Source organism: Malania oleifera, chromosome 6 (assembly GCF_029873635.1).
Source record: "Malania oleifera isolate guangnan ecotype guangnan chromosome 6, ASM2987363v1, whole genome shotgun sequence".
Lineage (NCBI taxonomy): Eukaryota > Viridiplantae > Streptophyta > Magnoliopsida > Santalales > Ximeniaceae > Malania > Malania oleifera.
The window spans coordinates 56155208-56216155 of record NC_080422.1 but is presented as its reverse complement, the minus strand read 5'-3'; the positions used below and the strand labels follow the sequence as shown (position 1 = coordinate 56216155).

The window sequence follows — 60948 nt, the reverse complement described above, 5'->3', positions numbered from 1 at the left end:
ATTCGTGATGGTCTTGTACTTGAAAAATTAATCTTAAACATTGTAAGAGTTTCTATTAGGGAAAAATATTTAACTGAGAAATTAAACTATTATAGTCTCTAAACTATAATAACTATTGCAAAAACAAAAAATTTAAAAATAATATTTTTTGAAAACTTATTTAGAAGTTAATTATTTGAATGCAATTTAACAGTTTGAATACAATAGAAAATGCACGAAAAAATGATTATTATGTTTATAATTTTTTTTATTTTTAAAATTTTAAAATTATATCTAACCGGAAAAGTTGTAGATCATGCACGCCGCCCTAGAGGACTCTGGCGGCCATTCACAGACCAAAACAAAACAGGGAAAAAGAAAAAAGAAAAAAGAAAAACAAAATATCCAAACCAACAAAGCAGAAAGAGCGGCAGAAATAACTCCAGCTCAAGGTAGCCAGAGTTGACTACCAACAACAGGTCTTCAGACTTCATCTCTCTCTCCGTATTTGTCGATCATCTGAGCTTCTCATTCTATTTCCATTAATGCTCGCGCTATCTCACTCCATTTCACTTGCTCAAGCTTTCTGCTAGGGTTCTCTGAGGTGCTTTTTTGGGATTTGGAGTGAAATTGTGGGGCTGCGGGTCTGGGGACGGCAGAGGGGTCTGCGGACAGGTTAGGGTTTTGGTTGGGGGTTTGGGGGTTTAAGCTTTGGTCCTGGTGTTACGGATCTGGAAGTCTAGGATTTTGAATTGGGGATAAATGCAGTCTCGGTGCATGGAAAGATCTGGGACTATGACTAGAGGGAAGCGGAGTTTAGAGGCTAACGAAGAGGTGCAGTCCGAGAGGAAGCGGCCAGCTTTATCTAGGTGGTGTATACAAACACAGCTTGCGTTTATTTATATATGCATATGCATGTGACCGTCAACGGTGACTTCATACTTATGCGTGAATGTTTAATTGTAATTTTTTGTACAAACTGTTGTTCATTGAGTGTGGTTTGTGAGTTGTGTTTTTGTGAATTTATGATGCAAAATTGGAAATATGATTGGAAATGCGAGAACCATTTGCAGTTTGGTGGTAAGACACCCTATTTAATATTGATTTTAAATTGAATTTTTTCTCTTGGGATCTTCTGTTGTGTAGAATTTGTTCTTTTTGTTGGTGCTTTCTTGGTCTGATCCACAGTATTTAAGTCTGGTTTTCCATTCCTTGCATTACTTTTATTTTTTGGAATGAAATAAGGGAAGAATGGAATAGCTATTGTGTAGGAGTATAATATTTTACAAAAAAAAAAGAAAGGGTTTTATTCTAATGTAAATGACAATGACAAAGTTCATGCTATTTGAAGTTTTGAAGTAACATGGAATAGACAAGGCATAACTATTCCCAAATTTTACCATGGGAATGTCTATTCCTGTGGAATTGGAACAATACCAACTTTTACGTAGTCATCTGCCTCTAAATAGTACCGTTTTTCAAAATTTTTTTTGTAAACTATTATATTCCTGCACCATAGGTATTCCATTCCCATACTCCATTTTGTGAACCAAATGTAACCTTTAGGAAGTCCTTGAGGATACCTAGTATGCCTGATTGGTACGAAGCTCCACAGTGAGGCCAACTACTGAGTTCCTCAAAAGGTTTGAAAAAAAAAAAAAACCTTCTAAAATAGCAAATTTGATGGTCACTGTCAGGAAGATTAGTTTGCAACACATGGATACCTCAAATGCAAGGTTGTTAGAATCGGGATTCTAAGTGGGATTTTGGAGGTGTCTGCAGGATCGAATCGTAGAATCGGATCGAGAATCGTAAGATTCTACTTTCAATGTCAAATAAAAATTAAAAAAATTTATGTGGAACTTTATGATAAGTCTTAAGACTAAAAATTTGGTTAGTAAGTTAGTAAGCATAAGAAGTTAAAAATACAATAAGAAGTTCAAACAATAAAAAGAAGAAAAGAAGAAGAGCAAGAAAAGGAGAAGAAGAAGGAGAAAAAAGTGCTCACTATTGAGTCTTTTCCAGAAGCAAAAAATCTGTTTCAAAGCATACCTCTGCAGCTCTGCTGGGCCTGCTGGCTTGGCTCTTTTCTTGGCTGCTGCTGATCAAACAAGAATTCTGTGTTGAAGAGGACTGCTGTGTTCTTGTCGAACACCAAAGAAGGAAGAGGACTGAGGACTGAAATTTTGTCTAGCCCCAGGAACTTTGGTTGTTGAACACCAAAGAACTGTTGATCAAACATCAAGACTGCTAGCTGCTGCTGATCAAGCACGGGTCACCAAATGGAGGGCTCTTTGGTTGACATAAGAGAAATTCAGGTGCTGAGTTGCTGAATTTCAATGAGGAGTAGAGGACTAAGGTGTCAAACTCCTGGGAAGTCAGGTGCAGATTCCTCTAAATGTAGTTCAAAGCTGTCCTATTTAGCTTTTCACTGAAATAGGCTATTGGCCCCTTCTGCATCAAAACAGCTCCAATACCTATTTCTGAGCTATCACACTCAATCTCAAAAGTTTTAGAAAAATCAGGTGATGCTAATAAAGGAGCACTACATAACCTTTCTTTAATCTCAATAAATGCACTATCTTGCTCACTACCCCATTTAAAACCCACAAATTTTTTGACAATTTCAGTGAGTGTTGCGGCTATTGTACTGAAATCTTTGACAAATCGCCGATAAAAACTAGTCAAACCATGAAAACTTCTTACCTCCGTGATTGACTTAGGTGTGGGCCATTCCTTGGTAGCCTTCACCTTTTCCTCATCCACCTCAATTCCTTTCGCGCTAACAACACAACCAAGAAACTCAACTTTGTCCAAGAAAAAGGAACATTTCTTTAAATTGGCATGTAGTTTTTATTTTCTCAAAACATCAAACACACAATGCAAATGATCAATATGCTCATCTAAGCTCTTGCTATACACCAAAATATCATCATAATAGACCAAAACAAATTTGCCTATAAACGCACGTAATGCATAATTCATTAACTTCATGAATGTGCATTAGTTAGACCAAAAGGCATAACCAACTACTCATACAATCCATATTGAGTTTCAAAAGCAGTTTTCCATTCATCACCCTCTTTGATCCTAATTTGATGGTACCCACTTTTCAAATCAATTTTTGTGAAAATACATGACCCATGCAATTCATCAAACATGTCACCTAGCCTAGGAATGGGATGTCAATACTTTACTGTAATGTTGTTGATAGCCCTGCAATCAACACACATTCTCTAAATTCCATCCTTGTTAGGCACAAGTAGCACCGGTACTACGCACGGACTCGTGCTCTCTCTCACGTGTCCTTTGGCCATCAACTCCTCAACTTGCCTTTGAAGTTCCTTTGTCTCCATCGAATTATTCCTATAGGCTGGTCGGTTAGGAATTGTCGCACCTGGCACAAAATAAATTTGATGCTCTATTTCTCTAATAGGTGGCAATCCACTAGGCACATCGTTAGGAAACACGTTCTCATATTCCTGCAACAAAGAGACAACAACAATAGGCAAAGATTCGTCAAGTTCGTTAGTATTAAAACATACTTCTTTGTACAAGAGTACAAATATAGATTGGTTTGTATAAAAAACACTCTTGACATCACTCGCCTTAGCATACAAACTCACTTGTTTTTTTGTGTTTTTTTTTTTTTTTGTTTTCTATTTGTGTCATGACACAAAACAAGAACAAGGAATAATGAACATAAACGGAACAAGATAGGATGATAACAAGAAACAAAAGATAAAAGGATAGTAAACCTGATTTTAGAGCCTAAGCTCTGATACCAACTGATGCGAATCTCAACCGACATGCTTTGAGACCCAACAAACAATATTGGAATACTTGTCCAAGAAAGCTAAAATTCAAATTTTTGATAGAAAAACCCAACCCAACTTTTATAAATGAAACACAAACGGAAGGTACAAAGTAACAAACCTCGACCCAATGATTACCTCGACCCAATGATAATTTAGACATGAATGGTTAAATAAAATGTTACTGTAAGTTTACTTTTTCATATAATTTCAAAAGCACTTGTAATAATATTTTGTTTTGATAAAATAAATAAAATAAATTAAGAGAGAAATTTCACTTCACTCCTAAATCTCTCATTTGAATTCCTACGAAATTTCATTGTATAGTTAAAATTTTGACAAGTTTTTCTAAAATTTTGAGATTTCAATAAATTTCTGATAATTCGTTGAGATTTCAATGGAAATTATGCAAGACGGAAATTGACTGTCATTTCGATTTCGAGGGTGACGGAAATCAGAAATTTCGACAATTTTGTGGAAATTTAATACCATGCGCCTGAGGAAGGTCTGAAATAGGCAAGTCAATGAGCCAATTAATTGGTATGGAATTGGAAAGTCAATCAGCCAATTAATTGGTCTGAAATTAGAAAGTAATCAACCACTTTCTCCTTCTAATTCCATGCCCACTTAAGCCATAATCAGCCATTAATCCACGTCATTTCTAAGGAAATTACAGCCATTAATCCACGCCATTGCTAAGAAAATTATGCCCAATTAAGCAACATCAGCCCCATCAATAGCTTGGATTAAGTTTATTATGCCTTCATCTTCCTTTGGGCCAAGCTTGGAATGCCCCGTTTTAGAAAAAGCCCAAATCTATTGAATCAGCCCATTAAGTGCTTCTTTGATCTTCTTGGATCTTGCTGTAGTAATAGGCCCAACTAGAACATGCAATGGATCCTTTAATGGTGCTTGTTGATTCTCATCATGGATCCATAGTCTCCTCATCCTTACCTCTCCTGACACTTGGAGGATTGATAGCAATGACCACCTTTTCAAGAATAGGCTCAGTAGCAAGGTGCAAGAGTCCCTCATCAAACAAAGTTTTACTCTGATCAGACCTGTGCTTAGCAGAACCTTCTAGCCCTTGCCCGATATCAGAGGGTAATAAAGGTCTCTCTTCTTGTGTAGGCTGATGTGTAAGTGATTGTTTCTTATTCAGTAATACCTCTTCCATTCTATCATTAAAGCACAAATCCCCAACAAGTTCTCCCCAATTATATTCTCCTTCCATATCTCACTTCCAAGCTGATCGACTAGTAAGCCAGAATCAGAATCACAAAAGCTGCTGAGATCATCATCTGTTTCTGAACACCTCTCATCATCATCATCATCTATATGAGTACCTTCATATTCAACAGAAAGTGACCCCTTACTACAGCTAGGGTCAGTTTTGAGAAATATACTGCCCTCTATCTGCTGAACTGAATTTTTGTTTATGATTCTCTAAATTATCCCTCTGCAAGAGTACATCGTCAGAAATCTCTACCTCCCCTTCAGCTGAAAAAACTTTCTTCCCCCTAATTCCATCATCGTGTCTGTAGGTGGCTCAGCCTTATCCATAGAAATATTGACCTTTTGAGTATGCTCCCTGGTCCCATATGCCTCTGGGCTTGCTTCTTTAATTACTGTCTCAGTTCTGCCCTCACTGCCTTCCTCACTTTTCTCTTTTATTTTCTCATGGGATTGGGTATAAACATTAATTAACTTGTCCTCTGTTATAGACCCACCACCTCTTTGGATAGTGCTTGGCCTGCTATCCCCTTTTCCTTTTGTTACCCATTTAGTGGCTGTAAGAGGCCCGCTGGTTGCAGGCCCAAATTTCCCTCTCCCAGACCCCTTTTTAAATTTGGAAGTAACATTAAACTTTGGGCTGGATAGGGAAGTTACAAAAACTTTATTGAAAACATGGGATTCCTCATCGTTCTTTCCAAATCAATCTTTCCCCTCATTGACACATCGCCGACAACGTCTGTGAATGTGCACTTCTCCGATTTGCTCATGCTTGAACTCTGCTCCATCGTCAACCTTTCATGTCTCATGACAAGAAAGCTGCATAAGTGCTTCAAAAAGGTTTCTCCATCCTTCATTGTTCTTACTCTTGGGAACACATACAATGCTGCGTTTCCCTCCTGCGCTCCCCTTTTCAATCTATACGAAGAAGTTTCCTTCTGTCATTGATTTGCAATTTAATTGAGGCCCAAGTTCCTTCACTTTGTAAGTATAGGCCTCCTTGATTAAGTTTGTCAACACATTGTTTTCCTTCACATATTAACCCCAATATATTCACAATCCAGATTAACTCCTCTTTCTTAAGAACAATATATGAACACTTTCTCCATGAGAACTCCAAAATATGGAAAGTTGAGGGATCAAGACAATTTGCACAGAAGATTTTGCGTTCAACCCACATTGTTGAATGACCATCCCACCCAAACAGCTTCTTGCCTAACAAGCCACTGGTCCCCCCCCCCCCCACAAAAAAAATATTTAAAAAATTAAAAATTCCAATGAAGCCGAGACGAGATAATAAGATCATACTCGTCCACCACTTCTAAAAATCGGAATAAAAAAAAAATTTGATTTTTGGTTTGCAAATTCTTTCATTCGCGAGGAGGAGGGGGGGCTCGTGTCTGATTAGCTAGTCGGTGAATCGCAAACAAGAGTTCTCTGTAATCCGAAATAAAGTACTTTGATCGCCTCTGACAACCAAAGAATACTTGCCGAAGGCTATATTGTGTACTTTGGGATGTTCTGCTTGTATGTTGGGTCAGTCTTTGTAGATGGTTAATCGATTAGCTGGATAATCATTTGACTAAGATAAGAATTGAACAATCACTCTTTGTCGCTGATGGAGCTGCGCAAACCCTAAAGCCAAGGATGACTTGCTATATGAGAAGACAATAGATCTCACTGATGGATATAGGGTTTGAACACTTTGAAGGTGTTGAGTCTACAATTCAATTCCAAGTCAAGGTTAGTCGAGAAACTAGGATTCGGACCAAAAGATAAGGGAGAAGGATGTTCAGAGTTGTTCGCCATTCTTGCTGTCGCGAAGGGTGGCGGCGTTGTGAAGGATGGTCCATCTTCCCTTACTGTTCTTCTTATTTTTTCTCTTTTCCTTCTTTATACTTTGAACTCATCTTCTTCTGCGATTAACTCCACTTGTATTTTACACTACCTTAGCCTTCTTCTAACTACTTTTAGGCCAAATTCAACGTTGATGTCGTATTCTTTTCATTGCAAGCTTCAACCACCTATTCTCTCACTGCAATAATCCTAGTAGTATATGTGAGCTACCACCTGGAAATTTTAGCAGGCTCACCTTTTTCTAAGATGTCATCTACTGAGTTATGTTCTAACCATCACTCTTGAACTTATTTCCTACCACCTTTCTTTGTAGAATAGCAAATGAGGTTAAAATTGCCCGAGGCTGTGATGCATGACTACAAATGACGTTAAAATTGCCTGAGGCTATAATGCATGGCTATGGCACCCTTCCTAGATTCTTGTTATTTTAGAATTTTATTATTATTATTTTTTCTTTTTGATGCTTTCATCTTGAATCAAATGATGCCTCCATGCTGGTGCATTCATTGGTGTCGATGGGAATGTTGCTCCTTTGTGATTGGTTGGTCACAGGTTCGAGTTCAAGGAAATAGCCTCTCTGCATCATGGTTTTGAAACTCAGATTGGACCCGCAGGCAGACTGGAACCTGTGACTACACTGGTCTGGATAGGCTATTGAACTTGATTTTTCGCAAACCGACATCAACCAGGTCTAACTCGGGTGACTTGGTCTGAACTGGCCAAACTTGGCATGTCAACCGAGTTGCCCCAATTGCTGCTTGTGTACTGTTTTTGCTGAAAAAAAAAAAGAAAAAAGGGCAGGATATTCGTGGTGGCAATTGAACCTGTGACCCAAGGGGAAGAGAGACATGCATTTACCACTAAGCTACTGGTACTTCTTGGGTATGGTTAAACCAGCATATTTATATATGGTATATATTTCAATACATACATCAACGTGTTGTATTCATATGCATCTATATAAAAATATAATATAAATTGCATATCTCAAATGCATAAATGTGTGTATGTTATATTTTTTTTTACATATATACACTATACATATACATACAATTTTTTAAGAAAAATTTCTTTTCCAAAATTAACCAAGTAATCCGTAATGTATGATATTTTGTGTAAAAAATAAAATAGAAAATTTGTATTAACTATATTAAGTTTCAATCATGTTCATAAAAATTCAAATATATAGAGACATAACACAAAAGGTTAAAGCATTTTAATTGGATCAAATAATTTTTTGGCCTTATGCTATATTTAATTACTTCTAATAATAATATTTTATCACCACACCATTAAATATATATATATAAATCTATATATCACCGGTTTGATCACCGGGTTGTCCCAATGGTTTGACCGATCTGACCAACCTAGGGACTATACTGGATCGGTCACTGCTTCAATTTTTAAAACCATGCTCTGCATAAAAGCAGGGTTAAGGCTGCATACACTGTGATGACCTGCCCTCTACCAAAGTAGGGAGCCTTGTGGCCCAGGGACGCCCTTTCCTCTACTTGGGGCACATGTAATGTTTTCTGAGTTTGCCCAGTGCACAAGGCTCCTGCTTATAGCAAGGCTTTTAAGGAAGGTGGATTGTAGGCAGCTCCTTAATGGCTTAACCTCATATCTTGAGAACTGGAGAATATTCTTTGAATGCTACTTTTCTTTTGTAATTATTAATTATTTGATCTATTTCTATCTCTAAATTGTTATATTTTTCTTGTTCTGGCATATTATATTTTCTTGCAACATTTGGTGGTCATTTTTGTATTTAAGTTGGGTCATTGTGCCACTTAATAAATTTTTTTTAATTTTATAAAGATTTATTTATTTATTTTGGATAGAAAAAGAAGATTATTAAGAGAGAGAAGGAAAAACACAAATGGGAGGAGAAGGCATGCCCTAAAATAAACAAGTGGGGTGAGGTTGTAAACGAAAAATTATGTCAAAGCAGCTCTATAATCACGCTGCTAGTCTCTCATGGATATCCAACAATACACCAAGATAAGAATCTCAAAGTGATGCTAAGTGCACAAAGCAATCTGAAATCGAATGAGGAGGGAACTAATCTGAAAAGATCTCTCATTCGTTTAATTCCATAACACCCAATGTTGTAAATAATCGCTGGTTTATGTTTCTTTTATAATTTTTATGCTATAAATACCATTTGTGATTTGGAACTCAGATTTGTGAATGTAACTTCGACGCATGAAGTAAGCAATAACATATCCCTCCTTTTATTTGATGGTAATGAGTTGCAGGTTTTTGTCAAAGGCCAAATTTCTTGGTTCCCACTAATTTTTCTGTATGGCTGCTCTCCATTGGCTTCCTAATCATTTTTCAACTAAAAATTTTCAGCTATAAGTTCATGGCTTTTACTAATTGTGTTTTTTATTGGCAAGAAACGCCATATTGTTAAATGCTGATTTAGATTGTTCTTACTAATCTCCACATGTTGAGTATTTAAAAATAATTTTGTGATGGTGCCGTCTTGATGATATGATTATGGGATGATTTTTTTTTGGTAGTGGTGGAGGGGAAAATGCACCTTGGGCAGTTTATGATGTTTCAGTTTCAAATGTAATCTTTTATCATGTCACGGCTGTCGTTTTGCAACTCAAATCTATGTTCATGTGTTTTTGGCTTTTTGCACTTCTGCTTATCCTTTGACATAAAAATTTTCATTCACAGACATATAAGTATGTATGTATGTGTGCATGCTATTTCCAGTTTATGGAAAAAAAATATTACATCATGCAGTGTAATTGTGGAGGCTCTTAAGCTGGATAATCTTCAGAAGCTTTGTTCATCCTTGGAACCTATACTTCGTAGAGTTGTAAGATCCCTCACATCATGTTCACTAATTTTTTTTCTTCAATTTTGAATGACTATTTTTATTTTTATTTTTTGGCTCTGCTTCATATTTTTTGAATCAATATAGTGGAGAGAATTTTTGAATTTTCTGAGGGTACAGTGCAGATATGATACCTTTATTATTATGATTGATAAACAAAAGTTCATCTCAGGGGCACGAAGGAGGTGCCAATCCTATTACGAAAAAGAAGAAAACTTCCATGTGAATCATGTGTATGTCCAGATTGTAATGCCCATAAAACCAAGCAGATAAAGATGCCCCTTCTCTTCTGAGTATTAGAAGTGCAATGCACTCCTTACTACTCTATTCCTTTCCTTCCATACACCCCTAGAAAATGGTGAGAGGGGATTAAGGACAAGATGTTTTTACAATCTGTACTGGTTTTTATGCCTCTCCAAGCCTGTAGTCCCTCTCAGCAGAGCCAGCTGCTGCCAAAGAGATGCCAAATAGAGAAAAAGCCAACTCCAACTAATTTTTAATCCAAGAGCAATGCAGTAAAATGTGATTCACTGATTCTGCTGCATTTTTATGGAATGTACATGTTTGAACTGGCAGAAGTTGTATTTCTTGCTTGAGATGCTATTTTTTTTTTCTACCTAGGCGCCCAAATCTTTCACTGTACCTGTACGTTTATTACTTTCATTTGTTTCTCTTCTTTGAATGTTTAGATTCATTCTTTGTATTCATGTTAATTATATGTTTGTTGGAAGTTTATGCTGAATATTTTATTTTGAATGCAATTGGATAGCAGAGGAAGATTTTTATTTTTTATTTTCATGAATATATTTTCAGTTGCTAAAATTTACTGGACAAATTTATTGAAATACTAATAAAGTATATTAGGTAAATTGCATGTACTTGCCATGAGAGTTTGCTGAAATTAAATTGCCAAGCCAATGATCCTCCCGCAAACATTCTGCCATTTCTGATTGTAAAATGAACATGGGGAAAAAAAAAAAATGACACTCCTCCATAGCAAACTTTCAAGGGCTTGTAATTAACATTTTGTCCAACTTTTAGATTCCCTTTCCACTGTTCTGTTGAAGTTAATGCGTACTACGAATTACTGTGTGCCAAAGGGAATTGGGCTGTAGTAGAAACAGCCTTAAAAATTTTCCACCAAGGAAATGTTTTTGGACACTAAATTTCCTAGTGTCAAATTTCCCTTTCTTTCGGACTCAAAAAATAGATTTCAATTGACAAGTTGATATCTACTCCTATTCCCCGCCCCAACAGCAAATATCCTGTTACCAACTTTTCTAGCCCTTGCAGGAATCCTAAACAGGGACATATTTCAACAGTAGAACAACGGTAGACAAATAAATCAGTTTGAGGATCGTAAGACTACTAATTTTTGGAGTGACATTTTTTTAAAATATAAATTTTAATAATATAAACAGAAGGCGTCCCCAGGTCATAAGGCTCCCCTCTTCGCGAGGGTAAGAGAAGGGTCGTCACAGTGTACGCAGCCTTACCCCTACTTTTATGTAGAGAGGCTGTTTCCTTGGACTTGAATCCATGACCAATCGGTCACAAACCTCAAAAATTGACTAGCTAGCATCAAGATGTGGAAAATCTTAACTAGCCTTATGGTTTAGCCTTTTCATGACAAATATAACTGTTCTGATTGTTACATTCCTTACTCAATCAAACCAGATAATAATGAAAATAGAATAAATACTTGCCAAGAAAAAACAACAATATATATATATATATATATATATATATTTTTCAACAGAAATTAGTCAATAAACAGCCATACAGCAAGAAAACTAAAATTAAAAAACAGTCTCAGTAACAAAAGCCCAAACTATCATGCTAGCTTCTCAACATTAATGTTAGCATCCAAGCCACCATATTTTTTATTAGTATCAGTGAGATCATCATCCATGACTTCCTCGAGCCCATCATTAAAATCAGCATCATAATCATCATTATTGTTAGAGGTTATTTATGTTTTTAGTATTATTATTGTGTTAGTATGTAATTAGTGAGAGTTAGTAAGGGTATTATTGTCATTAGAATGTATTTAATTTGTATTGTAAATAGAGGGAGAGACCTATCATCAAGTTAGGTCATTCATTTTAATCAAAATCTTAACATGGTATCAGAGTGTGATCCAACCTAAACCCTATTCCTCTCAGTCATCGCCAGAAAAGCCATTCCTGCAGCTGTCCTTCCTAGACCCACCTCGACCCTCATTATTTCACAAAACCAACCATATGCACGGAATAAGAACCCTCCAAAGCCTAACCCCACAAAACCCCATCGCCGGAGGAGCTCCCATGTGCCGCCACGCGCCGGCAAAATTCCTGTAGTGCTGACCCCATGCGCCAGCATGAGTGAGTTTCTGGCCACCTGTCGTTTTTTTTTTTTTTTTCCTTGTGCCATTTTTTGATTCCTTCTCTAGACAATGTTACCAAGCTGTTGGGCCTGTTTTTTGCTAAAAAACTCCAACCTTCTTCTACCATGCACTCACGGTACTCTTTTAATCTCTGTTTAGGGTTTGTGTAGGCTTCTTTGTGAGTTGTTTGGAGTAGAGGCAACGTTCATATGTCCTGTCGTGAGGCTGTGGCAGTGCTATATTCATCGGTGAGTCGTTCACATTGTTCGTGGTTGTGTCAGTGCTTCACATAGTTTGTGATTGCCCCAATTAGTTTTGATTGTTCTTCTTGTTTGAAATTGGCGTGGCTGCTGATTTGTGAGTGATGGGATGGAATCCAGGACTCTGAAAAATTTGTTTCCTACATCATTGCTGCAGATAACAACTAAAAAGTTGGATGGAAAGAACTATGTTCAATGGTCTAAAGCTGTTTGGGTGTATTTAGCTGAATTAGGAAAATTTGACCATTTGTTTCAATCTGATCCTTGTGATGAGAAGAGAAAAGAAGTGTGGGTTCAAGAAGATGCCTTGATTGTTTCCCTCTTAGGGAACTCGATGGAGCCACAAATTGCACGGATGTGTATGCATCTAGATATGTGCAAGCATATTTGGGATTATGTCAAACTTCTATACTCTAGTAACATTGGATGTATGTATGATTTATCCCAGGAGTACTTTCAGTTACAACAAGGAGATCAGAGTATTGCAGATTATTTTGGAGAGATGAAGCGTATTCATGAGGAGCTTAATGTCGTGCAATCTATGACCGCCGATGTTCATGAGATGCAGAAGCAGAGGGAGCAAATGACGGTCCTTTGTGTTCTAGCGGGTTTGAGACTTGAGTTTGAGGCAGTCTGGTGCCAGACTGCCATCATTTGCAGATGTTTATGTTTTTCGTGCTTCCTTTAGAACGCATTCTCCTGCTTTTGCATCTGGCCCTGAGAGGAAAACCTTTGCTACATAGGGTGATTCTTGTTCTCTACCACACAACTGCAAAAGTTATAAAGGTGGTTTGAGTGGCCGTGGTGGTAGAGACGGATGAGGTAGACCTACTCCTTGCAAGTGCACTCAATGTGGACGCAGTAATATTACTATTGAGCAGTGTTGGGATCTCCATGGTATATCTTCACGTGTTGCCAATGCAGCCACCACTGGCTTCACACCTTTGGGGGCAGCCAATGCAACCATCACCGACTCTTTATCTTTGGGGCTGAGTGGAGGGCAATGTACTGTATCCATGTCAGAGGAAGAGTATTCCAAGTTCCAGCAGTATCAAGCCGTCCCAACGAGCTTCTCTTCCCATTGCATCTCTTGCCCAAACAGGCAATCCCACAATATGCCTATCATCTAGTATTTCTCGTCCTAGTCCTTGGTTCATAGACTCCACTGCCACTGATCATACCACAGGCATACCTAGTTTCTTCTCCACTCTTCAATATTCTACAAATTTACCTTGCTTACCATTGTTGGTGGATCAACCACTGCAGTCAAGGGAATTGGGATTGTAAATTCCACTATATTCCCAAATTTCCTTTCAATCTTATGTCCCTTAGGAAAATTACTAAATCCATGAATTGTTTAGTGACATTCTTCTTTGATTTTGTGGTTATTTAGGATTTGAAGACGAGGACGACGATTGGTGGAGGGCATAAAGCTAGTGGACTCTTATCACTTCAAGCCGCTATCTCCTTCTACCGCTTGCACTGCTGCTGCCACACCTTTCCAAATTCATTGTTGCCTTGGTCATCCTTATTGGAAAGGTTAAAATGTCTTGTTTCTAGTTTGAGTTCTATGTCTAGTCTTGATTGTGAGTCTTGTCACTTGTCAGTTGGGAAAGCACCATCGTGTCCCTTTCGCTTTCCGAGTCAATAAACGGGCTGCAAGCCCTTTTATGTTAGTTCATTTTGATGTTTTAAGGTCCTAGTAGGGTTGTGTCCAAGCTGGGTTTTTAGTACTTTGTAACCTTTGTGGATGATTATTCAAGAATGATTTGGTTTTATTTAATGAAAGATCGTTCTGAGTTGTTTCATGTATTTTTTGCCTTTTGTTATGAAATAAAGACTCAATTTGGTTTTCCAATTTGAATACTTTGAAGTGATAATGCTAAAGAGTATTTCAATGCACACATCACTACTTATATGACTCAGTTTGGTATTGTCCATCAATCATCTTGTGTCCAAACTCAACAAAATGGGGCTGCAGAGAGGAAAAATAGACATATTCTTCAAATCACTCACACCTTACTTTATAAAATTCATGTAACTAAGGTGTTTTGGAGTGATGCTGTACTTATTGCTTGTTATCTAATCAACAGGATGTTGTCCTTTGTTCTTAGTGGTAAAACTCCCTACTCCATTCTCTTTCCTAATTCACCTTTATTCTCGTTGCCTCCGCGTAGATTTGGGTATGTCCTTTGTTCATCAACTAACATCTGGGGTGGATAAGTTGGATCCTCGTGCTATAAAATGTGTCTTTCTGGGGTACTCATATACTTGAAAGGGATATAGTTGTTATAGTCAGTACTACATTGCTTTTTTTTTTTTTTTGTTGTTTTCCTGCCAATGTTACTTTCTTTGAGTCTACACCTTACTACACCTAGTCCCTAAGTGCTTATGAGCTCAATGAGTCTCTTCCTTTGCCTAATCTTCCAGATTTTACTTTGCTATCCTTGCCCAGCCAACCATCTGAGTGTCCATGTAGTTTGAGTCCTTCTCAACGTCTTGATCATCCTAATTTGCTGGTGTATTCACGACAGCGGCTCCAAGGAAGAGAGTCCCCTCTAGCTTTTACTACCACACTTTTGCTTTCCTCATCTGATGGTCATACTCCTCGTGATGGTCATCCTCCTATTACTATTAGAAAAGGTAAACGCACACATGCTCAACATCCCATTTCCAACTATGTTTGTTATGACTCCTTATCACCCTCCTATTATTGTTTTGTTACTACTCTATCATCTACTACTCTTCCTAAATCTATTTCGGAAGCCTTAGACCATTATGGGTGGAGGAATGCTATGGTTGAAGAGATGAATACTTTACATGGAAATGGCACTTGAGACTTGGTACCTCTTCCTTGTGACAAGTCTGTGGTTGGTTCTCGCTGAGTTTACACTGTGAAACTCAACCATGGTAGTTCTATGGCTCGTGTATGGGCTGGATTATTCTGATACTTTTTCTTCGATCGCAAAACTTACATCAGTATGTTTGTTCATCTTCTTGGCTACTACTTGTCACTAGCCTCTACAACAGTTAGAAGTTAAGAATGCCTTCTTGCATGGTGACCTTGAGGAGGAGGTTTATATGGAGCAACCACTTGGGTTTGTTGCTAGGGGGAGTCAGGCTTAGTGTGTCGGCTCAAGAAGGCTTATATGGTTTAAAACAGTCTCTCAGAGCATGGTTTGGTTGTTTCAGCGTTGTAGTACTTGAGTTTGGTCTTTGATAGTGTGCAGTGGATCATTCTGTATTTTATCGTCATACTTCATTTGGTAGGATCCTTCTTGTTGTTTATGTGGATGATATTGTTATTACAGGTGATGATGACAAAGGTGTTTAGAGTCTCAAACTTTTTCTACAAACTAAGTTTCAAACCGAAGATTTGGGACCGTTGAAATACTTCTTGGGTATATAAGAATCCAGATCTTGCGTGGGAACTGTTTTGTCTAAGAGGAAATATGTTATTGATTTGTTGGGATCTAAACCGATTGATACATCCATGGATCCTAATATCAAGTTAGTGCCGAATATGAGTGATTTGCTACCTAATCTTGGACAATACTGGAGACTTGTTGGAAAGTGGAATTATCTCACAGTCACTTGGCCAGATTTATCTTTTGTAATCGAGATTTTTTGAGGAGAAGTCATTGGGACGTAGTAATTCGCATCTTGAGATATCTCAAAGGTGCACCTAGGAAAGGTCTTTTATATCGTGATTGGGGTCATACTTATATCCATAGATATATAGATGGAAATTAGGTTGGGTCGCCTTTCGACTGGAGATCCACAACTAGGTACTGTATCTTGGCTGGTGGTAATTCGGTTTCTTGGAAGAGTAAGAAACAAACTATGGTGGTCAGGTCAAGTGCTGAATCATAATATAGAGTTATGAGTTACACTAGTGAACTTGTCTGGTTGAAGAACATGTTGGAAGAATTGGGCATTTCTTATTCTTAGCCTTTGAAGTTGATGTGTGACTATCAAATTGCTCTTCATATTGCCTCCAACCCGATCTTTCATAAGTGGATGAAGCACATTGAAGTTGATTGCCACTTTTTTTGGGAGAAACTTGTGTAGAAGCTCATTACTACCACTTATGTGAAGTCTGATATGCAACTTGCTGATTTGTTTACCAAAGCATTGGAGGGTGCTTGTGTTAAATTTATTTGTAACAAGCTAGGGGCATATGACATTTATGCTCCAACTTGAGAGGGAGTGTTAGAGGTTATTTATTTCTTTTAGTATTATTATTATTATTATTATTATTATTATTAAGTGTGTTAGTATGTAATTAGTGAAAGTTAGTAAGGGTATTATTGTCATTAGAATGTATTTAATTTGTATTATAAATAGAGGGAGAAACCTATCTTCAAGTTAGCTCATTCATTTTAATCAAAATCTTAAAAATTATCATCAAATGCAGTAGTGTATTAAAAGCCTATCTTCATCCTCAACCTGAGCATTAATATTTGGAGTTTGCACCACTTAATAATCATCAAAAATAAATTTTTAGTCTATAATTTCGTTCATATAAAATAAACCAAAGGACGTCCTAAGTTGTCCATTTCTTGTACAAGTTATATAGGGACAAAACACTATGTCCATAGGACTGGTAATTTATCAAAGATTTTAAATATATAAATGTATTGTAGGATCTTACAGTCCTACTGATCCTACCAATCCTACTGAGATCCTCCATCTTTGTGATTCTATATATACATATTGGGAAACACATTCCTAAAACCTTAGAAGCAACACCCCTTTGGTGCCTGTAATGAATTTTTCTTTGATTATCCAAAAATTTGAACCTTTAGAAGCAAATTAGCTTAGCCTTCAAAAGGTAATATGGGCATTGCGATAAGTATGAAATAACACTAAAAATATAGGCTTTTTTTTATAATCAATTTACTATTGTTTCTTAAGCAAGCAACATGTTTTGTAGGTATCCATGGTCTTTCTAATGTTCGATTTTTTGACATATTTATCTCGAAGATTTCCCTAGAAAATTTTTTGTAAGTTTCATATTGGTTGCAGAAGTAGGTAAAATGACCTATGGTCATTGAACTATTGATTAAAACCTATTGAGGTCACTAAACTTTAAATTGTTGTCATTAGGTCGTTGGGCTTATCAAAGTGTAGCAATCTTCCCATTTCTGTCTAGCAAAAATGTTAATATTGCTTACATGGCAACTCTAGGACTCATGCTTGCTACTTTTTTCCCCCTTTTTTTTTTTTGAATTTTTTTTTTTATCTATTTCCATCTCTGCCCCCTTTAGGCCATCCTCTTCGCATCTCTGCTCCCCTTCCCATCTTTGGGAACTACCAGTCTTGGAGCTCCGACGACCCATTCCCCAGATCGGACGTTATTCCGGTTCGTCTCCATTTTCGTGAAACTATTTCTCAAGCAAGGCAGCCGAAAGTCATCGAAGGGTTTGTGTGAATAATGGAATGGTAAGCATTACTCATTTTAAAGTATCCCATGGTGATTTAATATCTTTTAAAGAAGCGAGAACCCGCGGTGAAGAAATAAGGAGATCTTTCTATATCGAAATATCAGTTGAAAAAATCATAGGCAAATTCCTGGATCACCCGGTAAGAATGTGGAGAAGAACCACAACAGAATGGTAATATTTAATGAGTTTTTGTGGCGACCCACTTGATGCATGCTGCTATGAGAGAGAGAGAGAGAGAGAGAGAGAGAGAGAGAGAGAGAGAGAGAGAGAATATTTAATGAGTTTCTGTGGCGACCCACTCGGGGCATGCTGTTATGAGAGAGAGAGAGAGAGAGAGTGGATGGGTGGAAAATGCTGTTGGCGGGTGTTGAGGTACACCACAAGAAGTGAAGGTGGCTGCGAAGGTGGCGACAGTTGGTTCATGTTGTCTCCGGAAACAGCAACAATGAAATACTTTTTTTTTGGTTTTTTTCCTCTTCTCTCGTACTCATCTCCTCCTCTCTTTTGCTTCTGATCCCCTTTATTATGTGTTTTCTCATGTCTTCTTCTATTCCATAACCTCCATTTACATCCTATCCTAGCTTACAACTCTCCTGCAGAAATGCAAAACAGAAAAAGGGGAAAAAATCTTCAAAGAGGCATACATATAATCTTGGGGTTTTCGGGTAACCACTATGGCACTATCTAATGACTTCGAGCGCCACCATGATCTATGTTCTTTTCAGAACCATAGGTTCCAACAGGAGCAGGCGTCTGTAATTGTAGGTTTCCTCAGTGGTTCTTTCCATTCTCATTGTAGAAACAACGTGGACTGGAAAAACAGAAGTCTAAAAGTCAAGGCAGAAGGTAAAAAAACAAGAGTCTAGGAAAAGGAAAATTCTAAGGTAAAATGAACTGCAGACATTCCAGAAAAACATAAAATGCAGTGATTATCAATTTAACCAGGAGCTGGTTGTATACATAATTATCAAATCAAGATTTGAATTGTGAATCAAAATTTCAATATTGGGAATCGAGAATCGAGAATCGAATTGATTCCTAAGATTTGGAATGAATTTCCAGAATCGATTCTAAATGACACACACACACACATATATATATTTATATAATAACAAGTAACAACAAGCAAAATGGTAAAATACATTTTAAAAATTTTGACAATAAAAAAGTCATATTTCATGTGTATGCTTTCATTTAACAAATGAAAAGTAAGGGAATGAGTTAATAAATATATATATAAAAAAAAAGAACTTTATGTTGATTAAGGGAAGGAATCAATAAAAAAATAAAAAAAAACAAAACTTTTGGTGTCTATCAACAATATTAACAAAAAAACATTTCAAGCATATTTTGTCTTGAATTAAGAAGAAAAAAATTAACCTAAAAAGTGATAATAATTGAACAATCTACTAAAAGAACCAACTTTTGAATCTTTAAAACACAACGAAACAGAAGTACCACCTTGGCCGATGAGTGTTTTGCCACTTCTTCTCAATGTAAAAAACTATACTCTAAGAATGAAGAATGGTTTTGTGAAGGCAACATAAGACGTAAAGTTCTGTATTTTCCTCTTTTTTAGCACAAAACTAATGTAGAGGAGGAATGGAAGGTAATTGTGTAATAATAAAAAAATAAATGTTGTTTTTGGGGTTTTAAATAGTTGGGCCTGTCAAGATATGATAGTTACAGAATTGTATCGATAGATTCAGATTGATTCATCAGATTAATGAGGTGAATCAATAGATTCAGCAATGATTTAGTTGTTTTTAGATTTGCTAGTAAGATCTGAGTCAATTTAGTGTGGAATTGATACAAATCATACAAATTGAATCTCTAATCGTAAGATTCTAACTGCTATGGTTGTATTGTACGGGTAACCCTCGAATACTTGAGCAAGTACCCATTCAGGTTCCTAATCCTCTTCTTGGGCACCTTTTTCTTAAAATGCCAAGGCAAAGACACCTTCCCATTTTTTCTCCAAGTCTCCTCTCTGAAAATGTAACAAGGATCTACACCAGTTTTAATTGTTGTCAAATTGTGATACCAGCAAGTAGAGCCTTAAGTTCCTGCTGACTTTCAAGTCAAGTCCACAGTATGCAGAATCCTGCCTGTGTAAATTCTGAGAAATACTCATACATTCATCCTACCAGCTAGTGTGCAGCAGCATATATGGATGTATCTATGGTTCTCATATTGTTTGGTTCAATCACTGCATATCTCCCCTGGTTCACCTTCATCTTGGGGTCTTTGTGGGTTCTTCTGTCTGGCTTATCTCTGCAATTTTGTGCTGGATCAGCTCGAGGGCGCGACTCCATGGAAGCTTCACAGTGGTGGGAAGGAATCTTGGAGTGAAGAAGACTGTCTCCATTGCCTGCTCTGCCTCCTTGAAGTTGTCTCCACAATGGCCTCCCGCATCACATCTTTCCCTTTCTCCATCTTCTTGAAGCCCGTTGCTGCCTCCTTGAAGTTGTCTCCACAATGGCCTCCCATATCACATCCCTCCCTTTCTTCCTTTCTCCATCTTCTTCTCAGATTGGCTACCCCTTTTGCCTCTCTGCCAACATGGATGCTGCACTCTATCCAGAACCTTTGCAGTTGCAGAAGCTTGTCCCCGGCCTATTTGAAACCAGGGGCGTGAGGGGGAAGAGATAGATGAAAAATTCAAAAATGTAGAAAAGTTGTATGAGTGGGAGCTAGAGCTGCCATGTGAGCATTTTTAATGAAAGGTTGTTTACCCTGGATGCCTACACTTTGTGAAGTTCAGCAACCTAATTGCAAGAAGTAAAAGTTTAGTGAACTCAATGAATGTAGTCAATGGTATAGTGACCATTGGTGCATTTTACCTTTACAGAAGCACATCTTTGAAGAATGCATTTCCCACTTGGAATTAAGATTCCCAGTAACTTGTGATACAGAATTGTGTTTAAGAGAGTTTTGGTTGAGGTTGTGGAAAAAAAGGTTGAGCCTTTGCGGTTTGGCAATTGGGAAAGCAAAATGTTGATAATGTAGAGATGTGCCAGGGATAGATTTGGTTGAGATTGTGAGCAGACGCATGTCAGCCTATGTTATTGTCCTGGGTAAATCTGAAAGCCTAAAGAGGATTAGTGTAAAATGGCAGTTTGCATTATTGAAAATTCCCATTTGTTAACTAATTTTCAAATTTTGAAAAATAATCAGAATCAAGCTGAATGCACTTTATGAACCATTTGGACTTGGATTTATGTTTGTGTTTTCTTGTGGTTAAATTTAAGCGAATCCTCTGAGTGATAATTCATTGAGTTGGAATTAATTTTCTTGTTCTGCTAACATTTTGTTATGCTTAGATGGTGAGAAAAGATAAGTCTATGTTTGTTATGTTGCTCCTCTCTTTTATTTGTGATTGGTTCATTATACAATTCATTCTTAACAGGTTAGTGAAGAAGTGGAGCGTGCTTTGGCAAAGTTAGGGCCTCCTAGACTTAATGGAAGGTCTGATAGGTACCCAAATGTTTCTAATATGGTGGTTAGCTTCATTAATATTTATAATTTATTTCTGCATTAATCCGGGAATTTTTGTGATTATGCGTTTTCATGTTCTTTATGCTATTTTTCTGAAAAACATGTTGCACCAGAATGATCAAGATTAGTGGAAATTTGAGTTATGGCATGTTGCAGGCCAGCAATGCATATCAAGCCTCAACATGCGCCCCTAAATGTGCAGCCCAATTGTGCAAGGAGAGATATATAAATTTCATGTTCTTTATGCTATTTTTCTGAAAAACCGTTGCACCAGAATGGCAAGCAGTACTATGATCAAGATTAGTGGAAATTTGAGTTATGGCATGTTGCAGGCCAGCAATGCATATCAAGCCTCAATGCACCTCCCCTAAATGTGCAGTCCAATTGCAGAGATAAATAAACTCTGTATCAAGGTCTTAAATCTTGATTTTGAAAAAAATTTGAAGCTCCAAAAGTATGGAAATTTTGATTTCGATGTCAATTTCTATTACAATTTGAAAGAATGATGGAATTTGGTAGTAAAGCATGAAATTCTTTTATGAAACATTTGAAATGTTTGATAGACATGATAATGTAAGTTTTAGGGCTAATATATTACAAATTAAATGCATCTATGTTGTGTATGAAGTGCAATAGTTGTAATATAATGTGTATTAAACGTATTCGTTGTATGATGTGCATTAAACATATTCGTAATATAATATGTGGACTAAACATGTTAGGTTAATATAAATGAAATTCATAAATCAATTAAATATAATTATTTATATAAATAAATATAATTTAGACATGAATGGTTAAATAAAATGTTGTTGTGAGTTTAATTTTTCACGTAATTTCAAAAACCCCTGTTATAATTTATTGTTTCAATTAAAAAAATGTAAGATAAGTTAAGAGAGAAATTTCACTTTGCATCTAAATATCACATTCTACAGCTAAAATTTCAACAAGTTTTGCTGATTTTTTGAGATTTTGATGGATTTAAGATGATTTGTTGAAATTTTGACAGAAATTATGCAAGATGAGAATCATCTGCCATTTCAATTTCGAGGGTGGCGGAAAGCGGAGATTTTGTGGAAATTTAAGGCCATGCTCTGTATAATCCTCATGATAGGGAATAAGATAATTTTTAACAGCCATGGAATAAATGTGGGTAACATGAATAGCATATGGGGCCTCATGGGAAACATGGCTCTGTTATCACATTAGATTACTACTTAACCTAAAAGCTTGGCATTGGGAGAATATGAAATTTTACATACCTAAAACAAACGAATGTGAATGTTATCTTTATTCATTTGTCATTTGTTATGGTGTTCGCTGTATTTTAGTTGATATGGAGGGAAAGAAGATCTTTTACTACAGAGGGAACTTGTCTTTCTACATACAAGAAAGATGGCTTAAAACTTTGCTTTTTGGTCTAGTGGGCAGCATGTTGTGGATACCCATGTTGTAGATCTTGTTTATACTCTATTCTGTACTTACAGCAACAGTGACAACAACATGCTAGTTTGAGATGTTCTTTGGGGAATCTGCAAAGGTCTATTTCCTATATTTACTTTATTTTCACCCCTCACACTAAATTTGAAGTGGGGGAGGGGTTTCTGGATTTGTTTTTAGAAAGACCCATGGCTTGGGAACATTTCTTTTCCACTTTTTTTCCTCGTCTTTTTAGACTGTGCTTTGAGCCGAACAGAGTTATTTCTTCTTTTTGTGGATAACGTGAGTAGCTTTCCGATCTCTAGGAATCTTCATTTAAAGAGACCTCAAAATGATAGGGTGATGGTGGAGTTGTCTTCTTTGTTGTCCGTATTGAACAATTGCATATTATCCTTGGGCAGGGATGTTCGTTCTTGGTGTTTGGATCATTTGGGGGTGTTTTCTTGTAAATATTTCATTGAATTTTGGACGTATTCAAACTCACCATTACCTCTTTTTGCATTGTGATTTTGCATGGAGGATTTGGAATAAATTGTTTGGTGTAGTGGAAGAGAGTTGGGTATGCCCCCATTCAGTGGAGGACTTGTTAGTCACTTCTTTTTGGCTTTGGAAGAAGGAAGGAAAGGGCAACTCTATGGATGTGGAGCAGGTATGCAGTTTTATGAGGTTTATGGTTGGAACATAACGTGTAGATTTTTTTGGTAAGAAGTTGAATTCGTCTTTGGTATGGGAAAAAATTCAGTTTTTGACTTTTTTATAGTGTGTTGGGTTTGGAATTTTCAAGGAAGCTAGCTTTTAGGATTTAAATTGGGATTGGAAAAACTGGCTGGCTTGATTTTTGTTTTGTTGTTTTAGTTTTTTTCTGGTTTGTTCCAGATTTTTTTGGGAGATTTCTTAGTCTCCCTCCTTGTCAATTCTTTCCCTATTAATGAAATTTATTTTTCTGAGAAAAAAAACTACAACAAACCAAGCCTTAAGTCCCACTAGGTGGGTTCGGCTACATTCCTTTTTTGCCAATTCACATGATTGAGGGCATCTACCTTAGACAATTTAAGAGCTATTAAATCTTTTCTCACTATCTTATTCCATGTTATTTTAGGTCTAGCCAACCCTTCTACTGTTGGTAATAGTAATTAGCTCCCTCCTCCTCATAGGTGCACTATTTAGCATGCGCTGCAGATGCCCAAATCATCTAAGTTGCCTCTCCCTTGTTGTATCTTTTATTGGTGCTAAGCCTAACTTATTGCAGATATATATTTGTTCCTTATCTTTTTAACGTTATATCACTTATGCACTTTAGCATTTAAATTTTGACAACTTTTACTTTTTGGATATGCTATTTCTTAGTTGCCCAATATTCTAATCCATATAGGATGATTGGTCTTATAGTCATCCTATAGAACTTTCTTTCTAATTTTAAGGGTATTCTATGGTCACACAATACGCCCTGGGCACACCATTTTTCCCAACTTGCTTCAACTCCATGTATTACATCCTTTTAGTTTCTCCATCTGTTTACATAATAGATCCAAAGCATCGAAATCTACTGGTGCTATTAATTTCTTGACCATCAAGTTTAATCTTTTCTCCAATGTTCCGCCTATCATGGCTAAAATTGCATTTCATATATTTTGTCTTGTTTCTGCTTATTCGAAAACATCTAAATTCTAAAGCTTCTCTCTATTATTCTAACTTAGATTCTACTCCACCCCTACTTTCATCAATCAAAACAATATCATTTGCAAACAACATACACCATGGGATCTCGTTTTGGATACTCTTAGTAAGTTCATCAATCACCAAAACGAGAAGATAAGGGCTCAAAGAAGATCCTTGATATACATCTATTGTGATTAGAAATTCTCTAAACTCTTCACCTATAATTCTAATGCTAGTCGTTACTCTATCATACTGCATGGTCCCTTCTTTTCTAAAATTTATCATAGAACTTCCCTAGGTACAGTATCATAGGCTTTCTTTGAGTCAATAAAAACTATATGTAAGTCTCTCATCTTTTCCCTAAACTTTTCCATTAATCTTCTTAGGCATAAAACTAGATTGATTCTTTGAGACCCTTATTTCTATCCTTATTCTTCGTTCAATTATCCTTTTTCCATAGTTCCATTGCTTGACTCATAAGTTTAATTTTGCAATGATTATTATCACCTTTGTTTCTTGTATATAGGTATTGAAGTGCTTTTCCTCCAATTTGGCATTTTCTTGGTTTTATTATTGTGTTGAATAAAATACTTCCATTACCCCCTAGGCATTTCCAAACTTCTATTGGGATGTTATTTAGACCTATAGATTTCCCACTTTTCATATTTTTAGTGCCATCTTAACTTCATTGACTCTAATTTTGCGAATAAATCTCAGATTTTTAGCCTTTTCCTCTTTTGTCACTTCTAAGTTTAAGCCTTTTATTGGGTTTTCATTTAACAACTTACTAAAGTAGCTTCGCCACCTCTCGTTTGCAGCAGCAACCAGCCAGCCTCGGAACCTACCTGTTCAGCAGCAATCCAGCCGCTGTTTCAGCCATCCGAGCAGCTCCACGGATCTCTCTCTCTCTCTCTCTCTCTCTCTCCCTCTCCTCTTATCTCTTTCTTCTTCCTTCTTTTTATTTTATGTTAAATGTTATTTCTTTTTAAACCATTGAAATTTTATTAAAGACTTGGTTCCCTTATTCTGTTTTATTTATTTATTTATTATTTATTTAGATGCTCATTTAAGTGTAGTTTCTCTTTAGTGTTTAATTTTATTTAACTTATGTATTTAATTAAACGAAGCTTGGGTTAGTTAGGATTGGTTCGATTAAAGTTCGTATTTTTCTCATGTTTCGGTATCTTTAAGTGTTAGGTTTGTTTTATTTTGATGTCTTTCGTTTTATTGATGCAATGAGCCACCATGGAATTAATTTAACCCGAAAAGTGTGTATTGTTAGCATGAGTGGCTAAGTTCGGTAACTCGGGTTGTGGGTCAATGTCGTTTGTTTTCTATGGTTTATTAGTTCTCCTAAGAAATTATTGATAAACTTTTATTTGGTTGAACCCAAAAATTTAAGGTATCGTTGATAAATCGCTAGCTCTTATTTCTTGTTTTGTTGTTGACGATAGGCATATCACCCCCCAACTAACATTTTGCTAGTCTCTAGCAAATGACGTGAATGAATCTCAGGGCGGTGCCTACAACTTCAAACTCCAGTGATCATGAAATCAATGCACATACGACACAAGCATACCGTTTCACATACAAGAATATAACTGAATTTCACACATGCTCGTTCATATTCGATGCACATTCTCCAAAGCACATCACTCATACAAGTTTCATCATTTATATGTCATTTAAGTGCAGTATACTCACATGAAGTTAATCAGTGGCACATTCAGAGTTAATGCAGTCATATTAGTCCGAGTATAAACAGGTAGACTCTCGAGGTGTGTGTGTGTGTGACTCAATACACCTAGGATACTAGTGGACACCTACAGAACGATCGCTTTGACTCGGCCTAACCGGTATACCCTAAAAAACACTCAAAAAGAAAGAAATGGGTTCGCTCATTATATGTGAGGAGTGTTGCGATCAAACATCCCACATAATAAAAGGAACAACGGTAAATGTACGGAGTGGACTAGTCTGGAAAGGATCTAGCCTATCTATGAGGTGTCGGGTCCTTCACCCTATCATCTTTTCACCTACTCGCCACATCCAACTGAGACCACCCTAGATCAACTTATTCACAAACTTGTCGTGAACACATCTGAGGCATTAATTGGTTGAAGAATCTTCGTATGTAGAGAACATGTGTTGTGTCCTTGACTTTTTGTGATATTTCTGTGGAGCAGACATTAGCATTTCATTTCACGCGAATTTTTATTTCTTATTGTTTCTTCTGCTCATTCTTTATTTTTCTGCCTTTTCTTGAACAATTAAGACAATCATTACACTTCGTTTGTTATCTTCATACCATCAACGGGAATTGAGTTCGAATAGTGGTCCATGAACTAAGTCTGTCTCTAGGGGTGGCTTAGCCTTCACATCTTGAGTAGGCTACAAGACCTAGGTTTTTATCTCCCCACTAGAAGTCACCTCTAGGCTAGCAAATCAAAAACAAAGACTAGTGTACAAGGAATCATCCAGAAAAAAGAGAATTGAGTTCCATGAACTCTGATTTGATATTAACACTCAAAAGGACGATACATAGCTCAAGGATATCTCACAAGGTGTCATAGTCGCCACGGGTGTTCTCTCAATGCTCACAGGAAACCCTAAGTGCAATGAATCACGTGAGTGTGTATTCAACCTCGTGAGATGTCATGTAAATACAGAAAATTATATAACCAAATTAACACGAATATACTACCAATCAATTATTCATGGAGTCATAAAATCATATAAAGAGAAACTACGCATAAATGACTCAAGTGTGTAGTTCTTAGGTTATATGCAGGTATGTGAAGGGTACGAGTCAATGTTAAGCATAGCATAATTCAATGTAATTCCTCACTACTCTTCCTTTCTTTCTTTCCTTCTTTTTGATATTTGATGATTTCTTTTTTTTTAATATAAAACCCAGTACGTATACGTGCATAGTGTCACATGCAAATGCTCACCCCACCAACTAAAATGGAACATTGTCCTCGATGTGAAAGCATAGGGGAAATAGAAAAACTGTGCACGGGAAAAGTGGGGCGTACCTGGATGAAGAAATAATGGAAAAGGAAAACTGAACTAAAGGAAATTGTCCCTATCAATAAACTAAAAATAAGACATAATGAAACAAAATGAAAACAAAGGAAAGCAAAACATCATAGTGTGTCTGGAGGAGGCTCAGGAGGAATTTCATCCGGTGGGTGCAGATTTATAAATTGAACTGGCGGGTCTCCCAATTTGAGCCACCACAATGGGTCAGTTTTGTTATCTACACAAGTAATCTCTGAATAAATCAATGCTCTCCACAATATCAGACAACACATTTTCAAATTGTCTTTCTTGTTTTAACAAGAAAGGATCCTTATCCAGTATAGTTTCTAGGAAATATACTTCTTTAAGAACCAGTTTTTGAGGAAAAGTTTTCGGAATAGTTACCTTTGGTTCTTTAGAAGCATCAACATTAAAATTTGTACCTGGTTCCTTGAAGGTTAAACGCTCACCATTCTGCTCAACTTCTTCATCTGATGCACCAGTCACCTTACCACTACTGAGATTTGCCTCGGCATTGCAATCATTGACATTTGCTTCAATAGAGGATAACGGTTCCCTGATTGCAATCTTCACTTGAGTATCTAGCTGGGCTTGAAATTTAGATTCATCTATCTCCAAAGCATTCAATAATGTGTTCAGTCTAGTCAAATTGGTGCTTATCTCGTTGATGGCTTGAGAAGTTTCAGAGTTGATCACATTTTGGCTTGCCATGAACTGTTGCAAGCTAACGGTTAGCTGCTGTATGGAATCTTCTATTTCCCTTCTTTGCATTGGAGGAGGCTGATTTGCAAAGTAAGAGGGTCCCGAGACTTGGCCAGATGCTGCATAAGGAATGTATTGACTTTGTTCCTGGGGAGATGGCTCCACTTGGTCATTTGTCCAACTGAAATTTGAATGACTTCTACAACCTGCATTGTAAGTATCAGAATAAGGTTCATAAGAAATCTTAGAAACCATATACACCGAATTAGACTGATCAAGCAAAACTTCCTTAGGAGCAGGAATAGTTGGACATGCATCAGTCGCATGCCCTGGATCCTCACATATGCTGCATTTTTTAGAAGATGATGGTAAAACATGCATTTCATTTACCTTCTTAAGCTCAATGGAATCTAACCTTTTGGACATCAATGCAAGCCTAGCATTCAAATCATCAACTTCTTCCAATTGATACTTACCACCCCCACTAATACATTTTTGCTTTTCAGGTCTATCATACACATCAGAGACAACCCAAGATTGGGTGTTTTCAGCCAAATAATCAAAATAGTCAAAAGCTTCTTCAGGCTCTTTGTTGAAAAACTCACCATTACACATTGTTTCCACAAATTGCCTCATCTTTGGTTGCAACCCCTCATAGAAAAAACTGATGACCCTCCAATTCTCATACCTATGGTGAGGACATGCATTTAAGAGGTGTTTGAAACGTTCCCAACACTGATAAAATGTTTCCACATCATTTTGGCAAAAATTCATGATTTGTCTGTTCAAAGCATTAGTTCTTTGCATAGGAAAAAATTTCTTTAAAAACTCAGTTTGCATTTCTTGCCAAGTCCCAATGGATCTTGGCCTTAAGGAATAAAACCAGGTTTTTGCCTTATCTTTTAAAGAAAATGGGAACAATTTCAATCTTATTACCTCCTCAGTGCATGTTCTATCCATGAATGTGGAACAAACTTCTTCAAACTCTTTAATATGCAAATATGGGTTTTTAGATTCAATCCCATGAAAATGAGGTAACAATGGAATCATCCCAAGTTTAAAATTAAAAGCATTTGCATTCAAAGGTAGAATAATGCAGGATGGGGTGCTGGTCCTAACAGGTTGCAAATATTCTCTGAGTGTCCTATTAGGGTTCTCCATATCATGAGGTTCATTTTCAGCCATGATGCTACGCGTGTCAGATGGTGATTCAAGTGAAACAGGTTCACTCGATGATGAGATGGATGAGTCTGTCTTGACTAGTCTAAATGTGTTATCTCTAGCCCAACCAGTCATACAACTCGGTATAAACGCAATAAAAGCAAATAGGTCAAAGGAGAGGAAGTAGATATCACCCAGGCTGTGAAGACGTTCACAGCTCTAAAACACCTCTCTGAAATCTGAGAAACACTTTGATGACACCAATTAGTCCCCGGCAACGGCGCCAAAAACTTGACTCGTTCTGAGTTGTGCTTCCAAGTGCAGAAGTGTCAAGTTGTATCAAGGATGAGTTTAGGATCGTATTCCACAGGGACCACTGAGTATCAAAGTATTTATAAAAGTTTAGTGAAATCCTGTTGCTGAAAAATGGGTTTTGAAAATTTTTTTTTTGTCTTTTACGATTTTGAAAACAGTAAACAAAGTGAGAGAAGCTTGAGTAAACTATCAAAATGAAACTGAAATTTTATCAATTTTCCAAAAATGTAAATCTAATAACGCAACCGAAACTAAACAATTTTACCAAACACTCGGGTTACGGGTTCAACGTCTGTTTGCTTCCACCGTTTACTAATTTCCTAGGCCTTACTCCTCTTCTTGTTAATCCAATCAAGGCATTAATAAGATGAAATTTTATCACTAAAGATCGAGTAAATTGGCCACATCCAAACGGAAGAAAATAAAAACTCTCATTAAGCATCAACCGAATTTTATGTAAAAATTAGTTGATTAAAATCCTAAATTAAATCAAGGTTTTGATGTGCCTAACGTCAACAACAAAACAAGAAATAAGAGCTAGCGATTTATCAACGATACCTTAAATTTTCGGGTTCAACCAAATAAAAGTTTATCAATAATTTCTTAGGAGAACTAATAAACCATAGAAAACAAACGACATTGACCCACAACCCGAGTTACCGAACTTAGCCACTCATGCTAACAATACACACTTTTCGGGTTAAATTAATTCCATGGTGGCTCATTGCATCAATAAAACGAAAGACATCAAAATAAAACAAACCTAACACTTAAAGATACCGAAACATGAGAAAAATACGAACTTTAATCGAACCAATCCTAACTAACCCAAGCTTCGTTTAATTAAATACATAAGTTAAATAAAATTAAACACTAATGAGAAACTACACTTAAATGAGCATCTAAATAAATAATAAAGAAATAAATAAAACAGAATAAGGGAACCAAGTCTTTAATAAAATTTCAATGGTTTAAAAAGAAATAACATTTAACATAAACTAAAAAGAAGGAAGAAGAAAGAGATAAGAGGAGAGGGAGAGAGAGAGAGAGAGAGAGAGATCCGTGGAGCTGCTCGGATGGCTGAAACAGCGGCTGGATTGCTGCTGAACAGGTAGGTTCCGGGGCTGGCTGGTTGCTGCTGCAGCGCTCGGGGTGCTGGGGCAAAGGAGGGCTCGGATTGCTGCAATAGGGCTTGCCAAGAAGCTGCTGTGCTGGAGTCACCGGAACAGGAGTTGCAGCAGAGGGGTTGCAGAGGGGAGGCTGTGGAGGTGCTGGGCTTAGGGAAAGAAAAATAAAAATAGAAACAGAGAGAGAGAGGATGAGAATAAAGCAAGGTAAAGAGAAGGAGACGAAGAAGAAGAAGAAGAAGAGATGAAGAAGGGGAAGATGGAGAGCAGCCCGCAGGGCTGTTCAGGCAAGAAGGGAGAGAAGAAGAAGAATTTAAAAGAGATTGGGGGAAGCCCTAGACCCGGTTTAGCCAACCCGACCCGGCCTGCATGGCCGGGTCACATTTTTGCTCTCTATTCACCGCAATATTTGACCCTTCCGAAGCCAGTTTCTCACAAAACTCAAAATATGAAAGTTATAAATAATTCTTTATTCTTTCTCTAGAAATTTGAATCGCCTCGATCGGAGTTTGGACGGAAAAGTTATGCATGAAATACGAACAGGTGTCAGTTTTGGTTCCCGGGACTTTTCCTGCGATAAAAAATTATCAAAAACTCGTAAATTGCACAATAAAACTCAAGAATGATAATTTCGGCACTTTATTAAAATATTGGACAAATTTGGACATTTAATTAAAAATATAAGTCGTAAAGACCGGATCAAAGTGCCCAATTACGCAGTTTTGACGCGTAATCACTTTTATATCTTCTTCTTTAACCAAGACATTATCATCCTCAGTTATTATACATTGTGCATTATCTAAGTTCTTGATTTTTCATTCTTTGACTCAAGCAAGTTTAAAAGTCTCTTTCCCCTTCTTTTGTATCTAATCTAGCATATAAATTATCATAAACATATGTTTAGTTTTTGTTTAGGCCTTTTTTGCGTCTTTTCTTGTCTCTCTATACTTTTCAAAGTTTTCTATGTTTACATTTTTGCCATGTCTTTTGGAAATCTTGATCTCACCACCAACTTTTTTAATTGGCCAAGAATCTTTCTTTGATTCACCTTGAATCCCTTTTGCTTTCTTTTTGATAGAACTGGCCATCCTACTCTACAGCGTGTTTGTGTTTGTTTTATCTCTATTGTCCAATCACCCTTTTGATCATTTTATCTTTAAAGCTTACTATATTTTCTCCATTAAGATTCCACCACCTAGTTCTCTTGCATTGATTTGTGTTACTCTTTCTTATCCAAATTTTAGTACATATATTTAACACTAAAACTCTAAATAGTATACTCAAAGTTTCACTTTCATGATAAATGATTTCCCCTCCTAGTCATGAAAAAATCTGACTTTTATTTTGTTCACCTTTGAAGGATATTAAGTGATATTCTCTCTTCTTAAATCAAATATTTGTTATAACAAGATCATATGACATGGTGATGTCTATGATCATATCATTGGGCTCATTTTTATTTTCTTATCCGCATTCTCTTTGTATCCTTTGATAACCTTTGTTGTCCTTTACAATTTGTCCATTCAAATCAGCTCCAATTTCTTAGACCTTCATAATCGTTGAGTAATATTATCCATATCTTTCCAAAAGTTAGCACAAGAAACTAGGATTAGATTAGCAACTTGGAATACATGGACACTTATAGGCAAAAGCATGGAAATAGTTGAAACAATGATTAGAAGGAAAATTAACTTAATTTGCTGTCCTGATACCAAATGGGTAGGGATAAAGCTAGAGAAATTGAAAAATTAGGATTTAAACTTTGGTGTACTAGAAAGGAGAAAATGAGGTGGTAATCATTGTAGACAAAGACCTGAAAGATAATGTAGTAGATATTAAAAAAATGGAGGATAGGATCATTAAAATCAAGATAGTTCTAGGCCTGGAGATAGTAAAAGTCATTAGTGCGTATGCTCCCCAAGTAGGCTTAGCAAAAAACCTTGCAAAATAATTTTGGGAAGATAGGGATAGTATTTTACAAGGGATACCATTGCCTAAAAAGACATTCATAGGAGCTGATTTGAGTGGACACATTAGAAAGGATAATATAGTAAGAGGATACACAGAGGCCATCGATATGGATATAAAAATGAGGCTTGTGATACAATTTTTGATTTTGCTATATCTTACGATTGGGTTATATTGAATAATTGCTCTATAAAAAGAGAACATTTGAGAACTTTCAAGAGTGGGCAAAATAAAAGCGGCAAAAATAAAAGCCAAATATATTCCTTCTCAACGAGGAAGGGGAATCGTCTATCTTGTAAGGATTGTAAGGTTATCTCAGGTGAAAGTTTGGCTATCCAACAAAGAGTCCTAGTATTTGATATACATACTCAAAAATGGAAGAGAGAGAGAAACATAAATCAACCCAAAAGGACTAGATGGTGGAGCTTGAAGGGAGAAAAAGTTGTAAAATTCAATGACAAAATGATCAAAGAGTGTGCTTGGACAATAGGGGGTAAGATAGATGTAAATATTGTTTGGAATAGGATGACTAACTCTATCATAAGGATAACAAAGGAGATTTAAGGTGGGTCTAAAGAAAGATACTTAGGTAGTAAATAAAGTTGGTGATGGGATCAAGAATTCAAAAAAGCTGTTAAGATGAAAAGAAATTGGTATTTAAAGTGGCAAAAAGTTGTAGAATTATGGAAAACCTTGAAAAAGTATAAAGAGGCTATAAGAAAAATACAAAAAAGGCCATTTGTGAAGCTAAACATAGAGTTTATGATACTTTATGTAATAATAGACTAGATAAAAAAGAAGGAGAAAGAAACATTTATAAACTTGCCAGAGCTAAAGAAAGAAAATGCAAAGATTTAGGTAAAGGACGAGAATGATAATGTCTTAACTAAAGAAGAAGACATAAAAGAGAACTGGCGGAGACACTTTGATAAGTTGTTTAATGAAAACCAAAATGAAAACTTGAAATTAGAAGTGACAAATGAGGAAAGTATTAAAAATAGGATATTTATTCGCAAAATTACGGTCCTTGAAGTTAGATGACTTTAAGTAGAAGCAGATAATATACCAATTGAAGTTTGGAAATGTTTAGGGGATAAAGGAAGTATATGGTTAACTAAAAAAAGTGGCGGAGAAATTGAGGAAACTATAGAGAAGGGTAATTGAACAAGGAATAAGATTAGAAACAAAGGTTTCAGAGAACCAATTTGATTTTATGTCTGAGAGATTAACAACAAAAGCTCTTTATCTTTTTAAAGAATATTAATGAAAAAGTTTGGGGATAAAAGTTTGTGGAAAAGAGGGACTTACATATGGTTTCTATTGACGTAGATAAAGCTTATGATAAAGTACCTGAGGAAGTTCTTCGGTGGGTCTTAGAAAAGAAGGGGTATGCAATAGATATACTGAAGTCATTAGGATATGTGTGATACAACAATGACTAGTTGTAGGACTATAGTAGGGGGAATCTAGAGATTTTTCCAATCACAATAGGTGTACATCAAGGTTCTACTTTGAGTTTATATTTTTTACTTTAGTGATTGATGAACTTGCTAGGAATATCCAAGACGAGATCCCTTGGTGTATGTTGTTTGTAGATTATATTGCCTTAATTGATGATATTTTCTTGATTGATGAGAGGAGTGGAGTGAAATCAAATTAGAACTTTGGAGAATCGCTTTAGAGTTGAAAGGTTTAGGATAAATAAAAATAAGACAAAATATATGAAATGTAATTTCAGTAATGTGAGCAGTATTGGAGAGAAGATTAAACTTGATAATTAAGAAATGAATAGCATTAGTTGTTTTGATATCTTGTAAAATGGAGAAGTGCATCAGCTGTGCTGTGTATCCTTAAAATTAAAAGGAAAGTTCTATAAGAAGACGATTATAAGGCCAGCCATGCTTTATGGATCAAAATGTTGGGCAACTAAGAAACATGTACAAAAAAGCAAAAGTTGTCGATATGTGAATTTGTAATATGGATGAGTGGTATAACATTAGCATATACATAATAAACTAGTCATAGCAGTCGAAGACAAGATAAGGGAGGCTTTGATGGTTTGGGTATTTGAAACGTAGGCATAGTAGCACACTTGTGAGGAGAAGGGAGTTAGTTATTGTTTCTGGAATGAAAAAGGGTAGTGATAGGCCTAAAATAACTTGGGATGAGGTAATGAGGAAGGATTTAATAGCTTTGAATCTAGTAGAGGAAAATGCTCTCAATCGGGTGAATTGGCGGAAAGGGATTCATGTAGCTGACCGCCGACCCCACCTTGTGGGACTGAAGGCTTTTTGTTGTTATTGTTGTATATCTTTCCAAAAGTGTCTTTTAAGGTTGTTGGGGAGCATAAGCACTAATGACATTTATTATCTCTTGGCATAAAACTCTCTTGATTCTTATGATTCTAACCCCTACTCTTTTAACATCTACCAAACTATCTTTTAGGTCTTTGACTGCAATGATTCTTATCCCATTTTTATCTTCTTCTTTTCTAGTGTACCAAGGTTAAATCCTAATTTTTAAAATTCCTCTAGCTTTCTTCCCCATCCATTTAGTTTCTTGAAGGCAAATTACCTTGATTTTTCTTCTAATTGATATGTCAACTATCTCCATGATTTTACTTGTAAGTGTCCTTATATTCAAAGTTGCTAATCTAACCCTAGTCTCTTGTACAAACTTCTTTACCCCCTCCTATCTAGAATGACCCAAATTAGCCCACCTTTGCCCATTTTTCGCTACACTTGCTCGTAGGGGATGAATATTTGGAAAGGATTGATATCATAAAGATCTGACTAGTTTTACATTGGTTGTCAGCTACCTAATGTAACCCTACTCCACTCGGGCTTGGGACCAGCTGTCTGTAAATAGCTCAGAATCTGCTTTGCATTTATTTTTGCCTCATTTTCTTGTGGGATTTGGAATAAATTATATGCTCTTTTTGGGGAGAATTGGGTTGGTCCAGATTTGGGTGAGAAATTATTGCATCATTCTTTTACAGGTTCTGGGAAGAGTGGCGGTGGCTTAGTTTTGTGGACTTGTGGCATCTTCAGTTTTATGGGGAATTAAGGTGGGAAGGAATGCTCGTATCTTTTAAGAAAGAGGAATTCTGGTACTTCACTTGTTTGCTTTGGATTAGGATTCAGTACTTGGCTTCTCACTGGTCTTTTGCAGCTGGCAGTTATAAAGGGGGTGCCTTTCTTGGATCTTCAAGATATTGGAAGGCGGTTTATTTTGATTGTTTTGTAGTCTATTTTGGTTATTCCTTTTTATAGTAGGATTGTTTTCTCCTCTTCATACACTCTTTCCTTTTTCAATAAATATATCTTCTTTTTCTATAAAAAAAAAAAGAAAGGAAAATCTCTCATGAACTTCTCAATTCTCTCAGCTATCTTGACAGTAACTCTAAACGGAGACAGCTAATAAAAGGGAATACTGGACGTAGATACTTGAATGAAGCTGATGTGATCTCCTAAGAAAAAGCATCCTTCCAACCGTTGAACTACCAAACAATGTTTGTAACTACACGATCCCAGAATAAAAAAGTGGAGATTGCAAGCTGAAGCCAAGAGAAATTAGTGGTTGCTCCAAAATCCTACAACCAGAAAAGAAGGCAAAACTATTCTCAATTCTTAGAATCTAAAAGAATAATTCCAGTACCAATCTAACCCGTATTAATTTTCCGGCTCAGAAGTGGTAAAAAGGTGACAATACAGTGGGAAAACTGGGTGTCATCAGACAATGAAGATGTGGTATCATGAACTGCAAACTGGAGACATACTAACATCCTCAATTCCCTCACAATACCCTTTCAAGACCTCTTCCAAAGCCCTACTTACCATCCTACACAAAACAGGAGTGACAAGAGTTAAAATAAAAGTGATAAAGGATTACTTAGTGCTCCCAAATCGTATAAAACGTGTATCTAATTAACAATTGACAGTAACGAGAACATAGCAGAAAACCGAGAACATAGCTGAGAATAAACACCTGCTAATCAATTTCCTCCATTAAATGCCATTGTCCTTCTTTTCTGTCTGTGGAATTCTAGTGACAAGGCTGGTGAGGTCTATCTATATGTGTGTATATGCTTGTGCATGGGGGAGCATGAATGCTTCTGCAATTTTGTGTTCTACTATATGCAAAAGTGTGGAGATCAGGATTTCCAACTAAATTAACTGTTCGTCCGTTATGCAGGTTAAAAATCTCTCTTGGCCATTCAATTCCAGCCTTTTAATGTCCTAGCTTTTTGTTTCTCATTTCAACGCTTAACAACAGAGTTGTAACTTCTGCGTCCGTTAGTTTTTTGCTCATGCATGGTGGAATTGTCTTCTCTAACACTGTAGATTTCAGGTCTTCACCTATGCGGATTGGAGGGCCAGATGGAAGAAACTTGCAGCTGCATTTTAGGTCGAGGTTGTCTCTTCCTCTCTTCACAGGAGCAAAAGTTGAAGGAGAGCAGGGTGCTGCAATCCATATTGTCTTGGTTGATGCTAACAGTGGCCATGTAGTAACATCTGGCCCTGAATCATCGGTGAAACTGGATGTTGTTGTGCTTGAAGGTGATTTTAACAATGAAGAAGATGAAGGCTGGGCTCAAGAAGAATTTGATAGCCATGTGGTCAAAGAACGTGATGGAAAGAGACCACTTTTGACTGGGGATTTGCAAGTCACACTCAAAGAAGGTGTAGGAACATTGGGCGAGCTGACATTTACTGATAATTCAAGCTGGATAAGGAGCAGGAAGTTTAGACTTGGGCTGAAGGTTGCCTTGGGATTTTGTGAGGGCATACACATACGTGAGGCAAAGACAGAGGCTTTCATTGTTAAGGATCACAGAGGGGAATGTAGGCTGTTGCTCAATGCCTTTCTTATTATTCCTTTTCTTCTTGTGTAATTTTGTTATTCATTCTGCATTTTTTTTTAACAACTTGGCAGTATACAAGAAACACTATCCTCCTGCATTAAATGATGAAGTGTGGAGATTGGAGAAGATTGGCAAGGATGGGTCATTTCATAAGAGGCTAAATGGTGCGGGAATACTCACAGTTGAAGATTTTCTTCGCCTTGTAGTCAGAGAGACTCAAAAACTACGGAATGTAAGTTTGGGATATGGTTGTCAAATAAGAATATTATGCTTCTGTAATTTTTTTTATAATTAATTTGTCTGATGATTGTAGATTCTGGGAAGTGGCATGTCAAATAAGATGTGGGATGCTCTCATAGAGCATGCAAAGACTTGCGTCCTGAGTGGGAAGCATTATGTATATTATTCTGATAATTCAAGAAATATTGGTGTTGTTTTTAACAACATCTATGAGCTGAGTGGCCTTATTTCTGGGGAACAGTATTGTTGTGCTGATTCTCTTTCCGAGAGCCAGAAGGTTGGTATGATTGCTGCTGTCCACCTCTCTCTTGTGGATCATATTTTGTTGCTTTCATGTTATGTTTAACAAGTTTCTGAGTGTATTATTAGCATAAAGTTATTAAGCTCTGTACTGAAACTGATAGCAGTTCTTTAATGTCATACCTCCTTACTGTCTTTTTATTTTTAATTTTTTATTAAATTTTAAATTAGCTCAGTATGTGCACATTTGATCTGAGTTGGACCACTTTTGTGAACATATGGGCTATATATTTTAAGTTCTGTGGTAACACAATGACCACTGAATTCAGCGTGGTTTGTTCTATATAGTTCTTTACCCAGAGTCTATGCATTTTAAATTGAATTGGACCTGTGAATATGTTTTGGGGCATATATCTAAGTGAACATTATTGGACTAAGTTCCGTGGCAGCATTATCACCATTGAATCCGGTATGATCTGTACAATATAAATCTTTAACATCATTCTCTACTTCCAGCTGAACTTTATCAACCTAAGTGGAAACTTGAGTTATTGCTTTTATGTTTTTCTTAAGAACTTACCAAATTTGTAGGGCAGCTTGTGAACTTAAACCTCACTTTTTTTTCCTTGGTTTTTTGCAGGTCTATGTGGATACCCTGGTGAAGAAAGCTTATGAGAATTGGAATCAAGTTGTAGAGTATGATGGCAAGTCACTTTTGAGCTTTAGGAAAAACAAGAGATCAAGTCCTTATAGAAATGATATTGGGATGGGTTCTGTTGATTACTCTAATGCATTAGATCGTCAACTGCACTCAACACGCGAGCTTCCTTCAGTGCCTCCTGATCAATTATCGATGGATTTGGTCCTACCAATTGGAGGTAAATATTGGTGGCTGCAAATATCATGTTTCTAGTTTTAGGATGGATGGGCAGTAGCTTGCTTAAGTCCCACTAAAACTATCTAATTGCATTGTGGAACATATAAGTTTTAGAAAGTCCTAGAAAAATTGGGAATCATTTTCTAGTACGTTTTGATGCATTTATCAACCTATATGGAAATTAGTCTTATGTTCCTCTTTGAGATTGAAATTTTTTTTTCTTTTTCTTTTTTAACGACTTTTGTCTATTCTTGGCTTTTATTTGAGCACTGTTTTATGAAACCAAGGTTTGAGATGTGTCTTATGTTTCATGTTGGCCATGGTTAAAATGTAACTCGTCCAAAATATCTCTTATGATTGTATCGATCTGTATGATAATTTGTTAACTGAAATTTTTGTGAAAATTAAGATGTGCATTTCTATAATACATGTTGGTTGTCTTTTTTTACCCATTAAGACGAAGGACAAGTTGAATACATGAAAAAGTTGAGGCAAAAATGCAAAAAAAGAAGAAAATTAGCTAAGGAGGTCGACCGATCGGCTCACTTCCTGCCAAATTTAACTTGTTGTGCCAGTAGCTGGTCAAGTGACTCCCTTGGCCATGGCAAAATTTGAAATTTTGAGTTGTTTTTTTGTGCTTGACTGGTAAATTTGGGCATTCCATGTGTCCTATTGATGCCACATGTGAAGCAGTGATATTGACAGTTGATGGTTGGTAGTTAATAGTAGTTATTTTTGAATTTAAATTTTTAAATTTCAAATTCAAAAGGGGTTTCCCTTTCTTCCAATGGAGGTCTATAAAAGGACATTCCTAGGGAGAGAAATGCACGTGTCCAAGCTGGGGCAAGGAGAGCTTTTTGGAGTGTGATATGGGGTTTTTGCATTGGGTGTTCACTTGAAAGAAAAAAGGGAAATTCATTTCATACCACTTTTGCTTAAGGCATTTGGGGTGTGATTTGAGAGAGAGGGGTTCTGCACTTAATCTACAGAGTGAATTTCATCCTTGAGGTTAATGCCTAGACATTCTTCTTCTCAATTTTCATTCATTTTCATAAATATTTGAATGCATGATTTATGAATGTTTTTTTATGTTAATAATTGGATTTGTTAAGTTTTTGACATCTTTTTGTGTTGTTAATTATATGTTAGTGGTGTTAGGATGTTTCTTTTCCAATTCCATAAGAAAAACCATGTTAAAAGGTAAAAAATAAGCATGTATATATGTTTTTGTCCTTCAAACTGTTGACCGGCCCATTCAGGTGGTCAATTGCCCCCTTTTGAAAAGTAGCTGTTGGGCTACTGGGCGGTCGACTGCCCCTTTGCAACTAATCAACCATCAAATCCCAAGAGTGCATTTTTTACTCTTTTCTTATGTTTTCTTCTGGGATTCTATATGTTTTTAAGTCTCTACACTCATTAGGGTGTAGTTGGTTGAGTTTGCTTGCTGTTTGGATGAAGGTTTTTGTGGTTTCTCCATGAAAAACCATCTTTTTCACTTCAAAAGCAAATCCACTCAAATATTTATCGTAGTCTTCAATTTTTACCAAAGTTTTTCAAACTTCCTTGGAGTAATACATCAATGATGCGACTTTTGAATGGTCCCCAAGTTTTCCAACATGGTTTCAAGGCGGGTTGATGGTTTTCCCACCAAAAATGCTTAAAGTTTTTCAAGATTTTACAATTGAAAAAATCATTTTTTTCAAAGTAATTGTCCATGAATTGGCTTGAGGGTGGAAAAAGGATTTCTTAATGTTTAAACTTGATTTCAATCTCTGTTTTATTGAATGTTCATTGAAAATCGGATTTCTAATCAAGAAATAAGTGATTTTTTAGTAAGGTTTCAAATGTTTTCAAATATTTTCCAAATGATTTAAAGGGATTTCTGAAAAAGTATACACCAAAATGTTTTCTAAAACTTGTTTTTGAAAATTTTTTGGAACTACAAGTGGCTTGATTTCTCTAGTGGAGGATATGTAGGCAATCTACCTTGTTAGATTCAGCCACAACCAAAGAACAGTCGATGTTTTCTCTTTTTTTTTTGTTTGATTTTGTATGAGGATTTTTTAAGGCACCTGAGTAGTGGAATTCCCATGGGGCTTATGCCTTTGTATGAATTCCATGAAAGCCTTTTCAAATGGGGAAAGGGGTGAGAATCTCAAAATCTGCAGCAAATGAAAAAAATAAACCAGTAGTGGCCGTTCGACTGCTCTCTGCAAGTGGTTGACTGCCTAATGCTGCAAGCCCAATTTAGGCTATTTTTCGAAATTTTCCTCAAAATTTTTAATTTTTAAGTGGATCACACACATACTCACATAGGGTAAGTGCTGCAAGCATTCTTGGAATGGGTGCTTTAGAATGCTATGTCTTTTGAATCTCAAATTGAAGATATTTAAAACCTACATTCTCTATTTACAATGGTACTCCTGAATCAATATTGTTTTTAAAACGACTTTTTTTTTAATTTTACCTTTTAGAAAACAAAATAAGGTGGTGATTCTGTTTTAAATAAAATCAGTAGTTAAGATAACCTAAGGGTGGTTATGTTACTTTGGTTTATATAGGTTACCACATGTTGGCAACCCAAAACATGTCTCTAAACTCAATTTCGACAATACAAACAGGGGGTTCTTCCTTATTTTTGTATGTCATTTGTTTTGTTCCTGTGTTGTATTTCAACATGAACTTGCCGCTCCTCACTGTTGCACTTATTCGGTCTTTGTTTTGAATGCACATACATCTTGATGGACGATTCCTTTCTTGTTCTTGGTAACCCCTTGGAAAAGCAATCATGATTAATTCTTGTCATGCCACTTATGCTTCTCAGAATGCTCAATTTGATAATGTCTACCTTAATCTTTCTTCTTCTACTGTGTGTGGGTTGTTCTTAAGGTGATTACTTTCAATGTGTTTTCCTATAGCTCCAAGAGATGCTTCCCTCATCTTTGTTTGAGCTCACATGGAATTTTTTATTCCATGGATGACCTTTGAACTGCTATTTTATCATTTTAATGTATAGCTAATATAAATTCTTGCATATGGAAAGCTTGTTTATATAGTTTGGATGTGGCAGTTGCATAGAACCTGGAAAAAAAAAACCCTATTTTTGCACTGGTTACCTTTTTCTTTTCTTAATGACAATGATTTTTGTGGCAAATACTCCGATATTACCTCTTTTTTTATGAATGGTTGAGCATTGATATTGAAAATGTTTGCTATAAGAAAATCTGAGGTCTAGGTTAAATTTTAGTTGTAATAACTTTATTTCTTTTAGCATTGTTGGGGTTCACATAAAGTTCTGTTTCATTTCAACTTATTCAGGATTCTAATATGCCATAACCTACCCTCAAATGGTAAATATTTTAGAGCCCTTCACTACTACTATTTTTTTTTTGTTGTTACTTGGCATGAATAAGATGATAAAGATGCAGTAGTGGAATTGCTATAAATGTTAGACCCCATGTGGAAATTGTAAACCTATGCAGGAGTATACCAGGTGGAGCTTAATCAGAGCACTTATTATTCTAGTAGTTGTAGTAGTAGTAGCAGAAGGTGGTGGTGGTGATGGTGATGATGAGGAAGAAGATCAAACCTGTTTATTAAAGGAAACATATTTCAGTATTGTATGCAATTTATTCTATTGTTTGTAAGATTTTCTGAAACCAAAATATGTTTTGGTTGTATATTTTAGTTGTCTCCCTAATCCTTTTTCTTTGTTAGCGAAACAAAAAAAAACAAAAACAAACGGGAAAAAGGGATTGGAAGTATCACTATCCTCCTAGGATTTTGTATGTTGAATGCTAATGATTTTATTTGGTGAATTAATTTATCAATGAAGAAGCCAAGGAGCAAAAACGTGCAAGGTACAAGAAATAAATTTGAAAATATTTGAAGTATGCATTCAGAGTTCCAGCAGTCAGAATCTCCACCTTCATTTTTGGATTTGGTTGACATCATTAAACATGCCGTATTCTCACCCTCCAAATGCACTAAAGGGTGGTGTGAGGGACACATTTACCTGTTGTTTGCTGTCATTTTTGAAGTCATTTTTTGCTGGAAGTGGAACTTAGTTGCATTGAGATCCATAATTTTACCCTATCATTCAATTCAGAGAGGGATCTTGTGTCGCAAATTTAAATTTGGTTTTAGCTTTGGTTTGCAATTGGGGCTTTTTGAATTGTAACTCACTAGTTCTTGACAAACTAAGCAACAGATGAGATTCCACTATGTTTATATTTGAAAAGCTGCATGCGTTGAGGTTCTTTGAGGATATGGATGACGTAGTTTTAAAAAATCAGTGTAACAGCTGTTATGCTGCAAGGGCAGCATCAAGGATCTGCAGCTGTGGGGAGAAACTAGAAGAAATTGAAAAGAAGGGGAAGAGAGGAGATACAAGGGGCAAAACTCAAGTTCATTTCAAATTCAAATTAATTAACCTACTTCTACATGGCCTTCAAACACTATTTATAGGCAAACCTCTTCACATGAAATTACAAATATACCCCTAAAACTCCTTGAAATTACAAACATATCCACAAAATACAAAAGTATTACAAACAGGACCCTAAATGCACATAATACTATACTAATTAAAATAAACACATATTAAACTACTCACTAAGACCGACAATCCCTATACCCAATTCTTCTAAATTATTCTTCAACAAGGATCTTTCCAAGGTCTCGATTCGTGTCAAAATTCGGCCTTGAATTTTGAAATGCTGTAGGACCAGAAGTAAGAAGCTAACTTGGTCTCTTCGAAAGCCAGGACTCGAGTGTTGCAAGAAACCATGATTCTTTGGCAGCATTATAGACTTGAGTTGAGAATTAGCATCAATGAACATATCGGGGATGAGAAACTCAACAACAGGAATGTCTAAAACACTTTGGATGTCTTCAAACACATTCATTGCCCTGCACGTAGCATCTTCAAGTTTAGTACTTTGGCATGATCAACAATCTTAGTTTCTTTGTCCTAGTTAGTTGGTAGAGCAAACTTCAAAATGATTTTCTTACCATTATAGTGGAAGATATATGTCTTCTTGTGTCCTTGCGTCACACCAAAATCATCTAACCAAGGAGAACCAAGGAGTACATGGTCAATATTCATAGGTATGATATCACACCAAACATTAGCAAGATATTCACTCATTTTGGATTGGAACCAAACATCTTTCACTAACATGTAAAGTGGCATTACCAATCCAAGTTGTATTATAAGGCTTTGGGCAAGGTTCTAGATGAGGTTGCATGCGAGTGGCTTCATATGTAGAAACTATATTCATAGGGCATCTTCCATCAAATGATGATTTTGCAAACATTTCCACCACACTTGAGAAAGGTGTGAAAAAGATTGAAATTGTGCCTAGAGTATGATAAATGGCATTTCTTTCTCCAATATTTTGTCGCCATATTGTTGGATAAACATATATCCACTGGAGTTGCCGGACTTGATGACGAACCCTAGTTCAGGCAACTCATCCTCTCAGCTTCCAGTCGCCGGATACCTCAGCCTAGTTCGATGACAATCTTAGCTTCTTCGTAGACTCTAAGCCCCTTCTCTAGCGGAGGGCTGAGCACTAGAAATTGAAGCCTTTTCTCCTACGAAGGGTTGAGCACTAGAACTTGAAGCCTCCTCTTCTCGCTTGCAACAACTTTTAGAACAAACTTTGTTCCACTATTGCGATTCTCGCGAACTGCTGCCTCTTGCGATGACGAATCCTCCAATGTTGTGACTCTTCTACATTTCTGCAAATTATTTGCAGCTTTGTAGGCTCGACGAAGTCTATTGCCTCATAACCCATTGTCGTTCTTTGGCCGGCAATTTGAAGAAGGTTTCTTTGCACCATGGGCAGATTGGAAGCTTTCCTTTTCGAAGCAGCCCTCTTTTGTTGGAAGCGGGACTTGCGAATTTAGAAGCCATAGCTCTTGATAATCTGACCAAGTGCTTTCTCATAACTTAAATTTGTGACACTTCACCTTTCCATTTATGAGCTCCTTTGAGGCTATGGGTTGAGGAAGAAGGTACAAAGTGAGCACGGGAGTTCCTATAATGCCAAAATCCATCTTAATGGATAGAAAACTATTCTCTTTTGACTGGGTTCTGGCGTCGGGGGCCCTTCGAATTTTGAAGAAGTCAGGAAGGAAGATATCTCGTGTTTTGCTAAATAACAAGGTTCACTGGTTCCAGGAATATATGTCAGAGTTTTGGTGGCAAAATACTAAATTCCCATGGAAAAAGCAGATGGAATTTCCTGGAGGTTTGTTGATTGTCAGATTTACGTCTAACATATTTGGAAGAATGATCGTAGTTAAGAAATTGCTGTAATTAGGGGGAAGATTTTCTCTTAGAATTCTAGAGGGCAAGGAGGCCTGAGGTTGGTGGAGTTTCTGTAGATTGTTGAAAGGGGACATTGATAGCTTGAATGGGAACCACCGAAAATTCCTAGGCGTGGCATGTAGATAATGCGGTTCTACAGATATAGAGCAGAAAAATGGAATGGATACAATATTTAAGGGATCACCTAACAAGCTCAGTTATGCAAAGGTTGTAAAGCATGGAGCTGGGTATGATTGGAGAAGGGATGTCTTTAGCGAATTTTCCGGATAATTGAGAAAGGTAAAACTTTGTTTTTGGAAAAAGAAAAATTAGGGGAGAGTGTATACCAAGCATTATTGAAGCCTAGCTCCTTTTCAAATTTTGAAAGCTCTCCACCTAAAACTATTGGTTCAATTAGTGTGCCGAAAATTTTGAAAGTGGACAAACAATTTTTTGTCATTTGCTTTGGGCTAGGAGGTCTTGTATTGAAGTTTGTTTTGCCGGCAGGCCCAAAAAATTCTAAACAGATTGGATCAGTGGACCTAGTGTGGGTGGAGAAAGAACAATCTAGTTCGACTAAGATTTTAGGAGGTAAATACGATTTTCACTTGCCGAAAGGCACTAGTGACTGACAAGATGGAACATTGTAGTTCTTCGTCCAACAAGGGAGATTCTTAGATAGTAGTGCAAGAAAAAGTAAAACTTGTTGACCTCTCACTTTAGGAGAGAGGGAAGTCGCAAATAATGTAGAATCTTCAAATATGGAAAAGTGGTTATAGATGACGAGATTCTTCAAAACATTGTGGAAAATACAACATTACTTTGTGAGGCCAAATAGAGGTGTATTTTGCAAGATTTCGATATTGAATTGGAAGATTGGTTAGCGGATAATAATGGTTTGATTTTGGAACATATTTGGGAATTTAAGGATGTGTGTATGAGCTCTTCTCAATTGAAAGCTTTGGATAAATAATAGATTCCTAAATGTTTGGAAAGGGGTGGTAGTGAAATTAGAGGCAGGAGACTACCTCTTAGGAAACGGAGAATAGTTTTATCTATTTAGGTCAATTGGAAAGTTACAACAAAGAGAATAAGGGGGAGGAGTTTGCTAAGGGTTCCAAGTTAGTGATATCATAGCAGAGTCAAATAGAGATTGCTTTTAACCGCCTCATAGAAATGCTCAAGCAAGTGTTAATATCATTATTACAATTCTGATCATTTGAAAGTCTTAAATGTTGAGATGCTTGTCTATTAATCCTTCTTGTGATGTTTTTAAAGAAAGGGGGTGGGGGGGGGGGGGGGAGTATTCTACCTACTCCTACCTGACCCATTCTTCGGAAAATTTATGCCTTAAGGAGGAAGGGTTGTGGGTTAAGTGGTGAGAGAGGAAATCTAGACCCACTTAAACTCCTTGAGGATCTACGATTCGAGCTTGTAGATCATGCTAGAAACCAAGTGAAGGTGGGCCTAAGTCCAAGGTCTTATAAAAGAAGGAAAAATAAAGTCTAAAAAGAGCTTAAAAATCTGGTTTCTTCTATTAATTACGAGTGCGGAGAAGAGGTTGGCAAGGGGGGGAGGTAAGCGAGTTAAATTGTGAAGTGTGTTTGTTAGAATGTAAGAGGACTAGAGGTGTTTAGGAGAAGAGGTGTTTGATAAAAGAAGTCTTGGACAAATACTCTCTAGATATTGACCTTATCTAGGAGATTAGAAGAGGTTGATTTTTTTTTTGAGGCGGGGGGGGGGGGGGGGGGGGGGGGGTTGTTAGGAGTGTATGGGGGGCCACAGTTGGGAGTGGGAATTCTTACCCTCGTGCAGTGCTTCTGGTGGCATCCTAGTTATGTGGAATTCTCAAAATATTTCCAAGTTGGACACTTGGTTTGATGTTTTCACCCTTTTTGTGTTATTTGAAGTGAAAGGGAGGGGTCAATGGTGGCCTACTAGACCAACTCCTAGGAGTTCTTTTTGGGAGTTGTATTATGTTTTTGGTTTTTGTTCCCCTAGGTGGATTGTGGGAGTTGATTTTAATGCAGTGAGATTTCCCAGCAAGAAGAAAGGGGGTGGTAAAGTAACAGCTAACATGCAAAATTTTGATTTGCTTATCAAGGACGGTGGTTTAAGAGACATTCCCTTGGGGAATGCTCCATTTACTTGGTTTGTAGGGGGGCTAGAGAGGTGGCTAGCAGACTTGATGGGTTTTTTATTTTGCAGCGAGTGGGAGGATGAATTTCCAAACCTTTCTCATTGTGCTCTACCTAGGACTACGTCTGACCATTTTCCAATCCTATTGGAATCTAGAAAGGTGTCTTGGGGTCCTATGCCTTTTAGATTTGAGAATATGTGGCTAGATCATGCAGCCTTCAAGCCTTTGGTTAGCGACTCTTGGGGAGATGAATTGGAAAGGCGTTGGGGTGGGTTCCATTTCATGAGAAAGTTGAAACACTTGAAGGAGAAGTTGAAAGTTTGGAATAAGGAGGTGTTTGGTGACATTAGAATTAGAAAATCTAATATCTTGAGCGAGTTAACTTCACTAGATAGGAAGGAGCAAGATTTTAATCTTACTGATAGTGAGAAGATTTGGAGAGTTTCCCTGAAAAACAAGCTAGAAGAGGTGATATTTTAGGAAATGAGGAGTTGGAGACAAAATGCCAAATTCAAATGGGTTAAGGATGGTGATTGCAACTCTACTTTCCTTTAATAGACTAGCTAATGGGAAAAGAAGTAAGAATTTGATTTGGGAGTTAGATGTGGGGAATGGGATAGTGTCTAATAATCAATGTCATATTGTTTCTGTTATCACTAATTTATTCTTTAGAACTTATATTCGTAGGAGGATCATTGTAGGCCAAGATAGAGGGATTAGATTGGAACCCTATATCTGCTAATTAGATGTGTTGGCTAAAGAGACCTTTTGATGAGGAGGAAGTTAGAGGGGTGGTTAGGGATAAGGCTCCAGGTTTGGATGGTTTTAAAATTTTAATATTGCTATTTTTCAAGAGTGTTAGGACACAATAAAGGAGGATCTATTGAAATTTTTTTGTTAGTTCTTTGAAAACGGAGTCCTTAATAAGAGTATTAATTCCTCCTTTATAGCCTTGTGAAGAAATCTATTTCTATTAAAGTGGAGGACTTTAGACCTATTTGTCTTATCTCTATTTGTATAAGATTATTACCAGTCTTAGCTAACAGGTTGAGTTCAATGCTTGATGATACCATCCCTAGCGCTCAAAGCGCATTTGTTTTTGGGGGGGGGGGGGGGTTGCAGATAGTGGATGCTATTTTCGTTGCCATATTGGTAGGAATAAGAAGAGGGGGTGAGAAAGCCTATGATAGAGTGAGTTGGAGTTTCTTGGATAGAGTTTTTGCAAGAAAGGATTTTGGTGTGTGTTAGCATTGTTGGATCAAGGGTTGTTTGTCTAATATGTGGTTTTCGGTAACTGTGAATGGTGAACTTAAATCTTGGTTTGGTGCTTTGAGGGGTATTAGACAAGGAGACCCTTTATCCCTTTGTAGCAAATGATTTGAGTAGGTTGGTGGATAGATCAGTTTTTTTGGGGGGGGTGGGGGGAGGGGGTGGAGGAGTTGGTTAGAGATCTAGAAGTGGGGAGAGAGGGTGTGGTGGTCTCACACCTCCAATTCGCTGATCATACCATCTTCTTTGTAGACGATCACAATATTCTTTTAGGAGTATTTTGGGTATTCTTCGTATTTTCGAGAGGGTATCTAGGCTCAAAATCAATATGGGGAAGAGTGGTTTAGCGGCTATGAATGTACCAGTCGAGCATGTTAGGTAGTGGGCCAACAAAATGGGGTGTGGTATTTTTGATTGGCCTTTGACATACTTAGGTGTCCCTTTGGGGGGTAACCCAAGAGCTGCAGATTTTTGGAACCTAGTAGTGGAAAGGGTGACAGAGAGGTTAGATTGTTGGAAGGGAGTTCTCTTCTCTCTTGGGGGTAGAATTACTTTGATTCAGGCTTTTCTTGCTAGCATCTTGTTATATTTCCTGCCTGTCTTTAAGATTTCAGTGGGGATTGCTAGCAAGTTTGAGAGGATCATGAGAGAGTTTTTGTGGTCCAGTGATGGGAGTAATAAGGACCATTTAGTGAGTTGGAATGAGGTTTGTAGATCTAAAAAGGAGGGGGGTTTTGGGGCTTCGAAAATTGGTGTCTAAAAACATTGCTCTTCTAGCTAAATGGCTATGGCGCTTCCCTATAGAAGAATCGTCTCTCTGGCATAAAGTAATAAGAAGTAAATTTGGAATGAATGAGAACGGATGGGATACCAATGCTAATTTAAGATGTTCTTTGGGAGTCCATGGAGATCCATTTCTCAGATCCATCTTTCTTTCATCCCTCACACTAAAACTTGAGGTGGGGAGGGGTTCTCATGTTCATTTTTGGAAAGACTGGGCTGGGAAATGCACAATTTTCTACTTCTTTCCCTCGTTTCTTTAATCTAAGTTCTAAAAAAAATAAAGCCATTTCTTTTTTTGTTGGTGAATTGAGTAATCTTTTTGTTTCCTGGAATCTTCATTTTAGGAGACCTTTGAATGAGTTGGTGGAATGTCGTCTTTGTTACGTTTATCAAGTGGGAGTAACCTTTCTTCAGGGAGGGACGTTTGTTCTTGGTCTTTGGGTCTGTTAGGTGTGTTTTCTAGCAAATCTTTTTTTTTTTTAAATTTTTGTTTCATTCCAACTCTTCTTTCTCGCTATACTCTACTATTTGGAAAGCTAAGGTTCCCCCTAAAATAAAGGCTTTGACTTGGTTGCTTGTGCTTAATAAGATAAATACTAATAACTTTTGCAAATTAGGAGACCTATGAAGGCTCTGTCCTGATGTATGTGTGCTCTGTTTCAAGAACTCTGAGACAACTTCTCACCTTCTTTTGCAATGTGAATATTCTTGGAGTATTTGGAATATGCTTTTTGGCATTATGGTAGAAAACTGGGTTTGTCCTCCCTTGGTGGAAGATTTCTGGGCAACTTTGTGGAAGTTTGGCTTTTTCTTAGTATTATGGGGTTTATGGATGGAACATAATACTTAGATGTTTTCTGCGAAAAAAATTAAACCAGATGCTAGTTTGGGAAAAAATTAAGTATTTGGCCTCTTTGTGGTGTGTTGGTGTGTTGGGTATGGATTTTTAAAGAGGCAAGCTTTCAGGAGTTTCAAAGAGATTCGAGGAACGTGTCGACTAGATGATTTTTTTCTTGGGCATTTTTTATGGTTTTTTGTTTAGTCTTGGAGTGGCCTAGTTTGTGTCGGGAGATTTCTCATTCTCCCTCTTGTAAATTTTATTTTTATTAATGATATATTCTTTTGTTATCCCCAAAAAAAAAAAAAAAAACATATACCCACTGCAACTATATATCATCAAAAGTCCTAATACACTTTGAACACAATTAATCTATTCATATAAAACCACAAGTATGATGATTTTGCACACATTTCCTCTACCCTTGATAAAGGTGTGAAAAAGATTGAAATTGTGCCTGAAGTATGATAAATGGTGTCCCTTTGTCCAATATTTTGTCACCATATTGCTGGATTTATACATACACTGCGACTATATATCATCAAAAAGCCCTTAAAACTACAAGTTTTGACTCTCAATTTTCAAGAACTATCTTCTAGTCACCTTTAATCTTGAGTATCGTGTAGAAATGAAATAATCTCACTTAGAAAACTCACAAATGCAGCAATAGAACCTGCTTTCCAATGCTGGCAGTGACAATTGCTTGCTTTTCGTATCAAATTATGCTTGCAAAATGTTATATCTACACTCAAAATATCATATGCTGCATATCAAAATATCGTGGAAGAAACTCAAAATATCATGGTTGGATCAATTTCTTGTGAGTCTGGCAGTTGCAGGTTAGTTTTGGATTTTTTTTTTCCTGATGTGCGTTGCTGGCATGTGGGGCATGTGAGCCTGCGGTGAGGGTCCTCTGTCTATGAAATTTCAGGCAATTGTAGATCAGGGGCTGGGAATACAATGGTGAGGGTAGTGTGATGAGAAAATTACAAGATGTTAGGGATTTCGAAGGGCAGTAAGCTAGAGAATGTTTGGCCTGTGCTTGGGGCTTCATCGGTGGCCAGAAGGTGATGAAATTTTAGGAGCTAGGGTTTTGGAGGGTTCTGTTTTTGATGGCATGGGAGGTGTCGTGGAAAGCTTCAAGGAAGGGGGTGTTTGAAAAAAAAGCGACATGACTGGAAATTTTGGAAAAGTTCTGAACTGCTTTTTGTTTTTGGTTTTTTTTATTCATTTGTTTTACTAAAATTTGATATCAGAGAGGATGATTGAAGGTGCTTTCATGGATGGTGTTGAGATGAGAGATTCAGAGAGGTAGAATGATAAATGGAGAGAATGAAAGATGAAAGAAGGAAGAGAATTTCAGATTGCTGAAGAAGAAGAACATGGATTTCTTTCGGAATTTTGGCCTTCTTTTTCGTTGCCCTTGATCAAGATTCATCCATATGGATTATCCTTGAAGGAAAAGGCTCGGGAATTTGAGACTTAAGCTGGTTGCAAGGAGAAATTTTCACCTCTACAGAAAGAACTTGGGATTCAGAGAATAGTAACAAAGGTGAATCATCCAGTGGCCACATAATTTTTGAAAAAGCTTATTTGAGCTTTACAAATATGAAAATTCAGAGGTGAAATTCTTCGAATCAGTTTGTTTGCAAGATGGGTTTTGGTTATTCTCTGAGCAAGAGTCTTCAAGTAGGATCTGATAAGTGGAAAGAAACCTTGATTGGCCAATTTATTGGCAAAGCTCCTTCCTATTCATATGTGAGGAATATAATTGAAAATATCTAGAAAAGAGCAGGTGCAATAGATATTTCTCTCTACCATAGGGCTCTTTTATCTTTCAGTTTAACAAGAATGAGGACAGGAATTGGATAATGGAGAATGGACCGTGGTTCATTGGCAATGCCCCTATCTTTCTCTTTCCTTCTAAACTAAAAGAGAGAATCTACTGTTAGACAGAATGCGAGTTTGGGCAAAATTTTATGGAATTAATCCACTGGATGAATCTTGGTTTAAGTCATATTTCTAGTTTGGTTCGGAGGCCTTTATACATGGATTCATTCACTAGGAAGATGAACTTATCTTGTGGTAGGATATGTGTTGAAATTGTTATCAATTTAGAAATGCTTGGTCAAACAGAAGTGCTAACCTCTGACGGAGATTACTCCATTGTGGACTTTGAATAAGCCCGGAATGGCTTTGAGATGTTCTTTGTGTTCAAACTTTGTTCATGATGAGAAGAATTTGAAAATTTTAAAAAGTTGTGTAAGGTAAAGGAAAAATCTGAATCAAAGGAGCCTGCTGCCATATTTCTAATACCTTCTCTCTGCTCATAGAAATGCATGATAATCTTGAGTTCATCTTAAACAAAGGTGAAGAGGTTTTCCCTTGAAGGAGCCTGCTGCTAGTTTTGAATCTGCCATGTCAGAGGAACTTGAAGGCTGATATTGATATTAATAGATCTATCATTCTAGGGTTGTGGATGAAACAGTCAATACTGGATGAAACAGTCAATACTGTTACTAGCTTCAGAAAGTGGGGAAACAATGCTACTATGAAAGGCAAAGAAATTACTAGCATTGTTCCTTATTCCATTCTCTCAGATGGTGGGACTCTAAGCTTTACAAATGAAGAAGGCAAGGAGACTGGCAACAAGGGAGGAAATGACAACCTTAAAACAGCTTCAGGCTGCTGCAAACAAAGCTGTTGCAAGGTAAAATTCAAGGCAGGTGGAAAAGATTCTAGGATCATTACCTTATCTAAATTGAAAGTTAAAATGAGAAACTGGTGTTCTTTTGCATCTCTTTTTGAAAAGTTTGGCCTATTCTTTAGAATGACCTCGTCCCTTCCTTTAAATTCTGAAATATCAAGCATCATCATTCATCAAGGACTTTTTGGCACAGGCCTAGGGGCTTGGAGACAATCTGCATCTGTTCTTGCAATCAAATACTCCTTGGTGGTGGGATAAAGATGTACAAAAAATCATAAAGAAAAAAAGAATTTGGTATAAAACGTGGCAAAAATGTAGAAACAGAGATAACTTTCAAAGATATAAGGAGGCAAGAAAAGATGCAAAAAAGGGCGTTAGTGAAGCTAAATATAGACCATTTAATAGTTTGTATGATAGATTAGGTACAAAAGAAGGGGAAAGAGATATATTTAAACTTGCTAAAGCTAGAGAAAGGACGAGTAAGGACTTAGGAAATGTAAAGTGTATAAATAGTGAGGGTGATATTGTCTTAGTTAAGGACGAAGACATTAAAGAAAGATGACGAAGTTACTTTAGTAAGTTGTTTAATGAAAACCAAATAGAAGACTTAAACTTAGAATTGTCAAATGAGGAAAATACTAAAAATATGAGATTTATTTGCAAAATTAGAGTTAATGAAGTTGAGTTTGCACAAAAAAAGATGAAAAACGGGCAAGCTATGGGACCAGATAACCATCCCAATTGAAGTTTGGAAATGCTTAGGTGATAACGGAATTATAAGGTTAACTAATTTATTTAATACAATTTTAAAAACTAAGAAAATGCCAGATGAATGGAGGAAAAACACTTTAAGACCTATATTCAAAATTGTAATAACTATAGTGGAATTAAACTTATGAGTCATGCGATGAAACTATGGGAAAGGATAGTTGAACAAAGATTAAGGTTAGAAACGAAGGTCTCAGAAAATCAATTTGGTTTTATGCCTGGGAGATCTACCACAGAAGTTATTTATCTTTTAAGAAGATTAATGGAAAAGTTTAGGGAAAGATATTTATTGACCTTAAGAAAGCATATGATAGGATACCTAGGGAAGTTCTATGGTGGGTTTTAGAAAAAAAAGGTGTATGTAGTAGGCATACCGATGTCATTAAGGATATGTACAAGGAGTAATGACTAGTGTAAGGACTATAGATGGAAAAACTAGAGAATTTCTAATCACCATAGGTGTACATCAAGGATCTACTTTGAGTCCTTATCTTTTTGCTTTAGTGATGGACCAATTGACTAAGAGTATTCAAAACGAGGTTCCATGGTGTATGTTGTTTGCAGATGATATTGTATTAATTGACGAAACTAGGGACAGAGTAGAGACTGAGTTAGAATTATGGAGAGAAGTTTTGGAATCTAGAGACTCTAGGATTAGTAGAAATAAGACAGAATATATGAAATATAATTTTAGTAATGATAGGAGGAATATTGGAGACAAAGTTAAACTTGATGATAAAGAAATAAATAATACTTGTAGATTTTGATACCTTGGATCTATTATGCAAGCTGAAGGAGAAATTGAAGATGATGTAATGCATAGAGTTAAAGTAGGTTGGGTAAAATGGAGAAGTGCTTCAAGTGTGCTCTGTGATCGTAGAATACCCTTAAAATTGAAAGGGAAGTTTTATAGGATAACTATAAGACCAGCTATGCTATATGGATTGGAATGTTGGGCGATGAAGAAACATAATATCCAAAAAGTAAAGGTTGCCGAAATGAGAATGCTTAGATGGATGAGTGGTATAACATTGAAAGATTAATTAAGGAATGAATATATTCGTGGTAAGTTAGGTGTAGCTCCTGTAGAAGATAAGATAAGGGCGGTGCAGATGTTATGGACACTTGCAACGTAGGCCATAGTGCACCTGTGAGAAAAAAGTGACTTAGTTATTATGGGAGGACAGTAGAAGGGGTAGAGGTATACCTAAAATAACTTGGGAAGGATTTAATATTCTTGAATCTATCAAAAGAAATGGTCCATGATCGCATAAATTGACAGAAAAGGATTCATATAGCTGACCCCACCTAGTGGGACTAAGGCTTGGTTTTGTTGTTGTTCTAAAGAGGATTGCATTTCCTTCTTAGGTTCCTTGGATATATTTTTTATTGATTCTTTGTCATGGATATTATTAGGAGATGAAAGCCTTTTAAGGATTGTATTCCAAGGCATGCCTTTTTTTGTTTGGATGGTTGCTATGAATAGGCTCAAGACCCTTGATAGAATATCAAAATGGGTGGAGGTAATTGTTCTGTGTGCAATTTCTCCCATCCTCAAGTTGAAGCAAGGGATCATATTCTTTGAATGCAGTTTCTCAAATTGAGTGTACCAGAATTGCTTGACTCCATTCTTTGCATATTCCATCTCTGAGTATTCATGAGGTTAGGGGATATGCAGTTTTACCAGTATGAGAAATGGTCCTTCTGCTCTGCTAAGTCGAATCTCCTAGGCTGCCTGCATATATAATATTTGGAGGGCCAGGAATTTACTCATTTTTTAGAACTCCTCTTTGAGGTCTGACAGTCTGGTTAACAAGGTTTTAGGAGATGCTAAGGGGTTCATTGCTGTCAAAAAACAGTATACCAGATCATGTTGGGCTGTTTCTGGTCTAGTTTTTTCTGCCTTTCTATGTTCTTTGGTTGATTGTTGTGTTATTTCATCCCCTTGTGCTTCTTTTATCTTCTTGCCTTCTCCCAAAAGTAATAAGCATTTACATAAACCTAACTTTTTCTCTCATTAAAATTACGTATTTGCAAGCTGCATGTTATTTAAATTTTATTTTCCATGTCTTTCTTGCTCCTAATTTGGAGACAAAATACATTCTATTGTTATGCATTTTTGTTCTTATTTTACATGAACATTATATTTATTATTTCTTTATATTTACAATTTCTTAGTTTAAACTTATAATCAATAAAGTAGGGAATGTAGCAAGTACATGTTTCTTTTCGCCAATAGCTACTAAAAGCAACCTAGATAACATCCATTACTTGTAGTATATGCCATATTTAAATTGATTTTAAAAAAGATTTGCTAAAAATCATTTAAAGCACTTTTATGTAGGATTTTGGGGATCAAAACAGATGAATCTATATGTTTTTGACAAGTTGCTAAAGCAAATGAATTCACAGAGCAGTTTTCATTAGCTATTACATAACATCTGCGAAAGCCCGCGACCATCATACTGCGACTGTTACCATTATGCTGACTGCTGGTGTTTTTTTCTGAAAACATGATGGATGCAGTCAGAGGAGAGAGATTAGAAGCCCATGCTATAATTAATAACATGATTTTTTAACCAAGTGCACCAACTTGGCTGGGCATGCAAATGCACTAAGAAATAGAAGTCCTTTTTGATGTTACTATTGCTTCAAAAACATGAAAAACACAATTACAGAGAAAGAAAACAAGTTCTATAATGATCATATAGAACTAGTTCTGGACATAACGTGAAATTTCCTTGTAGAAATTTTTTACTACCTTTGATGTGAATATCTTGATCATGATGTGATAATATGCGGGCCTTTTTATTATGGCCAATTTTTATCTTGCAACTGTATGTGCTTCTTTTTCTCTCCCTCTGTTGTGTGCATAACGCTGAACACAAACACATAAATGTTGCTCTTTAGTGCAAATACTTGGACGAGAAATATTGTGAGTTAATGTCGTTTCTTAAACTTTAATGCAGCTGCAGTGTATGGTGATGGTTTGGCTACTGGATACTTAGCGGAGTCCCAGATTGTAAATTCCAGGTTGCAGAGTGAGTTTGATGGTATTTCATTTGCTCCTCAAGATCAGCTGATTGGAAATTCTCAGGAAACACAAGGCAGTAGGATTGATAACAGTGTTGGGCTAGCCCTTGGCCCTCCACAGCCATCGACTTCAGACTTCCAAGGTGTGAACTCTTCTGTACAGCCATCTAATCTCAACTCTTTTGACGACTGGGCTCACAACCAGGACAAGGAGTCTGAGGTCTTACTCTCTGAAGAAGAGATTCACAGTAAAAGTCATGAGATGCTTGAAAATGAAGAAATACAACACTTGCTTCGAATTTGGAGCATAGGAGGCCATGCCTCCATTAATGGGCCCGAAGAGGGTTATCCGTTCTCATCATTTATGCCGTCCCCTCCAGCCTATGCATTTGGTGAGGATCGGTCTCGTTCTGGAAAAGCTGTTGTAGGGTGGCTGAAGATCAAGGCAGCAATGAGGTGGGGCATTTTTATCAGGAAGAAAGCGGCTGAGAGGCGGCGGGCACAGCTTGTTGAGTTGGAGGAATAGAATTTGCTAGTGGAGTGCAGGAGAGTTATCAGGAACAAAATTATCATTCATATCCCCCAACTCAAATTATTGAGGGACTCAAATGTGGAGAGTTATGGATGAGAAGCATCTTAGTAGATGGTACAATGCCTTGGGCCTCTCCTTCATTTCTAATACCTGAGCACTATGTTACGATTCCAACAATTTCCCATACTCCCAACACTGCAATCATCCTTGCACAGTGCACCGAGTATCAGACACTGAAGCAGAGCACGAAGGTATTGAACTCTCAATTAAGATTCTTGTGAATGATATAATGTGTGTTTGGGGATTCGAATGATTATTTATGTTGTATAATTGATTACCCTTGATGTTAGACACTGATATTAGGGGAATGTCTCTTTAAGATCTTGAATTTCCCAGTTTCAATGTATTTGCTTTGAAAAATATTGTACGAGAATGGTTTTCTTCCTTTGATTTTGTTTGTTAGCTTTTGTAATATATGACTCTTGTAAAATTGGCTGTTTAGAGATTGCTCCCTGTACCAAAGGCAGTCAAAACAGAAAGGTTATCAGTCACCAAGACTGAATTGATCCATATGCTTCTTGCGCAATGAGTGCCAGAAATCACTCTGCGATTTAAGACTTGAGTTCTAAGCATGTTTACAAGCTTGTGGGCAAACACTTCAAGTGAGCACACTCTTTAAATGCATTATCATTTATATTTATATTTATATTTGTTTATTTATTTATTTTTCTAGTTCGGGTTGGAAAGAAGGAGAAATCTACCCTAACAGTCAGCGCCTTCATACGAGAAATCTTGTAGTGCGCAAAAGAAATTTCCAGTTCAGGCTCGGGCTTTCTTAAAAAATGTAGCCTCTTTTTCCCGGAAAGTTAAAATTGAGTGAAAATGCTGGTAAGTTATTTTTGAGATTTTTATTGAACCTTTTTAGGGATGTTTTCAAAATTGCATATTTGAAAGTTTCAAAGTTAAAAATTGACTTTGTTTTTATAAGAATGTTTTTTTGATTATTTAAAAATTAGTTGTAAATGCATTGTGTGCACTATATACCCCAAATTTAAGGAAGCTATGTGAGAGCTTTGAGAAAGGCAAGAACATGAAGTTCTTAAATTATGTTAAAGAAAATTACATTAACTTTCATGTGGTTTAATGAGAAGCAATATATATATATATATATATATAATTTTATAACAAACACTAAATTCCCCTGTGTTTTTCAAAGCTATAAAATGCTATAACGTTATTAGTTTTATTGATGAAAATTAATATAAGATGAGCTATTTTATGGACACACCACACAAATGTCCTCAAATGATAAATCCCCCCGGCCCCCGGCCCCAAAAAAAATCTCCAAAGAACAATGCATCACAATTTTGTATAAATTATAACAAATTTTCAAAGAGTGCAATTGCATGTATTTACATATGTACATCCAATCTGTATACTTATGTATGTACTGGGTGATTATTTTATGGTCCCATTGAAGTATTGCCCTATGTAAGTAAATTCTTGACTTCCAACCTAAATTATTATTAATCCGTGCAATTCAATTATGGTGTCTTGAGATTGCTTAGGATTTTTTTTTTAAAAAAAATTTTAAAGATGAATTTCTCACTTAAATACATAGGTATGCATTTAAATGTATATCAATTAATAATATACATATTAATTAATTAACATATTTATCGACGTTGGGTTTTAAAGACTCGTTTTGGGTTGCGAACAATTGGCAACTTATATAAAATCAAAGTAACATAACTTTCTTTAGTTATCCTTACCTATTTTATTAAATGCCGAATTGTCACTTTATTTTTTAGAAAGATAAAAATATAAGAAATTATTTTTCTTTCCAAAGTCAGATTCATGAGTATCCTTGTCAATAGGGAAGGTATTATTGAAAGTTCTAACACCCAGAGCACTCATTCCAAGAGGTATTAGTGAAAGTTCTAACACCTAGAGCATTCATTCCAAGAATGATTATACCGCTTACCCCATATGTGTGTGTATTCCCTTGAAATATGAGGATTTTGAAGAAATTTTTTTTTTTTATTATTTATTGAAAATAACCCAAAACAAGCCATATATCACTAGGCGGTAGATTGCCTACAAAAAGCGGTTGACCGGGTTGTGCTAATTTTATTTCTTCCATTTTTACAAACTTCAAAATCTCTCGTCCTTTTTCCCTATTTGAAAAGGCTTTCATAGAATTCATGTAGAGGTAGAAGTCTGGTAGGAATTCCACTACTTCTAGCCTTAACAAATCCTCAAACAAGATATATAAGACAAGCAAACAAAAGAGAAAATGACATGGATAAATAAAAACAAAGAGTTCTTTTGGTTGTGGCTAAATTTATCAAGGTAGATTGCCTACACATCCTCTAGTGAAGGAATTAAGCTGCTTGTATCAAAATGTTTTCAAAATAAGTTTTAGAAAACATTTTTGGTGAATGTTTTGAAAAATTCCTTTTGAAATACTTGAAAAATATTGAATAACTTGAAACCTAATTTGAAAAATCTTTTATTATTTGATTAGAAAACTAATTTTCAATGGATACTTTGTGACACATATTGAAATCAAGCTTAACACTTAGAAAACAGTCCACTAGTCTAAAAGCCAAAAAGACCCCAGCAGGCAAAAAACGATTAGTTTTTATCCAAACTCTATATATATACCCTCCTAAGCCTTGAAACGTTAGAGAACATACACACACTGAATATCCAAGTGCTCTAGCCTCAATTCTCTCTTACTCTCTCTTTTTAAGCATTATTTTGATTATTTTTTGAGGGTTAATTTTGTAAGCTCAAATTGTATATCTTTTGTGATGATTTTTTGTTTGTAAGTTTTCTTGATTCCTTGGTCTTCGAAAAACAAGGATTGTATTGGTTTCCTTGTCTCCGTAAAATAAGGGGTGCAATTGGTGTCCTTGCCACCATTTAAAATAAGGAGATTTAGTGGAACCTCAAGATGGTTGGTCTTGAGAGAGTGAACATAGACGTGGATGGTCAAATCACTGTAAAAGATTTTACGTATTTATCTTCCCTACTCTCTTTTATTGCTTTGATATTATGTGTTTTGATTAACTTGTTCAATTACTTTAAATTTTGTACCAAGGACATTTAATTTTCATTAAACCCAATTCACTCCCTCCCTCCTAATAGGTTGAAACGCTTTAAATGAAAAAACACCAATGCGTGTAATTTTTTGACTTTTGTGCATGCTTTCACTCGTGGGTTTGAAATATGAATATCCTAGCACTTCTAAAACATAATAACCATAGAAATAACATTGCAAACAAAACGAATCATGAAAAAACATGAAAACACTTTTATGTATCATGCATGCAAGCATGAAAAGGGGAAGGGCTACATTGACCTTGTAGAAGATAACTACATAGTATAGATCAAGTAAGGACCCCTCTCACTTTAATTACACCCTAAATATTTTCAGCAAGAATGAAGGGAAGTAGATTTTCTTCCCTTTTTCTAAGTCACAAAACCATTACACTTTCCCTTTTCTCACTCATTAAAACTCTCATTGCCCCCACTTGGACATGCCCAAGATGTGAGTTGTAATCCCAAGAAAGGGGGGGGGGTTAAATTGGATTTTTAAAAACTTTTGCTA

The 60948-nt window shown here is 36.5% G+C and overlaps 1 protein-coding gene across 5 annotated transcripts; it reads left to right on the top strand.

Annotated features, from left to right (window-relative positions):
- The first annotated feature begins 299 nt into the window (after window positions 1-299).
- LOC131156978 (calmodulin-binding protein 60 D-like) lies at window positions 300-57947 on the top strand. Of its 5 annotated transcripts, none has more exons than XM_058110765.1 (9): window positions 365-458; window positions 562-848; window positions 9645-9720; window positions 21220-21278; window positions 37076-37569; window positions 37661-37821; window positions 37903-38106; window positions 38710-38947; window positions 56737-57947. In XM_058110765.1, the coding sequence occupies exons 2-9, from the start codon at window positions 742-744 to the stop codon at window positions 57324-57326; spliced, it is 1929 nt and encodes a 642-aa protein (XP_057966748.1). In that variant the 5' UTR covers window positions 365-458; window positions 562-741; the 3' UTR covers window positions 57327-57947. The 5 variants fall into 5 exon arrangements, with proteins under 5 accessions (XP_057966746.1, XP_057966748.1, XP_057966745.1 ...); XM_058110762.1 differs by having other exon boundaries at window positions 21220-21287; XM_058110763.1 differs by having other exon boundaries at window positions 300-848; window positions 21220-21287.
- Window positions 57948-60948: the final 3001 nt, after the last annotated feature.

What these genes read in the sequence shown, in the direction of transcription:
- LOC131156978 (XM_058110763.1), top strand. Translation starts at nt 742, where the DNA reads ATGCAGTCTCGGTGCATGGAAAGATCTGGGACTATGACTAGAGGGAAG. An exon ending in AGACTCAAAAACTACGGAAT is followed by an intron (nt 37,822 to 37,902) that starts GTAAGTTTGGGA and finishes TGATGATTGTAG; the next exon opens with ATTCTGGGAAGTGGCATGTC. An exon ending in TTTGGTCCTACCAATTGGAG is followed by an intron (nt 38,948 to 56,736) that starts GTAAATATTGGT and finishes ACTTTAATGCAG; the next exon opens with CTGCAGTGTATGGTGATGGT.